A 72,089-nucleotide genomic window follows, 5' to 3' on the forward strand; every position below is an offset into this window, starting at 1 on the left:
AATGATGTTGTCTCTTCTCTAACATGAGCAATACTTAGAGCCTTCGTAGGAGAACCAGGCAATGCTTTAGAAAAAAAAATAGTGCAGTATTAGTAAATTTAACTTGTCTAAAACTATCGAACTTTACATAGTACAAAGATGTGTTTCTTACAAAAGTCTTATGGAGATCTGACGGAAGAAGTGGATTTTGGAAAGAAAAATTCATAGGTGGATTACCAAAACTATTTGCTTGAAGAGGTCGCGAAAGAATAAAAGATACTTTAGGAACAAACCGTACAAATATAACATATGGTCAGATTTTTGTGATGAAGCAGCTCAATAAAGATTGAAATTGGCTTATTAATTGCTCTTTCTTATTGTTGGCTAGCTAAACAAACCCAAAATCCAGCCTACAATATGAACTAACTCAATTGAGTTCCTTAGGATTGCATGCTGATTGACCTGAATGCCACCTGCATGGTTGATGCAGTGGCTTGTGAATTGCATGCCGTATAAATTCATAAGATATCTGGCATGGTTTATGATTTGCAGGATGGGGAAATGTCCTATTTTTGGACGGCATGCTGCTGAATTATTGATAAGAATTTTTCCAAAATAATCAAAGTGTATGTGCCCGCATCCTTAACAAATGTTGCATGCTGAACTTTATTTTAAAGGATTACTGCATAATGAATTGAGTCGTGATTATAGTTTATTATCTAAACATAAATGAATAGATATCTTATGCGATGTGCTTATATATACAATTTTGTTTTTCGCAGATTTTTACCATATCCCGAGGGTCGATCTAAATGGACAAAAGCTCAAGCAGTGTTCCGGTAACAGTGTTGCTATATTGGGGGAGGGGGGGGGGAACTTAACATGTTCGACCAACTTCTTTTAGTTGACTTAAATCCTTACTAAATTCAGATCAAGTGAAAGGGGAACTTAAGTTCCAAATTTTGGATTGGGTGTTCACTCATGAAATGGATTTAATTTCAACCCATGAGAAGTCAAGTAGTTACGATGAGATGATTTCAATGGATGCAATCTTTTCAGTGGGCTGTGAAGCAATGTCTAGGTCAAGAGTATTGTTGCTTTCTTTCGGTGTCTTCTGAGAAGTTATTGTGAAAATTTAAATTAATAAATGATTCTTCGCTCCAAAATTTTAATTTATTATTATAATAACAAATAAATAAATGGAGAACACAAAGAATTGAAGTAATTCACGTTGTAATTGTAGTTAAAAAGATTTTTGAAAATGATATACTTTGAATTATTAATAAAAAAAAAATGAATGCACAGTAAATGTCGCTGTTTGGTCCAGCAGGATTTAAACAAATCTCGGTAGACCAAACAACGAGATTTAAATGGTAGTCCAAATAATTGAGTGACGCGTGGCAAGCAAATCTCGTTACTTGGTCTAGTGAGATTTTCCTATGAGATATGCTGGGCCTGACGCGTGTCAAATCTTACTGGTTGATTCAGTGAGATTTGTTTAAATCTTATTGGACTAAGAAGAGAGATTACATTAGCGTCATTCTGTGAAATATTTTCCTACTCCGCATTAATTCTGCAAGTACCTAAGTAGTTTCGTACGTACCTTCCTTCCCATGCAACCCGACTTTGATTTCCTCATATTTGATGCATCAATTATGGCCGGAGTTCCTGGTTATAAAAAAAATATACATATTTAGATTGTAAGCCGCCGCCCGCCACCCAAGCGTAGTTTCAACCTTCAAACGATCGCCTTCAGAACTATATTTAAAATCATAAGATATTTTATCCCGTGGGTGTGTTCCCCCTTCCCTTCATAGTTGTCACTGACCCCACCCACTAAACTTTCTATTTTTGTCCATTCCACCACACTCTCCGCAGTTTCAAAATTGGCGAAACTTTCTATTTTTGTCTATTCCGCCAAGTGCTCAATATAAATAAAAATTATATTTGGGAATTCGAATCCAAGAGTCAAATTTAAATTTGAGTAAAATTATAAAAAAAAATATTTATTTTTTGTACAAATACATAAAAATCATATTCATAATTTAAATTTCAAACTCTAAATATATATTATTATTTTTAAATATTTTTTAAAAATAAATAATATTTTTGAACCTTATATATATATATATATCTTATGATTGTGGAAGGTTTCAACCTTCAAACGATCGCCTTCAGAACTATATTTAAAATCATAAGATATTTTATCCCGGGGGTGTGTTCCCCCTTCCCTTCATAGTTATCACTGGCCCCACCCTCTAAACTTTCTATTTTCGTCCATTCCGCCACGCTCTCCGCAGTTTCAAAATTGGCGAAACTTTCTATTTTTGTCTATTCCGCCAAGTGCTCTATTATATAAACCCACGTACCCAACCCACAACCCTCCACAAACAACACACTTTCTCCATAGCTCGATCTAGCCACTAGCTATATAGAAACAATGGCAGAAATCGAATTGTTGCACGTAACCTTCCTCCTTTCCTTCTTTCTTTTCGTTTACAAATTCGTAATCTTGCCCAGACAGCGTAAGCCCAAAAATCTCCCACCCGGCCCTCGCGCACTTCCGGTGATCGGCCATCTCCACCTCCTCAGGGACCCCGTCTTCCGTGCCCTGGACGAGGTCTCTCAGCAATACGGCCCCGTTTTGTTCCTCCAACTCGGGAACCGGAAGGTCCTGGTGGTTTCCTCCCTCTCCATTGCCCAAGAATGTTTCACCAAAAACGACATCGTCTTCGCCAGCCGCCCTCACCTGCTTGCCGGCGAGCACCTCCAGTACAACTCCACGACCGTGCCTCTCGCCACATACGGCGACCACTGGCGCAGCCTCCGCCGCCTCATCACGGTGGAGATACTGTCGGCGTATCGCGTTGCCATGTTCTCCTGTATCCGGGAGGAGGAGGTGATGCTGCTGACGAAGCAGCTGTGGGATAGCTCCCCCGGCGCCGGGTGGACGAAGGTGGATGTGAAGACGAAGCTGACGGAGCTGGCGTTCAACGGCATCCTGGCGACCATCACCGGGAAGCGGTACTTCGGGAGGGACGTGGCGGACATAGAGGAGGCGAGGGAGTTCCAGAGGATCTTCAAGGAGTACACGGTGCTACATGGGAATTCCATGCTGGGGGACTACTTGCCGATCATGCGGTGGTTCGATTTTAAAGGGGTGGAGAAGGGGATGAAGAGGGCGATGAAGAAGATGGATGCGTTTTTCGTGTCTCTTATTGAGGAGCAGAGGAGAGTGAGGGGCAAGTCAGGGGCATCCTCGAATGATGATGCTGCGGGAGGCCACGGGATGAAGAAGAAGAGGACTTTGATTGATGAGATGCTGCAGTTGCAAGAGGTTGAACCAGAGCTGTACACCGACCAAATCATCAAGGGTATTGTACTGGTAAGTATGTGCAGGACTGCTCGTCTTAATTAATTTTATAATTTGTATATATATATATATATATATAGATATATATAATATCTTCCCAATATGGGCCATAAGCAAATGATTTAATTAGGGTCCTTAATATTTTATTTAATTTTTATTTTTATTTAAAATTAATTTTTCTAAGTACATCAAGTAATTTTAGCTGCACTGTGCACTCTACCCACCAAACACGTGAATTCCATGAAACTAAGAGAATGGTAAACGCATGCATGAGGATATAGTAATGAATTGAGAAATGAACGGTTAAATTAAATCTCAGCGGCAGGAGAGAGAGAGAGGCCATGCGCGGGTCTATAATCTTATATATACATATAGGCACATAAACTTTATTGTGTGTAGGGATAGTAACTATAAATAATGTTAAAATTATTATATTAAAAAAAAATTTCAGGGCCTCAAAATTTTTTGGGTCCTACACAAACGCCTCAATGGTCTTAATGAGAGCCGGCCCTGTTAAAACTATTTTACATAACTTAACTTATATTAATTATGTCTTGCATGTGTGTCAAGTAATTAGTCTTCCTTATTAATATATAAATCATTATTTTTTTTGTCATTATTTTTCATTAAACCTTTTAACAGGTATGTAACAGATAAAATGAAAAGTAAATCAAGAAAAGAACTAACTTAGAAGAAAGTAAATATTATTATTTAAAATGTCAAAATAAATCTAATTAAGTTAAGTAAGATGTGTGTAATCTTAATAAAAAATAATATGGAAACTATAAAATATGAAAAATTGAAAACAGTTTTTATATATTAACCAATATTCCATTTTTTAAAAAATGAACTGTTTGATTGGCTTAAAATGATTAAATAAATATGCACATAATTCAGAGACGCAAACAAGTTTTGATGGCCGCCTAATAAAATTTACTGGAAGGGAGAAGAACCTTTGCCCTTATTTTAATTTTATTCCTTTTTTTAGGGGTCCTTGGTGATTAAACAAAGAAAAAGATTTTTGACCGCAGGGGAATTTAATCTTGACTCATACTTGACCATGGCTCTTTTTGATGGTCTAAAATATTGCGACGGTTCACGAACTAGAAATCTATTCATCAAAGTCACTTTCATTTACAAAATCCTGTTCATGCATCGCAGACAATGCTCACGGCAGCAACTGAAACTTCGTCCACAAGCATGGAATGGGCGATGGGACTCCTTCTCAACCACCCAGAAGCCATACAGAAGGCCAGAGCCGAAATAGAAACTCACGTCGGGCTAGACCGAGTGGTGGAAGAGCAAGACCTGCCCAAGCTGGCCTACCTCCAGAACATAATCAACGAGACCATCCGGCTGTACCCGGCGCTACCCCTTGCGCTGCCTCACGAAGCGTCCGCCGACTGCACCGTGGCCGGCTACGACGTGCCACGCGGGACCATGCTGCTGACCAACTTATGGGCAATTCACAGGGACCCAAAGCTGTGGGATCGCCCGAGGGAGTTCGTGCCGGAGCGGTTTGAGGGGAAGGAAGGCGAGCGGCGCGCGAACCTGATGATTCCGTTCAGCGCCGGAAGGCGGATTTGCCCAGGGGCGAGCTTGGCAAGGAAGGTGATGGGGCTGACACTGGCGGTGTTCATTCAATGCTTTGATTGGAAAAGAGTTGGCCCGGAGAAGGTGGACCTGACGGAAGGAAGTGGGATCACCATGCCCATGGCGCGGCCCTTGGAGGCCATGTACAAGCCACGCTCCGCCACCGAGAAACTCTTACATGTCTGAAAGCCGGGGATTAGCAGCTGATCGCTATACGCACGCGCGCGTATGAGAGTTGTTAATTTACCAAAAAAAGCCAAAGAGACTGATGTTAGACGTTGTCTTTAAAGTTCGAGGTCCTTTCACTCCACGATGTTCAATTTTAACTGCATTGATATATTTAATATGTATTTGTCGCCGTCAACAATTACCTGTTTACAATTTTAAGAAGAAATTCCTCGAACGTTTCGAGCATGCTTTCCAAGATATAGGTCTTTTTAAATAATAATTCATAAATTTCAAAATTGACGATAAAAAGTAATAATAGATGCATTTATCATTTAAATATGTTATTTGGCCTAGTCTCCTTTTTCGGATCAAGTTAGATTTAATAATACTAGCCAAGAGTGAATGACAAGATAAAGCATATTAGGTAAGTCATATTGCATGACCAGATAAAAGCACTTTCTTAAATAAAAATTTAGTCAGTCATATTCTAACCATAAGAGTGAATGGCAAGATAAAGCAGGTTAAGTGAGTCACATATCAGATGACTACATAAGAGCACTTTCTTAAATGAAAATCTAGTCAATCATATACTAACCACATGACTAGTAGAGTATTCTCATATTTTCGAATATTACATAAATTTTGATGCTCATTTTTTAGTTTATTGATCTTAGTAATTTTTTTTATCGACTTTTGTGCTAGAGGGGACTTGGGTTCCTTTTGAAGAACGGTTTGGATTTAATTGCACAATAAAGTGAATTTGGGGCTTCAATTTTTGGTTACTTTTTATTTTTGTTTTAGGAATTTTGTTTTATTAGAATAAGCTTTGTTGAGTTCACAAATACAAAATAAGGACAAGGAGGCAATTTTTCTTACCCCCAGGGTGTGGTTCAGGTGATAGTACGGGCTGCGAAAGTGTCTTTCACGAGGTCAGGTGTTTAAACCTTTCCGGATTCGTTTCCGTCCCTGAACTCCTAAATTTATATTCCTTTTGGAGTTGTGGAGTCAACTTCAAGGGGCGCAAAATTAGTCACGTGAACCGTAAAACAAACACGTGGATACTTGGTGTGTAATCCAAAGAAAAAAAAAGGAGGCAATTTTCTTTGCCTCCAAAGATACTTTGTAACTATCAAATATGAAAAATTGAAAATAATTTTTATATATTAACTAATATTCCATTTAAAAAAATGAGCTGTTTGATTGGCGTAAAATGATTAAATAAATTAAGGGACGCAAATAGTTTTTTGATTGGCTGCCTAACAAAAATATTTTAATTTATTCGTTCTTTTAGGGGACCTTGGTGAATAAACAAAGAAAAATATTTTTGACTGTAGGGAATTTAATCTTGACTCATACTTGGCAAGGAAGGTGATGAGGCTGACACTGGCGGCGTTCATTCAATGCTTTGATTGGAAGCGGGTTGGCCCGGAGAAGGCGGACCTCGACAGAAGGAAGTGGGATTACCATGCCCATGGCGCGGCCCTTGGTGGCCATGTACAAGCCACTCGCCGCCACCGAGAAACCCTTGCACCTCTGAAAGCGGGGGAGGTCTGCGGGTGCAGGCGATTAGCGGCTGACCGCTACATGCACGTGCGCGTATGAGAGTAGGTGTTGATGTTGTTAATTTACCAAAAAACCCTAAGAGGCTGATGTTGGACGTTGTCTTTAAAGTTGGAAGTCCTTACACGACGTTCAATTTTAGCTGCATTGATAAATTCATATGTATTTATTCGCCGTCAACAATTAATCGTTTAAATTTTTAAGAAGAAATTCCTTACAAGAGCCTGCTTTCTAAGATAGAGGTTTTTTTTTTGGTAATAATTCCAGTAATGACAACAAAAAATAGTAATATTAGCATATAACATCGAAATATAGTATTGGACAAGTTTAATTAATCAAATCAATTTAGATTTGATGTCACTGATCTAGATTGAATGGCAAGATAAAACAGATTAGGTGAGTGTTGGGGAATTAAGCCTAGAACAATAATCACACACGGAGAAAAATAAAGCACATCCACACTGGAATACCGGATATATATGATTCGGTCGAATCTGACCTACGTCCACATAGCACACACCACTGCACTATAAACGGAGAGAAAAAAATACAAGGAGGAGGAGCCACACTGCTCAACTCTACACTCTCTGTCTCACACCTCAACTCTCTGCACTGCACAACACTCTGCAACACACTTCACACTCTGCGCACAACTCCGCACACAGCTACATGCACTCTCACATTGCTGCACATATATATATACACACAGGGGGGAGTAAAATCAAAGAAGGAGGCTGCAGTTTTCAACAAAATCTGCAGAGCAGGTGGTCGCCATTCTTCAATGTCAAAGGCGATGGTTGGGTTGGTGCAGCTGTCGGCGACTCCACACCTACAAATTCAACAGTGAGTCATTATGTCACAGGACTTGCTAAGAGCACTTTCTTAAATGGAAGCAGGTCTAACAACTCACATGCAAATTAACGCTTCCCAGGTATACATGTATGCAACTAGCATGTCTCAAGAGCCAAAGCAAATCTAGTCAATCATATACTAACCAAATGACCATTAAATTAAATATGCTACTACATGAAAACCAAGTGATCTTGAGGTGCGCACACACCGGTGGAGTTTAGGCCAGCAACATGCCTAAAACATGATTTACATCATCTAAGGTGGGCTAGGGTGGAAAAGTGTCTACCTTGTTAATCACTTACACATGAATGAAGTACTAGTCTTCAATGCTCATAAGTAGTGAAGGTCTCATAGACCAACAACCAAGCTCAAATGTAAAACTGGCCAAACAACGTTTATCTCATGATACACGTGCAATGAGAAAATGTATATAAAAGGGTAGGCGGTCTCAGTCCCCTGCCTATAGGCCAATTCATTCTTTCATGCTTGATTCTTTAGAAATCTTCAGCATTGGAGATAGCCCCCAGAGGACATCAAGATCTCTCAAGTCATCTGTTTCCTTTTCTTCTGGTACATTACATAAATGTTGATGGTCATTTTTTATTTTATCTTTTTAATTTCAGTCTCGACTTGTGTGCTTGAGGGGACTTGGGCTCCTTTTGAAGAACATGTTGTGTTTAATTGCACAATAAAGTGAATTTGGGGCTTCAATTTTTGGCTACTTTTTACTTTTGTTTTTTTATTAGAATAAGCTTGTTTAGTTCACAAACACACTTAAGGGCAAAGAGGCAGTTCTCCTTGTCTCCAAGGATACTTTTGGAAACCTTTTCTTTTCTTATTGCAAAACCCTAACTCTTTGGTTTTTTTTTTTTTTTTTTTTCTTTTTAATAAAAGAGGACTTAAGGGAAGGGAAAAGAAACGCTAACACACAGATTCGACAAAGTTCTCTATTTTCTAGGGTCCCCTCACTCTCTAAATTTGGAAAAGTTCTCTAATTGCTATCAAGGTTGGCCCTTGCTCTACTTATCATAATCAAAAATCCAATTATTCTTCTCAAAATATTGAGATTTAATTTGGTTTTCTTTAGCTCTAGTTTGGAACAATTTTTTTTTGCAAGGTAGGTAGTTGATTCATGTAGCATAATAATTGATATAGCCAAGATTAATAGGCATATTGTTGTGAAAAACGAATGCATAGCAGAATAAATTGATCTTACAGCGCAGCACTCAATGGTGAAATATACAGAAAAACAATTACACAAATTATAATGAAAGCAATAACAATGATACAAAGAATTATGTGGTTCGACAATACCTACATCATTGGGAGCAATTGACAGTTTTTTTTTTACTATCTTGTGTCCAAAGACATGAACATATAGAGTTACAACATATACAATGTATATAACCCTCTCAGAGGTTTTTCCCCCTCAAAATCCAACCTATCCAATGTACCAAAATTTAAAATTCGAAAACTATTGCTGGGAACTCGAGCCCAACTGTCGACGGTTTCATACATACCATCGATGATTTAATACCGAGAGCAAAGATTCATAGTAACAAGCTCAAAACTTTCAACTGTTTCACTACACCTAGGAATCGTCGATGGTTTTACGGTTTAATCCTACAAACCAGCTTCTTGTTTTCTACCATGTTTTCTCATTGTATATGCATTCCACTCAATATATAAGCCACATATCACAACAATCTTCACCTTGGGAAACATACATGCCTTAGGAGAAAACTGAAAACGCGAACTCGTTGCTCCACTTGGGACAAAAATCCATATAGGTTGGGATCGCTTCTCATCTAGCAACTGAAGACAAAAATCAAGTCCAAGCAATGGTTGAACTTGTCTGTGGCAACTTTGGCTTCTACCATGAAACCTAACTCAATTGTAAATAGTGCGTCCTGAGACTATACCATGGACTTCAAACAAACTAACCTTCCCCCAATAGTAAACACATACCCTGTTATAGACCTTTACAACAATTTACATTGATTCTTCACAAAATTGTTAGCTTAACAAGGCTTAATTTTGTTTTGATAATGACAAACCAATGCATCTAATTGTTCTATCAAGTGTATTTACAGGTATTACAATTTAAAAGTACAATGAAAATGAATAATGGAAAACCATGAAACACACAAGTAAATGGAAGTTGACTATTGAAGAAAAGTTTGGATGAAGATTAAGCTGAAGGACATGAAGATCTAGATAGTGTATCAGAAGCTTAAGGACATGAAGATCTAAATAGTGTATCACGTGTATTTTAAAACATGTCTCATGTAAGTTCATCTCCATTTATGTTTGTTATGAAGCTTTTAGGATAATTACTTGATCCTAAATACCTTTTAAAGACTTGGAAAATATTTTTACAAAGTCCAAATGTTATTTCAAAAGGTTAAAAATAATTTTTGGAATAAAAAATATAAAAAATATTTAATTTTAGGATGTTCAAGCGTCTAAGGCTAATGCTATGTGATTACGTGCTTAAATTGCATAATTAGGTACTTTAATCCATGCGTTACGAATTATTATTTTTAAATTAAATGCCTAATTACTTTCAATATTTTAATATTATGTCATATTTATAATAGTTGAGTCTTATTGAGTAATTTTTGAATTTTTGGTATTTTTTTATTGCAGGGCGACTATTGAAAGCTAAAAACTGACAGTACTTCATGATATGTGTGTAACTCTCTCATCCGACCTTCGATTTAGATGATTCAAGATGATGTAGAAATAAAAAAAAAAAAAAAATGCTATACAATTTTAATGTTTTACATTTTGAGAAATACTGGATGCATCAAGGTCGAAATTGGATATGAAGTTACCAAACACTGTTTTGTGGACTATTTCGATAGTACTTCATAATCTGGGTGTAACTTTCTCGTACGAGTTTCGATTGAGGCGATTCAAAATTTTGGAGAAATCTAAGAAATAGCTCTACAACATTTGTGTTTTGAGCGTGGAGAGATATGGACGTTTACTAGGTCAAAATCGGGTTTAAAAGTGCAAAACAGACCTTGTGTTAACAAAAGAAAAAAAAAAATGAATAAAGGCCCATTAAATGATGTGCCCACGTGAGAGGGTTGTATAACCCATGCGCTGGTGTTTCCTTGGGGCACTGAATTGGAGCTAAAGGGCTAGGGAGTTCCTTTTTATTTGGATTGATTTTGAAAAGTCAAAGAGGAAGTTTTAAGTAGGCTATTCTAGAGTTTTCTTTAGTCCTTTTTTTTTTTTTTTTTTTTTTTTAAGCGGCTTTAGCCCAAGAGGAGGCTCTTCACGGCTGGTTTTTTCTTTCCCCCCCCCTCTCTCTCTCTCTCTCTCTCTCTCTCTCTCTCTCTCTCTCTCTCTCTCTCTCTCTCTCTCTCTCTCCCTTGTTATTTTTTAATACTTGTTCAAGTTATTTTTAATGATAATTTCAGTTTTGTTTATTTAAAGTATTTCTTTGGAATTTAAATATTTGTTTTGCTACAAAAAAACTGATTTTTAATGACGAAAGTATTAGTGACGAATTCAAATTCGTCACTAATAGTAGGGTATTAGTGACGGTTTTAGAAACCATTACTAATATGACACTATTAGTGACGAAAATGAATCCGTCACTAATAGTTTCGTCACTAAAAACCTGAAAAAATCGCGCGAAAATATTTTTCGTGCAGAATTTATCCCAGGAAAATATTAGTAACGATTTCTGTGGTACTAATGATGAATTAAATCTGTCACTAAAAGGTAAATATTAGTGACGATTAAATAACCGTCTTTACTATTATTTAAAAAAAATTAAAAAAAATTTACTTCAGAGTATTAGTGACGAATTTAAAAATTCGTCACTATTGGCCTGTTATTAGTGACGGATTTGAGAACCGTCACTAATACTTCTACTTTTTTAAAAAAATAAAAAATTTTATTTCACAGTATTAGTGGCGAATCTAAAAATTCGTCACTATTGCCTCATTATTTGTGACGGATATAAGAACCATCACTAATGCTTTGTTATTTATAAAAAAAAAATAAACGGAAAGTAGTAGTGACGGTTTTGAAATCATCACCAATGCCCAAAAACCCTATTATTGCTGTTCGCAGGATCTTTTTCCTCCTTCTCTTGGCTTCTCCCCCTTCCTCACCGCCTACTCCCGCGAATAGCTCCTGGTCGATCTCCTGGCTTGTTCCCCTTCCCCACCACCTGCTCCCGCGAACAGCTCCCAGTCGATCTCCCACTGCTCTCCGCCGCCAGCCACTGCGCCAGGTCCTCCTCTTCCCCTCCTGCTCCAGCGATCGTCTCTCCCAATCTCCCCCTGCTCTCGATCGACCGCAAGTCCGCTCCAGCTCCTCCTCTTCCCCTCATCCTGCTCCGGCGATTGATCCTCTCTCCCAATCTCCCCCTGGTCTCAGCCGGAAGCCCAGGTTCTTCTTTCCCTTTATCTTTTTACTTTCAAGCATATATTTACGTTGTAAGAATATACTAAATATTTAAAAAAAAAATTGAATGTATTTTGTTATTCTTTCAATGTTTGATTCCAACACAATGACATGCTCACATATATTACTTCAATTTCTAACATATAAGAATTGGTAAATGCTACACACATATTAATATAAACAAATTAATTACTAAAAGACAATCATGTTTGAGAGTTTTTTCCTAATTATATAGAAGTGTGTGTGTGTGTGTGTGTGTGTGTGTGTATGGATCGGAACTCCAAATAAGCCCTTCAAACCTACTTAGGCAGTAGTCAATTTGGGGATGAAAGGATTATCGTTTGCCTATTTATGCATTCTTGATAATTTATCAAATGAAGCACATGTAGAAATGGAAAAATAATATTATACAAAAGTATAATGTTTTATCTAGGACAATGGAAAAAATAGATTATAAATAGAAAAACCTAATTAATTAGTTAATGGAATTATATTTGTATGTATGTATGTATGTATGTATGTATGTATGCATGCATGCATATAAATAGGGATATGTAGGAATGAATCATGCATGCATGAGGAATTGATTTGAGGACTTTTATAGAGATAGATTATTATATAGATTTGTATGTAGATTACATATAGAAATATTATATATATTAGGAGGTGCCCCATAATGTCCCCCTAAGACAACATTCTCAATCTCCATCCTTCAATGTTTTTCTAGCCTTTATCCAGATTCTCGAAAATATCAACTTCCTTTTCTAAAGTTAATATATATGCCCACGTTTTCCCAAATCACAAATCTTATGGATGTTAATCCTTCTTTCCATCAACTTCTTTAATATATGTGGGGTATTTTGGCTAAATTGGCAGGCAGATTTTTGGAAGTCAATTTGGAGCCGTATCAATCTCTTGAGGTTCTCAAGAACTTCTTGGGCATGGGAATTTTCAAAATCAGTTTTGCAAATGATTAAACTATCATCTATTATCTATATTGCATCTCATCATGGTTTAGGGAGGCACGTACTGATGCTATGATTTGTCTTACTACAACTCGATACTCCATTGGTACTCTAATCTTTATATTTTTAAATTTAATTTCACGACATGTTACAAGGCACTGACAATGATATGGTCAGTCTTAACACAATTTCTTATTCTTTATGTGAAATGGGTTGGGGGTGAAGCACCCCGGTTTGACACTTGTAACAATAAATGGAGCAAGACTACATGAGATTCTGCTTCTTCACCCTCAAGAATATTCTTCTCAAATCATTCCTAAAGAAGAAGTTCATACCAAAGTGAATCTAATTCATGTGTTTTATGGTAAATAAATTGTTCCATACAAAGTGTCAATATTGCACAGATTGGAATAGGAGAAGCATTCCCCCAATATGCTCCTCCGTTATATATAGCTTTTCGAGCTAACGACAAATTACAAAGTACAAGATTTTTCATAACCTTATGTATCAATTTCTGGAACATGACACTGACATTTTCTTATTCATAGTATAAATTGACACATTTTTGTGTTTGATGTGATTATTATATTTTGTGTTTAATTTTTTGGCATTTTCAACTTAGTTATGATTGCATTTAACAGAACAAATTTACATTTTGTTTTGCCTCTATTATACAAGTAGTGATTTATTTATATTTTACATCGAAACTTTTATTTATTTGAATAACAAATATTCAAATATATATCCACAATGTACAACTTTACTAGTAGTAGTAGTAGTAGGGCATTTGTAATGCAGCTTAGCCATCAAACAGCAAGCAGGCAGGCACCCAGACGAGAGTTCCTTCCGAAACACACTTCCACTAGTGGCGTCAATCTAGGAGTGAGAAAATGGGTCAGTACTCATTAGTGATTTATTGGTTTAAATTGAATTCGTGACCCATTTATTGGATGAATCTAAACTGAGTTTACCTGGCTAACCAATGGAGGCTATTATAAAAAAATTTTAATTTATATTTTTTGGAATATTAAACAAAATAATAAATATTAAAAAAAAAAGTGACTAGGATTATAGTTTAAAAATATAATTAACTATAATTAATATGAGGGCTAGCTTAAAGTAGGAATCATCTCATCTAACTTAAAAGCATTTTAAAATTTGTAGATGAATGATTATATAGTTTCTAATTTTAAATTTCTTTATTAAATATTAACAAGGGTTTCGTTCTTTGGTCTTGAAATATTAGGGGCATGTCTTTGCAAAACAATTTTGTTTCCATTTTTCAAAGAACTAGGAAAAATTACCTTGTTTTTAATTTTTGGTATTTGAAAAATAATAATGATGTCATTTTCACTTATGAAAAATAGATTTACATATTCTTAAAATTTTAGTTTCAATTTTTCAAATAATAACAAAAACATCACCTTATTTTCTAGTTTTTCAAATTTAATTTGTATAGAAAATTTTTCTTGTTTTCTAGATTTTATAAATATATCTTGAAAAAATGAAAAATAATGTGGTATATTTTAATTATTTAGGGCTTGGTTATTTAGTTGCGAAAAATAATTTTTTTTCCTTTTTTAGTTTTCAAAGAATTATAAAAATGTCAACACAATTTTCAATTTTACAAGCTTTGTATGAAAATTGTAGAAAATGATGAAGAGCTTATTTAGTTGTTGGAAATATTTTTCATGCTCCACTTCTAGATTTTGAAATAACAATAAAAGACTTTTTTTTTTAATTTTTAAGAAATTATATAATTAACTAAAATTTTAGAAAATAATAAAAGGATTTCTTTTCAACTCTCCTATACAAATTCAAAAAAAATAGGAAAGCAAGATGTGTCTTTTTTGTAATTGCTTGTAAAATTAGAACTATAAAAATAAACAATAAATGAGAGACAAACTTCCAATGAAATTGTAGTATTTTGCTTCAAGGTGATGGAATAATGCTATTTTATTGTATTTACACTTTGAAAAAAAATGTCATTTTAAGTCATCCATTGCATTAGATAAAATTGATTGTCCTTACATATTTTATTAAAAAAATAATGTATAGATAAGTCTTATATTCTTCAAAATCAAAACTTAAAATTGTAGCCCCATGCATTTTTTTTTTCTTCAACTTCATGTGTTCATTGAAGCTTAGACCCGTCGAAGAATGGTTAATATACATTCATTCCTAATCGTACATGTGAGACAAATCAATTGTTATATTTCAATTGATTATTAGTCATACTATGTTAACTAATAATTACTTGAACATGTTAATTATTTGTTTCACTTATGATTAGTAATGTTTGTATTTCAACCATTCTTAGATTGTCCAATGTGGACAGTTCAGGAAGTTGTATTTACATTATTGTCATCGTTCACACTTTGTCAATTGTCATTATATATTTCGAGCGTGTCTCTACTTGTGTTCTCTGGGTGCATAATGGGGTGTCATGACAATTTGTTAGTACTTAGTTCTTTTTAAGTACTTAGCTTACAATTCAAGCATATGAGGTTCGAACCGAGTGAGGTAAATTCCGACTGATCAAACTTAGTTATTTATAATTGTATCATTTTTTTACACTATGTCCGAATGTCTGATCATTTTGCTATCAAATCATTCTTAATTATAGTATATACATATATGTTCAAACATTGTATACTAATTTCTTATATAATTATTATTTTGTAGGGTTTGCGGCTGTCATAACACTACGACGATGCTAGACACTACAGTCGGGTCAAATGCGCGCAACTTTTCACTTTTTCTGTATTTTTTTATATTTGGACAGAATTATTTTTTATTTTTAAATTTTAATTTGTATTTGTATGCATTTGAATTTTGAATAATTTGTATTTTAATTTTGAATAATTTATGAATGTTTTATTAATTCTAGTTTAATTTTATTTATGCTAAAATGTAATTACATATTTTTACAGGAATTTTTTTAAAAAAATTTAATTATTTCAAAGTATTAGTGACGGTTTGAAAAACCGTTTCTAATAATAATAGGATGAAGTATTAGTGACAGTTGTTAAACCGTCACTATAGAATCAATATTTTTTTGACTCAAATTCGTTACTAAAGGCCAAATATTTGTAACGATTTTATAACCGTTACTAATAGGATAATATTAGTGATAGCTTTAATAACCGTCACTAAAAGTATAAGATTAGTAATGGTTTATTGACCGTACTAATAGCGTAAACCGTTACTAATACTTGAGTTTTAAAGACGATTTTAAGTCGAGAAAATGTATAATTTATAGTGATGGTTGTAGGCTATTAGTGACGATTTTCTTCCGTCACTAATACTCGACTATTAGTGACGGTTTGTATAATTCGTTACTAATAAGTATTTGTCATCGTAGATATGACGACTAATTTTATATTGTCACTAATACTGATAGAATTGTCACTAATACTATTGGCGACAATTTTTGATTATTAGTGATAGTTTTAAATCATCACTAATAACTTTATTTTTTTGTGGTGGTTGTGAAGTTTGGTCCTCCAAGTCTTCTTTTGAAAGAGATGTTCTATAGGGATTGACTTCATTTCTATTGGGCAAGTTGAAACCTTTGCTTCTTTTTCGAGTAGTCTGGGCAAAGAGATTTGGGAAGATGTTCTGAAGAGGCTCTTTGTCTGCCTACCCAATCAGAAAAGTGTATGTTCTGTTACCCCTACCAATTTATATTGCAGCCTGCACCCAAAAGATAATATAGGATTTTAGCCTCTAAAATATTGTAGAACTCAAATCATTAGGATCCTCATCAATCTGTACTGTTTGCCATCCAAGTATTAACCTAGTACAATTATGTTATAAAAATGTACATTCTAGCCTAATAACTTTTTTCCTATTAACCTTCACTCCTCCTCTCTCACATAACCTCACTTTATAATTGTAGACACCCTATTTTTGTCCTAACCCAAATAGAACAAGGGGTTCCCTTTTTATTATTATTATTAGTATTTTTATTAGTTTATTTATTCTTACTGTTATTATCATTAATTTTCATTTGTCTTATTATTATTACCATTATTATTATTTTATTTATTATTATTATTATTATTATTTTTCATTAGTATTATTATTATTACTAGTCTTATTATTATTATTTTATTGATAGTATCTTTATTATTTTTACTTTTACTACAATTATTTATTATTATTATTATTATTATTATTACCTTATTGATTTTATTATTATTATTATAATAATTATTATTACTATTACTATTTTCGTTATTACCATAATAGTAAAAGCAAAAAAAAGAAAAGAAAAAGAAAAATAAAATCAAAAAGGAAGTTTTTTTTAGGGTTTACAGAATTTTTTTTTATAAAAGGGGGGCATAGCCAAGCCAAAGGGGAGGAGGCACAGACCAAAGAAAGAAAAACCTTACCTTGCAGTCTCGTGCGGCGGCAATGGAGTCGTTGGCATTTGCGCAGTCAACTAGATGAAACCAATCGAGTAACGATTTCTTATCCGATTAATGCAAAACTTTATGAGCTCTTTCCTAACCCTTTCATCTTACTTTTCACCGTTCAGATTCTTCTTTTGCGTTTTCTCCTTTTGTGTTAATGTCTTGCACAGCCGTATCACCGCCGCAGCAGTGGAGTCATTAGCGTCTGCGCATCCAACTGGACGAAGCCAATCGAGCGGCGATTTCTTATCCGATCAATGCAAAATTTTACACGGTCGTTTCTAACCCTTTCTTATTAATTTTCACCGTTCAGATTCTTTTTTTGAGTTTTCTCCCTTCGTGTTAATTTCTTGCACATCCGTATCACCGCCGCAGCAGTGGAGTCATCGGCATCTGCGCATTCAACTAGATGAAGCCAATCGAGCGGTGATTTCTTATCTGATCAATGTGAAACTTTACGAGGTCTTTTCTAACACTTTTTTCTTAATTTTTACCGTTCAGATTCGTCTTTTGAGTTTTCTCCCTTTGTGTTAATTTCTTACAAAGTCGTATCACCGCCGCAGCAGTGGAGTTATCGGCGTCTGCGCATTCAACTAGACGAAGGCAATCGAGTGGCGATTTCTTATCCGATCAATGCAAAATTTTATCAAGTTGTTTCTGACCCTTTTATATTAATTCTCACCATTCAGATTATTATTTTGAGTTTTAAAATTTCATTTTAATTTATTACACAGCTGTCTCACCGCCGCAGCAGTGGAATCGTCGTTGTATGCACATTCAACTAGATGAAGCCAATCGAGCGGCGATTTCTTATCTGATCAATCTGAAACCTTACTCGGTTGTTTCTAACTCTCCCTTGTTAATATTTACTGATTTTATTAATTTCTTTGAGTTTCATCTCTTAGACAACTTGTCCACACACACACAAACACACACATGCACGAGTGATGTTTTTGTAATTTGTTTATATATATTTTTTTCTTCTTAATGTTATATTGTATATTAGCTTGTATTATTATTGTATTTCAATTTTAGATTTTTGCTATGTTTCATAATTATCACATGTTTCCATATTATACATGTATATATTTGTATAATATATCGTAATTTGAATTGTTCCCATAATCCCACTTGATTTGTTTCCAAATTGCATAATTTACGTGTTAATTGCATGATTAATTTATTTCTTTAATTATTTCCATATTGTACGTGTATTCATTAATTATGTGTTAATATTAAGGTAGGTCTGGTGTTACTAAAATATGTTTATTATCATTATTAGTATTAGTATTGCTGTAATTGTCATCTTTATTATTATATTCATATGCATATATATGTTTTTAGATATGTAGTATTATTTTACATTATTATTTTTATACAGGTATATATATATATATGTGTGTGTGTGTGTGTGTGTGTTAAAATAAATGTTATTATCACTATAGGTGTACGTATATATATATTTGATTTACGTATTGCTATTATAATATATAAGAGCATAGGTCATTTATTTACGTACATATTCATATTCTAAGGTAGTGTTATTATCGTGTGAAATTACTATTAGTATACAATTATTATTCTTTAATTATTTTATGTAGTATCATTGTGATATCATTGTATGTTATTATTACTGTATAGCTTGCAATATTAAATATTATTATAGTATAACGTTTCATTATTGTTACTATTGTTATTACTTTTTATTATTATTATTAATATCAAATATTCTTTATATTTTTGTTTCTCGGGTATGCTCAAATTTGGTATTATGTATTATGATATTTACTCTTATTATTTTATTTTACTATTTATTTTCGTGTACGTAGATTCCTATGATTTTACTGCGGGGGGTATGAGCCTTCGGGCTTTACGTACCCTAAGCTCTGAGGGAATATATATATATATATATATATATATATTATATTATATTTATTTATTTATTTATTTTTCACATGTAATTATAAAGTCATAAAAAGGAGTAGTTTAAAGGCTTATTAGATTAACTTAGGGATAATTTCGAATTAATTAGGTACCGTTCGTAAGAACGGGCGCGTAGGGGGTGCTAGTACCTTCCCCTTGCGTAACCGAACTCCCGAGCCCATTTCTGGTAACGTAGACCGATTCTACCCCTAACGGGGTAGTAATCATGTGTTCTAACCGCACTAAAGGTTAGTGGCGACTCCGATATTCCATGTTTTTAATTGAAAATTCAAATTGATTTTTATTTCGCCGCCTGGGGCACACGCGCTCCTGGGACGTCGCGACAGCTTGGCGACTCCCCTGGGGACTTAGAGAGTCGAGCCATTAATTAATTGAAAATTATCCCAAGTTTAAATTTATTAAATCTTTTGATTACTCCTTATTTTGTAAATATTGTAATTTGTAAATAACTTTACTTAATTGTAAATATTTTGCTTCCATAATTTACAAATAACCTTACTTAATTAAAAATATTTTGTTTCCTAATTGTGTGAATATTAATTGTAGATATTTTGTTTCTAAATATTCTGAATAGAGCATATTAATTGTAGATGTTGTGAATAAGCACATTAATTATAGATATTTTGTATATTAAATCGTAAATATTTTGTTTCCTTATTCTTTTGTTTCCAAATTTTTTTGTGAATAAACATATTAATTGCATATATTGTGTTTCCTTATCTTTTGAATATATGTATTAATGGTAGATATCTTATTTCCATATTGTTTATAGCATGTGAATATATGTGGGGATAGCGGGATTAGGTTAAATTTAAATTCACACACTTTCACGCTCTATACCCGAGCTTTCCTTACTAGGACTAGATAGGGGTGTAATAGCGTTTGTCCCTTCGTAGCTTAAGCTTGATGGGACCCGCGAACCACCCCGCTCAATGCGAGTTTTGTCCGGACCCCTATGGGGGAGGATGAAATTTTAAATTGGGGACCTTTTTGTCAATAGGGATTAGAACCTACCGACACGTACTTGTCCATAGCTTTTCCCTAATTAGGATAGAGCCATGAAGAACCCTACACATACGTACCTACCCTAGGTTGGGACAGGAGTCACATCCTTCTCCATGAATAGTGTGTTGTATATATGTTGTGGAATACTTTGTATTATACATTTGACATACATTTAGACATACATACTACTTAGCCAGTATTCAGAAAAAGCCCAGTAATGAGACAATGGCCCATCCCTTAAAAAATGAAGCACTTGGTCCAAGCATTTTAAAATATGGGTCGGCCCAACCCTTTTCAAATAACTCGGACTCAATTCTTTAAAAGCAAACCTGGGCCCAACCTTTTTCTAAACAAAAACTTGGCCCATGCCTTATTTTCAAAAAAAGGGGCAAACCCAGATTTCAAAAAAGGGCTTCAACCCCATTGCCTAAAAATTTGGGCCAACATTTTTTCAAGTAATCCAGGCCCAATTCCTTTTCAACTAGGGCCTCAGCCCATCATAAAATATGGGTCGGCCCAACCCTTTTCAAATAACTCAGGCCCAATTCTTTAAAAACCAACTTGGGCCCGACCTTTTCCTAAGTAAAAACTCGGCCCAGGCCTGATTTTCAAAAAGGGGTCAAACCCAAATTTCAAAAATGGGCTTCGGCCTTATTACCTAAAAATTCGGGCCGACATTTTTTAATTAATCCAAGCCCAAGTCCTTTTTAAAACTAAGGCCTGATCTCATCATGAAATACATTGAAGCCCATATTTTAAAATACTTGAAGCCCAAGTGCACATTAAAGTCCACAAATCCAACGGGTTGACTAGCCTGGGTCAACCCCAACCTCAGAACATAATTTGACCCTTTATAGAATTTGAGGTACATAGACCCTCATCAAGGAAATGAATGGGTAAGGGAGAAATTGAATTGAAATCATAGCCCATCAATGATTATGTTAATTTTGATCCGTTTCATTAGTGGGATTTTTTTTTAGAATTCTAGCTAAGTAGTAATTTAGGACATCATATTCATGCATCTCATACATAGTCATGCACAATAGGCTGCATGCATGTTTATATCTTTGTTTGTATATATAAGAGCACTATTTGCATCCATGCATAAACACCTATTGCATACCCCAATCATGCATCAAAACACTTTCACTCATGTAGTACATAATTGTGCATTCATGATTCTAAAGAGGAAACTTTTGGTTTTCAGTTCAAAGAGGTCGTTTGAGTGATATAAAGCAATAATTGAGACCACCACGCATCGGTACAATACCAGGCGAAGAGCGAGAAAAATGAGTGAACAATTGGAAAATAGAGTCCTGGGTCTAGAACAAGGGCAAGAAGAGATAAATGACAAGATAAGTAAGGTTCTGGAGTTACTTATGAACAAGGGAAAGGCAGTGCATGTTGATCCCGAAGTAGATGTGGACCCCGCTCATCCCCCAGGGTTCACCCCAGATCATGGACAAACATCAATTCCACCGCCTGGTGTCATGGGGGGTCCACCGCCAAATATGCCTCCTTTCATCCCTGCTATGCCAGCACAGGGGTTCCCAGTAGTAGGAACTCCTCCATTAGTACCTTCTGATATGGGGATCAGTAAATCTGAAGCTGAGCGTCGCTGCGACGTATTAGAAGAGCGTTTAAAAGCAATGGAAGGTTCTAATACTTTCGATTCAGTTAATCCAAATGACCTTTGCTTGGTGCCGAAAGTCATCCTGCCGCCGAAGTTTAAAATGCCAGACTTTGAAAAGTTTGACGGGACCCGGTGCCCTCGAACACATTTAGTGATGTACTGCCAAGCAATGGCCGCTTACTCGGATGATGAAAAACTAATGATGCATTGCTTTCAAAGCAGTTTGACCGGGTCCGCCATCCGTTGGTACATTCAACAAGATAAGGCTCGGGTCCGCACTTGGAAGGACTTGGCTAGTGCCTTTATCACTCACTATCGCCACGTGACGGAAATGGCACCTGATCGAATGACTCTGCAAGAAATGGAGAAGAAATCCACCGAAACATTCAGAGAATATGCTTATAGGTGGAGGGATATGTCGATCCAAGTGGACCCCCCGGTGAGTGACCGAGAGGCCATCTCCTTGTTCGTGAGCACATTAAAAGACCCCTACCGTACGCACCTTCGGGGAGCAACTCCCCATGATTTTATGGATATTGTGGCTGCGGGAGGAAGGATTGAAGGCGATATCAAGGCAGGCCTAGTTAAGGATAATGGCTCGGAAACTGGGTTAGGCAAAAGGTGGACTAATAGGAAGAAGGAGGAAGAGGTTCAAATGATACAGGGGCAGTTTAATTGGAAGAATCAGTATGCCAGAGGTGGGAACCAATGGCCCAATAGAAACTCTGGTTTTGAGCCCATGGTAAATCAAACGATGCATACAGGCACAAGATCCCAGATTGTTCACTCTGGTCCGCCGAATCAGCAAACACAAGACAGGTTTGTAACCAGAAACTTCCGAAGGGTGGACCCCATTCCCATGACATATGCCGAATTATTTCCTCAGCTGCGGGAAAAGGGGATGGTATCTGCAATCCCTGGGACGCCCGTTGCGAACCCTCCTCCACAGTGGTATGATCCTGGGGTTCGTTGTGAGTACCATGCTAACTCTCCCGGCCATACTATTGACAGATGTTGGGCCTTCAAGCATAAGGTGCAATCATTAAGAGATGCAGGATGGTTAGCTTTTGATGACAAGCAACCAGGAGTCCAAGGGAATCCTTTGCCCAAACACGAGGAAGGAAGTGGTTAACATATTCAGGAGGTTCCCAAATCAACGGTTTCAGTCATTATCCACCGAGTTTAAAATGATGGAGTACCGAACTTTTGACTATCTAATTCTTTTCAGTTAATGTTCCTTCATTTTCCATTGTTATTTGCTTTTTGTAATCCGTGGACACCTGTGTCTCGGAATAGTTTCTATATTCAATAAAATGAGTCATGCATTTCGTTATCTCACTTGCATCATGAGTCCAATTGCCAAATTCTGTTTGCTTATGTTTCATACCGAAATAGGAAAAGTAATATTGCCAGTGTTCATGAGTTAGGAAGAGATGTTAAAGGATGAAACAATCATTGAATTCAAATGTTATGAAGAAGCATCTTAATTTCCAAGGAATTCAACGAAGCGGCTGCACTGCTCTAATAATTTCCTATCCATTAATCACTCATGTTTTGATCAAATGATGGATGGCCCTCTTTGGCCGACCAGTTATCCCTAAAAAGAACCCAAACAAAGATTTACCATTTGCTAACCAAATTGAGCCTGAATGTTAAACCAGCTTTTTCTTAAAAGTCAGATCACCAAAAAGTTAACCTGGGTTTGGGTCCCTTAAGCGTTTGGCAAATCATTTGAGACAATAGTCATTACCAAAAGGATGGCAGGCCATTATTTTGCTACCCAAAAGAAAGTCAAAGAAGAAATCCCTTGACAACCCTTTTGAGCCCGAAAAATTCATTCCTTGATTAACCTGTTGAAGGATCACACCCCACACTGGGGCAGTTTTTAAAAGACTGGTCCCAATTGAAGTTCAAATGAAAATGAGGTCAAGTTTCCTTTATAAAAGGAAAAGTGAAAGTTGCAGTAAAAGAAGAAGATTAAAAGAGAAAGGAAAAAAGAAAAGCAGGAGGAAAAAGAAAGAAAATAAGGGACTTGCTACATATGTGATCTTTGACCAAATTACCCTTGATGGAATTGATGATTTTGAGCCTTATGTAACTCCTTTCTTCTTTAACCCACATCCTTAGCCTACATTGCGGTCCAAATGAAAGTCCTGACCAGATTGGTATACATTGTTGTCTTAAATGATTTGTCAGACTCAATGTTGAGTCTGAACTACGTAATGACCTGATCCTGAAAAGGTACGTAGGCAGCTTGTTAAATAACAAGTTCGGTTAACATCTTGCAAAATGCCTCAACTCGAACTAGGGGCATAAAACATCATTTGGGGTGGTATATTTGAGCCTTAGTTTCCCTTTTGTTCTTCTATCCTACATCCTTAAGCCTACGTTTCGTCCCAAGTCTTAAAGACCATCTTGAGATCAAAGCATGAGTTGATGAAACAGGGGCAGTTGAAGAGAAGGAACAGTCATCTAGGCTGGGAAATCAACGTTACATAACTTTTGAATACTGGTATGAATTTTTCCCTATGATAGCATTGAAACATGGTAAAACATTTATTTTATGCGGATGGCCTTTTGATTTAGCAAGTTTGTGTCATAGTTGCATAATCATCCCTCGTTCCTTAAAATCACAAAAAAAAAAAAAAAAAAAAGAGAAAAAAAAAAAGGGAACCCTTCTTATTCTTTAGAGCATTAAAAGAGGATAGATAGTCAAAGAGTTTCAGAATCACCAGCAATTTCTATAAGGAAGATCCTTGTGGAGAAAGAGCAGTCAAACTGGGTCAACTGTATGTCAAGGAATCCAACACTAGAGTCAAGATCGGTGGCAGATGAATTTAACTGGGGCAAATTCCGAGTTAAGTCTCAGTAGGTCCCATTCAAGCACTTTCTTATCGGATTGGAAAAGGAAATCAGAGTCAAGATCAGCTGTAGGTCCATTCAACTGGGGCAGATTTTGTGATTTTTGAGCTGAGTCAATCACTTTCATGACCGGATGAATAAAGAAGATTAAGCCAAGATCAGTTACAGATCCATTCAAATATGGCGAGTTTCATGTGGAGACCAAAGATGAGGTCATTGATCACAGGTGCATTAGAAGAAAAGATTCATGCATTGTCAAGCATTACCCTGAATTTCACGCATTGTCATACATCTCATGCATCGCCATTGAGCGTTTCATACATTACACAAAAAAATAAAAATAAAAATAAAAAAATAAAAAAATAAAAAAAATAAAAATAAATAAAAGGCATACATATAATCACAAGTTAGCAACATGCATACATATAGCAGCATATTATTGCATTCTAGCATCACAAGCAGTGATAGAGCACCCTTCACACTTGTCTTGAGCTTTAGAATGATTATTTATCGATGAAGAGATTCCTATTGTGTTTAATTCTGAGCTGGGGTAGCTGACCCCAAGCACATATTGATTTACTTGGAAAACTAGGGCAAGTTGACCCCAGACACACGTTGATTTATTTTGAACTGGGGCAACAAATCCCAAAGATAGGGGATTCATTCATTGACATTTAGACTTTACCCCAAGTGCATTTTCCAAATAGAGTAACAACTTTCCAAACTTTACTTGCACACCTTGCTATTGGTTGAGATGGCTGGATCATCGTGTCCCTACGGCTCGGATTCTTACATTCGAAGCAAGCCATCATTGTGTCCCATGGCTGGATCATCGTGTCCCTACGGCTTGGATTCTTACATTCGAAGCAAGCCATCATTGTGTCCCATGGCTGGATCCTCGCGTCCCTACGGCTCGGATTCTTACATTCGAAGCAGGCCATCATTTGTCCCATGGCTGGATCATCGTGTCCCCACGGCTCGGATTCTTACATTCGAAGCAAGCCATCATTGTACTTTGGCGCTCGGGTTCTCAAACCCAGTGCAAGTCATCCTCATGTGCTTTGGTGCTCGGGTTATCAAACCCAGTGCAAGTCATTCTCATGTGCTTTGGCGCTCGGGTTCTCAAACCCAGTGTAAGTCATTTTCATGTGCTTTGGCGCTCGGGTTCTCAAACCCAGTGCAAGTCATTCTCGTGTGCTTTGGCGCTCGGGTTCTCAAACCCAGTGCAAGTCATCCTCCTGTGCTTTGGTGCTCGGGTTATCAAACCCAGTGCAAGTCATTCTCATGTGCTTTGGCGCTCGGGTTCTCAAACCCAGTGCAAGTCATTCTCGTGTGCTTTGGCGCTCGGGTTCTCAAACCCAGTGCAAGTCATCCTCATGTGCTTTGGTGCTCGGGTTATCAAACCCAGTGCAAGTCATTCTCATGTGCTTTGGCGCTCGGGTTCTCAAACCCAGTGCAAGTCATTTTCATGTGCTTTGGCGCTCGGGTTCTCAAACCCAGTGCAAGTCATTCTCGTGTGCTTTGGCGCTCGGGTTCTCAAACCCAGTGCAAGTCATTCTCATTGTACTTTGGCGCTCGGGTTCTCAAACCCAGTGCAAGTCATTCTCATGTGCTTTGGCGCTCGGGTTCTCGAACCCAGTGCAAGTCATTTTCATGTGCTTCGGCGCTCGGGTTCTCAAACCCAGTGCAAGTCATTTTCATGTGCTTTGGCGCTCGGGTTCTCCAACCCAGTGCAAGTCATTCTCATTGTACTTTGGCGCTCGGGTTCTCAAACCCAGTGCAAGTCATTTTCATGTGCTTTGGCGCTCGGGTTCTCCAACCCAGTGCAAGTCATTTTCATGTGCTTTGGCGCTCGGGTTCTCCAACCCAGTGCAAGTCATTTTCATGTGCTTTGGCGCTCGGGTTCTGCAACCCAGTGCAAGTCATTCTCATGTGCTTTGGCGCTCGGGTTCTTAAACCCAGTGCAAGTCATTTTCACATATTTTGGCGTTTGGATTCTTACATTCGGTGCAAATTATCCCTGATTGGCAAAAGCAAACAATACTTGATTGAAAAACCCAGACAGTTGGATGGCTTGGCTAAAATAGATGTCTTTTATCTTTGCAGACTTGTTGCTACAAAAACGTAGGAGAGTTCTTATCGTTACATTGAAGCAACTAAGCCTACAAAGAGGGGCAGCTGTAGACACCCTATTTTTGCCCTAGCCCAAATAGAACAAGGGGTTCCCTTTTTATTATTATTATTAGTATTTTTATTAGTTTATTTATTCTTACTGTTATTATCATTAATTTTCATTTGTCTTATTATTATTACCATTATTATTATTTTATTTATTATTATTATTATTATTATTTTTCATTAGTATTATTATTATTACTAGTCTTACTATTATTATTTTATTGATAGTATCTTTATTATTTTTACTTTTACTACAATTATTTATTATTATTATTATTATTATTACCTTATTGATTTTATTATTATTATTATAATAATTATTATTACTATTACTATTTTCGTTATTACCATAATAGTAAAAGCAAAAAAAAGAAAAGAAAAAGAAAAATAAAATCAAAAAGGAAGTTTTTTTTAGGGTTTACAGAATTTTTTTTATAAAAGGGGGGCATAGCCAAGCCAAAGGGGAGGAGGCACAGACCAAAGAAAGAAAAACCTTACCTTGCAGTCTCGTGCGGCCGCAATGGAGTCGTTGGCATTTGCGCAGTCAACTAGATGAAACCAATCGAGCAACGATTTCTTATCCGATTAATGCAAAACTTTATGAGCTCTTTCCTAACCCTTTCATCTTACTTTTCACCGTTCAGATTCTTCTTTTGCGTTTTCTCCCTTTGTGTTAATGTCTTGCACAGCCGTATCACCGCCGCAGCAGTGGAGTCATTAGCGTCTGCGCATCCAACTGGACGAAGCCAATCGAGCGGCGATTTCTTATCCGATCAATGCAAAATTTTACACGGTCGTTTCTAACCCTTTCTTATTAATTTTCACCGTTCAGATTCTTTTTTTGAGTTTTCTCCCTTCGTGTTAATTTCTTGCACATCCGTATCACCGCCGCAGCAGTGGAGTCATCGGCATCTGCGCATTCAACTAGATGAAGCCAATCGAGCGGTGATTTCTTATCTGATCAATGTGAAACTTTACGAGGTCTTTTCTAACACTTTTTTCTTAATTTTTACCGTTCAGATTCGTCTTTTGAGTTTTCTCCCTTTGTGTTAATTTCTTACAAAGTCGTATCACCGCCGCAGCAGTGGAGTTATCGGCGTCTGCGCATTCAACTAGACGAAGGCAATCGAGTGGCGATTTCTTATCCGATCAATGCAAAATTTTATCAAGTTGTTTCTGACCCTTTTATATTAATTCTCACCATTCAGATTATTATTTTGAGTTTTAAAATTTCATTTTAATTTATTACACAGCTGTCTCACCGCCGCAGCAGTGGAATCGTCGTTGTATGCACATTCAACTAGATGAAGCCAATCGAGCGGCGATTTCTTATCTGATCAATCTGAAACCTTACTCGGTTGTTTCTAACTCTCCCTTGTTAATATTTACTGATTTTATTAATTTCTTTGAGTTTCATCTCTTAGACAACTTGTCCACACACACACAAACACACACATGCACGAGTGATGTTTTTGTAATTTGTTTATATATATTTTTTTCTTCTTAATGTTATATTGTATATTAGCTTGTATTATTATTGTATTTCAATTTTAGATTTTTGCTATGTTTCATAATTATCACATGTTTCCATATTATACATGTATATATTTGTATAATATATCGTAATTTGAATTGTTCCCATAATCCCACTTGATTTGTTTCCAAATTGCATAATTTACGTGTTAATTGCATGATTAATTTATTTCTTTAATTATTTCCATATTGTACGTGTATTCATTAATTATGTGTTAATATTAAGGTAGGTCTGGTGTTACTAAAATATGTTTATTATCATTATTAGTATTAGTATTGCTGTAATTGTCATCTTTATTATTATATTCATATGCATATATATGTTTTTAGATATGTAGTATTATTTTACATTATTATTTTTATACAGGTATATATATATATGTGTGTGTGTGTGTGTGTGTGTTAAAATAAATGTTATTATCACTATAGGTGTACGTATATATATATTTGATTTACGTGTTGCTATTATAATATATAAGAGCATAGGTCATTTATTTACGTACATATTCATATTCTAAGGTAGTGTTATTATCGTGTGAAATTACTATTAGTATACAATTATTATTCTTTAATTATTTTATGTAGTATCATTGTGATATCATTGTATGTTATTATTACTGTATAGCTTGCAATATTAAATATTATTATAGTATAACGTTTCATTATTGTTACTATTGTTATTACTTTTTATTATTATTATTAATATCAAATATTCTTTATATTTTTGTTTCTCGGGTATGCTCAAATTTGGTATTATGTATTATGATATTTACTCTTATTATTTTATTTTACTATTTATTTTCGTGTACGTAGATCCCTATGATTTTACTGCGGGGGGTATGAGCCTTCGGGCTTTACGTACCCTAAGCTCTGAGGGAATATATATATATATATATATATATATATATATGTATATATTATATTATATTTATTTATTTATTTATTTTTCACATGTAATTATAAAGTCATAAAAAGGAGTAGTTTAAAGGCTTATTAGATTAACTTAGGGATAATTTCGAATTAATTAGGTACCGTTCGTAAGAACGGGCGCGTAGGGGGTGCTAGTACCTTCCCCTTGCGTAACCGAACTCCCGAGCCCATTTCTGGTAACGTAGACCGATTCTACCCCTAACGGGGTAGTAATCATGTGTTCTAATCGCACTAAAGGTTAGTGGCGACTCCGATATTCCATGTTTTTAATTGAAAATTCAAATTGATTTTTATTTCGCGGCCCGGGGCACACGCGCTCCTGGGACGTCGCGACAATAATTATTCCCTAGTCAAATTTTCACTTTCTTCTATATTAGAACACATAAAATATTAGAAAAAAGAAGGAAAAAATATCAAGGACTTTATATTTCCATGATGGGTTATCATGAAAAGAAAATAAAATATATATATATATATATATATTAAATTTATAAAAAAAAATTTAATTTTACACATAGTGAGATATAGTTTTACCTAATTTTTAGTCATATTAAAATAAATTTTTATTTTTTATAATATTTTATATATAAAAAAAATATAAGCAAATTTTCTTCTTATTTTCTTTTTCTTTCCTCACCCGAAAAGAAAAAAATGGATTAAGAATAATGTAAGGAGGGAGACGCTGTATGCCTGCTTGCAAACTCCGTCTAATCTGGCGGCGACGCCGCCCTGTTCTTCTCTTTTACTAGCCACCAAACGCCGCCTGGCATAGAGATCGTCGCCTTATAATATAATAATTAAAAAATGCTGGTATATAGAAACATGATTTAGTTTATTCTCACAAACTGTTGAAAGTGTAATCAAACAAATAGATCAAGTGCATGTTATTTGAAAAAGGAATCTAGCATGGACTCTTGATTAAAGTATTGCATGTATTGTGGACGGCAGCCATTCCAATAATTAAATTTGGACACATATACTGGTAAAAAAGTTTCAATTGACATTAGAAAAATATTGAAATATATGTACAAAGTCTACTCCTAATATTAAAATAAATACCTATAAACTATTTGGATTGTGATAAAGATTAGCTGAACATTCACAAGTTAAAAATAGATTCGAGAAAGAAATTAAAAACATATTTAGCATCAAACAATTTTGTACATGATAACAACAAAGAAAGCTTTAAGTTCCGCCAAGTCGAATAACTACATGAATATTTTCATGACAATTTAGAAAGCTTTAGAAATGAATTAAAGAAAAAACATAAAATTGAATAAAACAAATAAGTCAGTTTCACACAATATTTTGATAATTTACATCAAGTTGAGCACTGTGAAAAACTGAATCTCGTATAAGTAAATCCAAAATTAGAACACATTACGAGAAAAAAATGAATTAATCACAAGACATAAGTAATATCTTACAATAAATAAGAAGAAAAGATTTTGATTATTGAAGGCGAAGATTTTTTTTTTATTTGAAAGATCTAAAGAATACCAAGACTCGAGATTCTGCACACGAGCACCACCGAATTGAACAAAATACATATTTGAATGACAAATGTTTCAATAAAGCTTGTGAACAACTAAAGTTATAAAGAATTACCAAAATCCATAGTATGACATTTAACAAATACATAGCATATCAAATATTACCATGTTAGAAAAAGATATATATTAAAAAACATATCAATCAAATTCATTAGTCGTAATAAATTTGAAGAATGGAGGTTGAATCTATTCCTCCGATGCAACAATGGAGAAATTTATGGTGGTGAAGATTAGGCATTATGGTTGGAAAATTTTTCAATTTTGATTCAATTTATGGTGGTGAAGATTAGGCATTATAGTTGTAAAAGTTACTCTTCTATGCAACCTATAGGTTACCTCTAGTCCTTTCCAAAACATAGTTAGAGCAAATCTCTATTGTCTTTCGTACATACTCATTCTCTTGACCATGTAGTAGTAGCTTATATTCCCCAATTCATGTTTTGTTATTTTTCTATCATCTTATCTTTGTTTGTTTTTGCTTCCTCTACTTTGGATAGTCGAATTCTATAACTCCTAAAGTTTTGGAGTTTTTGAATGCACACAAACGCAGGTTTCACTAAGTAAACTTCGAGGCTGTGCACGTTGTGACTATTTGCACTGCAAGATTTTCTGTGAAGGCAAACAGTCAGTTTTAAGGATTGTGGTCCCACCACACCTCAACTTTTATATAGTAATTGTTTTTAGTTGCTTAATTTAATTACTATATAATTAAATCTTAATTTCCTACAATCTCAAAATCGAAGTAGTCGCCTACAATCCCACACCGGAGAAAATACTAGCTAATCTCACTTGTGTGAAATCTTTTTTTTTTTTTTTATAAAACCAACTACAACCATTGGAAAGCAAAAATTATTTTCCCTTGACAACATTGTCAATGGTCTATGTTCTAAAGACTCCCCACCAACAATCATAAGGAAATAATAACTACATCATACTAAAGTAAAAGAAAGATAATGAGAGGTGCAAGAACTCTATTCTTAATACTTTAGTGAATGAGTTCTATAATGTTTATTGTAAGTATGATACAGCCAAGGAAATATGAGAAATTTTCAACAAGAACTAGATCATAGAAGATGTTGGAACCAAGAAATTTACTTGTAGCAAATTCTTGCTCTACAGGATGACAAATGAAAAAAATAGTAGAACTCCAAATTGGGAATTTCAAGAATTGCCATGCGATATGTTGGCAAAAGGAATAAAAGTGAATCATGTATTCTAGACAGCTTCCCTGATTGATAAATTTTCCCCATCTTGGAATGAGACCAGAGGAAGTTAGATGCATAAAAAAAGGATGTGAATTTAGACCAACTTATTGTGTAACACCCCGATCCCGAGAGGCCTGCGATATTAACTTTTTACCATTAATTTACAGCGGAAGCAAATAAACTCAATTGTTATTAAACCAGAGCGCTAATTATCTATATTACACTCATTTATTTCAAAAAAAAAAAAAATTCACTACATAAATATCTAGCATCATACTAATATTTCTAATCAATCTTTATTTTTCTATCCCCACCCGCGTGCTTGCTAAACCTGATTTCCGACATACTCTTCAGAGTCATCTGAAATAAAAATATGATTAAAGTGAGACGACGCTCAGTAAGTAAATAAGATTATTATTAGTGTGTAGCCAAAATGAGTTTAAAAAAAAATTTCGTAAAATAATATTTAATACTATAACTTCAAAATTATTTTTAGAATAAATATAATTTTAAAATTTACTACATAAAACTTTTACCATCAATTATAACATAAAATTTTATAATCATATACTATAACTGTTAAATTAAACTTTTAACTTTAAAATTGTAAAAATATTTAATGATAAACATACATATACTTTTCCTTATATGTTTTCCTTATATCGTCATTTAAGTACCAGAATGATCATTTTCATGTAAACTTACACTTTTCTTTCAAATCATCAGTAACTTTGTACACGTAATTAAATATGTATAAACATATATTATAAAAAAAAACCACCCTTAGGCCTGTTTGGCGTAAGTCATGTTGACCCCCATGACTGGGTTGTGCGGTCCGAAAACTGGACTTAGCTAGCTGGCCGATCAAACTAAATCAACGTATGTAAACTTTAAATGAGATTTTCTTTATTAAGTCCTAGTCCGGAACCAGGTGTGCACTCAGGAGAAATCCACTAACATAAATAACCACTCTGTAAACAGTGTGGGTGCACTCTGATCCGTATAAACTTTAAGCTGCGGTACCGAACATCTGTAACTTTGAACTTTCATTGTCATAAGGAGTTTTAAAATCATCTTATTATAATTTATGCAATTTAAAATAATATCGTAAAAATCTCATCTTTACTCATATTTTCATAAAAAAAATGCAACATAGAAATAAACTCATGCCACACAATTTTTGTATTAAAAATATATATAATTTTATTTTTGAATAGAAAGAAATGCTGAAAATTTATCCAAGGGGATTAAAACATTTCTTAACCCAAAAATAGATGTAAGTATATTAAAGATATAACTGATATAATTAAATACGAGTAAAAATAAACTCATGGAAATTTTGTGGAACTAATTAACATAATTGAAATTTACTTATAAAATAAACTCGGGTATGAATTTTAAATAAAAAAAAAACTAACATAATCAAAATTTACTTACCTTCTTCCTTACGAATACTGTAACTATTTTTAAGAAATGAGATCGGAAAGAGTGGGTGATTGAGAACTTACTCAAAAATTCTCTCCACCACAATTTCTTTCACTCACTAATTCTTCTCTTCCATGGAAAAATTGTTGTGAAAAATGAAGGTTGAGAGCTCCCTATTTATAGGAAAATTTTGGGGAAGAAATGAAATTTATAAAAGTGTGGGGAGATGGGTGAAATTATAATTTTTAAAATTTAAAGAATGGGCAAGGGATGGGCAAGGTATGAGTTGAGTATGGGATGGGAATGGAGGCCATGTGGGAGTGCTTGCCACCATTCCCATTAAATAAATTTTTAATTAATTACTTACCTAATTAATTAATCAATTAGTTAATTAATTATTTTATTATTTTATTATTTTTCTTAATCATTATTATCATTATTATTATCATTGTTATTAATTTTGAACCATTTTTAGTATTTATTTATTTTATTATTTATTTTTGAATAAGAATTAAATTTGAATTTTGAAAACTCATGTGGGCCCCACATGGTCTTGTGGGCCCCACACAACTTCGAGACCTGAATGGATCCTACGTAACTCCAAAAATTCTCATACGATTTTATGAGCCCTACACAGCTTCGAAACTCGTGTAAACCTCCACACGGCTTCGGCACTCATGTGGGCCCTACACAGTCTTGTGGGCCCCGCATAGGATACCTATATTATTATTATTATCATATATTTCTGCAAATTATGTCAGTCAAAACATTATTTTATGTACTTATTTACGTGTACAAACAGTGTCTATCCTGTTTATCCTATGAAATTCCATTTTAACCAGGCCGACCTCCAGGGAGCGACTGAGCCGCAATGGTCTCTGAGCACTCACTTAGACAAGGTCTTTCTTAGGCATCAAACATGGAATCAATGATCCTACATAAAAACACTTCTGTATTGATATTAACTTAATGACTATTTTTATTATTTTATTATTATTGTGCTTTGATTATATATATATATATATATATATTTGGGTCATCACATATTGTCTACCTAAGGATAGAAAAAGCTAATAGAAAAATGGTGATTCAAAGTAATGAAGTGATGGGAAAGGCAAACTTGGTGGAAGTTGATTAGGCGAAATCCAAGTAGAACTTTAGAAGTGGGAAACAAGTTAGAAGGAGTTACAACAACAAAAAGGTTCAATTCAGAGGAAACAACCAAACTAATAATCGGCTGCACAACAAAATCAACAATCAAGGAGATGATAGGAATAACAATCATTCTGACAATCAACTAATGTAGAACTCCTCCAACATAAAGAAGACACGAGGTGATTATTACATTTGTTGTAAACCAGAACATCATGCACCTCAGTGTAGGTTTCACTATAGGGGTGGTGGTGCAGTGGCAATGGTGGTGGTGGTAGTAGTAGTAGTTGTAGCAGTTGTCGCAACGTTCTGTGTTAACTTTTTTGAGTCTAATCCCTGTTTTAATTATGACAAATAACAGCATCTCATATGTGTGTTAAGTGTATAAACATGTTTGAAAGTCAAGGTGTTATCCTAAGAGTAGGGGTGAATTAGGTTTATAAAAATTCTTTTAAATGTTATTACAAATTTATAACTTTTTTACTGAGTAACCACACAAGAAAGTTGTTGATTTTAAAGACTTAAACAAACTAACCACAATCACAAACCAAATAATAAACAATCAGCCAATTACACAATACTTAACCAAATTGTGAAAGCTTGCAGAACTTTCTTATTTCATCGCCAAATTTCAGTTTGTAGCCCTGTATAAATGATTTTTTAAGCTCTTCTTTTAATTAAGATTTTCTCAAGCAGTTAATCAACGTACTCCTTTAAAGGTTTTCGCAAAATAATAACTAACGCACTTTCTTAGATTAAAAGGTCTTCACAATCTCAGTATTCAGCAATCGTGCACTTTGAAAAACACAATTTGTATATGCTGAAATTTAAATAGAAAAAGGGTAGAGAGTGAGGCTGAAATTTTTCACGAGGTTTGGCTTATCCCCAACCTACGTCCTCGCTTTAGGCAAGACAACCTAAGGATTCTACTAACACATTCCTTTGCAGGTGGAACAAACCATTTACAACCCTCCTTTAGGGTGGAGCCCCCCCTCCAAGCAATACCCTACGCTCGGTTACAATGATCCAATCACCGAAACCGTCAAAGAAACAAGAAACAAGAAACAATTTCATTTGTACAAAGAATGCTCTCAGATAGAGCTTGTTAGTACAATTGAAAGTACTATATCCTTTAATAACAAATATCATAAGAAATCGAATTGAAGATCAAGAGCAAATTCACTAGATTTCTTCTCTAGTAAGGAATAAAGAATTCAAATGTTTAGAGCTCAGAGAAGAATGACCAGCACTTTAGAATAACTCAACAACTCAGATTGAAAGAGTGAGGAAAAGAGAGCTTTGAGAGAACAAGAGAGCTTTCAACTTGAGAGCAGATTTTCAATTGCTTGGAATTCTTATTATGAAATCAAGCTGACCTTGTTGATTGGATTGACATATTTAAAAGCTAAATTGAGTAATGATCTAAATTGTTGAAAGGAATATTGATAAAGTTGCAAAGCTTTGTAAAATAAATCTCTAAAATTTTATTCTAGTTGATATTTTCATTCATAAAGATTTAATCTTAAATTTGTTCTTAGTCGTACTTGTGATTGCAAATTAGTTATATATGTGTGAGTTGTATGTTTATAGAGTTACACTAAAAGAGTTTGATTCAATATTATAAAATTGAATATGTTCTTGTAACTCATAGCACATATTCTCTAAGTGCAATTCAAACCAAAAGGTATTCTCACCCTTTGCATGAATTTTCATGGTTACCCAACCTTTACTTTTTTATTTTATTTTATTTTATTTTTATTTAGTTTGATAATTTGAAACATGTGGGGGATTGTTAGAGATGTTTCAAATTCTAGGAATTTTATTTTTTACTTTTTATTTTTTGGCTAATGGCAACAGCTTTTCTAGGTGTCATTTGGGCATTTTGTTTTATTTTTTAATTCCTATAACAATTAGATGTTAATGGTGGTATTTGAACAATCAAATAACATTATTCTACTTAAATAAATAGGGTTGGTAGTTACTCTTCTATGAAACCTATAAATAGGCTACCTCTAGGCCTTTCCAAACAAAACCATCGAACATTGCTATTGTCTTTCTTAAATACTCATTCTCTCCATCTTCTAGTAGTAAGCAATGCTCTCTATTAGATATATTTTTTTTTAATTTTTCTATCAACTTATCTTTGTTTCTTTTTCCTTTCTCTACACTTGGTAACTGAATAATGTATATTTTAAAACTCTAGAGTTTGTGAGTGCACAGAAACCTTGGCCTCCTAAGTAATCCTAGAGAGCTTGTGCTTTGTGACTATTTGCCTCAAGAGATTTTTTCTATAGGTGTGAAATTAATTTTAAGGATAGTGGTCTTAGCACGCCTTAAGTTATCTATAGTAATTGTTCTTACTAGTTTAATTTAGCTATTATTTGATTACATCTTAATTTCATACAGATACTACAACTATATAGCATTTGTAAAGTTTGAAAAGAGAACAACCAAGGGTTCATGACTTGGTATTGAGAACATCATTTTTTTTAGAGAATATTTCAATTGTTACAGTTTCAAACTTATACATTTCAAGTTTTAGGTTCATCTTAGGAGAGGTAAAAATGGCTACCTCTTATATGCATCATAGTCTAGTGGGCAACCAATATAACTATAGTCATTCAAAAAAATGTATTAATGCATGTAATGGAGCTATATGTTGGGTGGTGTCGGGTCTTCTCAACCCCAAAAATAAGCTCATGAGTTGAGGTTTTCCCTCACACTCAATAACTGACCACCAAGCCCCTTCCACAACCAATGTGGGACAAACACCAACAATCTCCCCCTCACACATCACGCTCCAAACTCCTCATGAATTGGGCTCACCAAATTGTCAGCACCACATGGATCTAGCATCCCAAGAAGAAATCATGGGCTCTGATACTAGTGTTGGGTGGTCTCGGACCTTCTCAACCCTAAAATCTACCTCATAAGGTGAGGCTTTCCCTCACATTTAATAACTAACCACCAACCCTTTCCACAACCGATGTGGGATAACCCCAACAATCTCTCCCTCACACATCGTGCTCCAAATCGGTCACATAATCAGCATCCCGGGGAGAATGTTGAACCATGGGCTCTAATATCAGTGTTGGGTGGTCTCGAGCCTTCTCAACCCCAAAAGCTAGCTCATGGGATGAGGCTTTCCCTCATACTTAATAACTGACCACCAAGAGTTATATAAGATTGTCAATTTGTCTTAAGATTGCTTGTAAATAAAATAAGACCATATATCCATATTGGAAAAACCAATGAAAGCTAATAAAAAATAATGTAAAGAAAAAAAATATTAACTTGTTGAAACAATTTATGATACTCATTTTTCAAATTTATACTATATATAAAAGTACAATTACCATAAATTATTTCACAAACAATTTGATGAAGCAATTTATTAGATTCATTTTTCAAATCTATTTATTTACTGCATACAACAATACAAATAGCATAAATAATGCATTTAATGGACAATAACATCCTTATATTTTGAAAGTATCCCCCAAAGTTCATATCTTAAATTAATTTCTATACTTTATATAAAAGTATGAATAATGTAATTTGTAGACAAAGGTATTTTTATCTTTCAAATTATGAAACACTAAACATTCCTACGAGAAAATATGATGGAGAATAAATCAATGCCCATATAGAGGGCTTTGCTAAGAAAGTGAAAGGCCATCTTATCGTAAAATTGTGATTGAAAACTCAATTAAGGTAAGTATTGAATTAGTGTAACTCCCAAGTAAGGGAGGCAAAATAAAGGGGCATAACTCTTCATATAACTCCCTCCAACTTAATTAAAGACACCCTACATTGAATATATGACAATATCTTATCGTTTTAAAGTGGAACTCATGGGAGGTGTAAGGCATCTTAAAAATATATCTCTTTAATACTATTATTATTTCATCAACCCTAACTTAAGCATTAGAAAAGGCCCCCAAAGGCCACCAAAGGTCTCCCAAACTTTCTTTTTCTTCTTGATTGTAGCTAAATTATCGTCACATATTATTGAAGCGAAGATTGAATTCAATTTTTGACATCAACATTGGTCCGTTTGTGGAAAGTTTGCTTCTAATGAGGGGTGCCTAGATCAACCCCCCAAAAATGAGGAGCAACTCAGCCCAGGGTTTAATGAGGGAAAAAAAATAAAAAAGGTGGGGAGCACCTCAGCTCCAATGTGTATGGAGGTCAAGAGTCCAAGGAAAGGCCAAAAAAAAAAAAAAAACACATTGATCTTAGAAATACAACTTCCATGATTATTGGGTTGTAAAAGAAAGGTATATTTCTACTCCTCAAAGTTTATTGTGTTACCTTCAACACAAGAGATGGTCCTTAAAAACCTTATCGTGTCCAAGAATAAAGAGTGTACTCAAATTAATAGTGTACTTGGTTCGGCTTGATTTAGTTTTAGCCTATAAAAAGAATCAAATTGAAGAAATTACTTTTTAAACATATGTAAAACCATTACCGAACAATTTTATTATAACATAATTTGGTGGGAGGCCAACATTCTCCAACATTTCCGATGTGGGGTTGAATCAAGAACTCTCCTACGTGTTTGTGAATGAGTAAATAGTTGGATGATTCTCCCATTAATACATCCCACATTAAAAAGGTCAAAAAACATTTAGAACTACGTCTTTCGGAATCATCACATAAATTATCTTACTCATATTTCCATTAAAATCATTTAATAGAAATAGTTGTAAAATTTAATAACAATTAATTAACAAAATAATTGCAAAAAATATTTTTCAGGCACTAATGAGAAAAGGTTAGAGAATCATGATAAATTGAATTTAGCCTTAACCGAAAAAAAAAAAAAAAAAGTTTGGTTTTTTTTTCAACTTTATCAAGAAATTGAAATTGAAAATTTATATTTTCATAGAGATTATACGTGGGAAAAAAGTAAATATTGCAAATAAAAAATTTATTGGTAAATACATATTGTTGAAATAACATTACATCTTTTAATACTATCAATATTTTAATATTGAGATAATGCAATTTTCCTTTTAGAGATTCATATGTAAGAAAATACCCAAGTTAAGAAAGGGACTTAGCCCTAAAAGGGCCACTAAATAAGGTTTCAAAAATTAAGCCCTAGAGGACCACAGTACAATGTCAATTAAGAAGTACAAAAGGTCATATACAACCACTAATAAATTCGTCAAGAACCGAAAGTCAAATAATATTACTCGTCAAAATGTCTAAGTACAAATTAATCCGGCTCATATTAAAAAAATGATCAATTTTTCTTATAAATGACAAATGGACTCTACTCATATTCAACAAATAAGTTATACTCATTAATAACTGATGATTAACTCGACTCATAATTAACATATACTTTGTTCAAATTAAAAATTGGCAAAGGAATTTTGCTAATAAATGACAAATGAACTCTATTCATAAATGACAAATTAGCTCAACTTATATCAATTTAGACTCATAAAATGGCCAATGAGCTTTGCTCATAATTGACAATTAAGTTTAGTTTGAGTTTGAAACATGAGCTATGCTCATAATTGATATATGAGTCTTGCTGATAATCAAAGGTCAAAAAAAAAAAAAAAATGTGAAAAATAAATATGCCTAAGAGTGAAAGTGACATTCTAAGCTCAGAAACATTCTAAGCTTATAAATGGGAAGCAATTAATTATAGAGAATTCAACCATGCTCATACAAAAGGAGTTGGCCAAAAAAGTAAAAGGTCACCTTAGAATGTAGGTATGACTTAAAACTCAATTAAACTGAGGAGTAAAAGGGTATAACACCTCAGTAATGGAGGGACAATAAAGGGGCAAAATCCTTCACATAACTCCCTTCAACTTAAAGGCATTCTACACTAAACACATGTGGGTATTTGATCTACAAAAAGGGAACTCTTAAGAGGTTTTAAGCATCTAAAAATTCATCTCTTTAATACCATTACTATTCCATCATCTTTGACTTGAGCATCAAAGAAGGCCCACTGAGACCACTCGTCATCTCCCAAGCTTTCTTTTTTTCTTCTTGATACCAAATAATTTTCATATATTATGGAGGCATATATTGAATTTGATTTTTTGGCATCCACTGTAGACTCGAGTTTTGAGGACCCGTTTGAAAGTAATGGTGTAGTCCCAAGAAGGGTGTGAATCGGGTATTTTAAAATCTTAACGTGCAAAAGCTTAATTATGTTAAAAATTATTTATCACGTCCCCTAACTATTTCAATCACCAATGAGAAAATTAAGCAGTGAACGGCTATACACATCAGAAATCCTAATATAAGCAAAACTCCATATTATCAATATTTTTGACTAGTTAATTTCAATACCAATATGATCAATCACAAGTATTTGTTCTTGTATTTTAAATAGTTAATCAACCAATAACAATCAATCCCGGCAAGTAAAATCTGATCTGAATGTGTAACTATAGGAGATTAATATTTGCAATAAGATTATTTAACCATACAAATATTATCCTAGAATTTGAACAATTTACCAATCAATATCAATCGATATTAAATTATCTCAGCCAATCAACTCAATTCTGAATTTAGAATTAAGCAACATTTGATTTACAATGGAAATTTAAATCATTCAAGATATCCTCAAATTAACCTTAGCATTCATATAATTCTCAAATCAATTTTAACTCATTCATAGTAGATAATAATCAATTTATAAGTGCAAAAAAGCAAAGAGATTAAAGGAAAGAAGAATAGCTATATTTTTTACAAGGTTCGGCGACTTGCCTACGTCCTTGCATCAAGCAACCCGCTATGAGGATTTCCTTTACTCTCTCTTTTCAATAGGTGGAGTTCCCTCTCTCTTTTCAATAAGTAGAGACACCACTCTCTGTTCAATAGGTGGAGATCCCTCACTAGTAAGAACACCCCTTTTACTAGGAAATGATTCTATTCTGGAATCACCAAGTTACAATACAAGTAACAACAGATTTTTGTACAATAGAAAAAATCTCTTAGAAGAGCAAATTTGTACGATATAAAATACAAATATACTCTCAATAAGAAGATGTAATGAATCTTAAGAGAAATCTAGGTTTTCTGGACTAAGAAATATGAAAAACGAAGATCAAAATCCAGAGTTTGATTTTCATCAGTGAAGAACGGCGCACAACTACTTAATCACTATGACTTTGAGCGATTGGGTTGATTGGAGTTACCCCACCACAATTAGGGTTGCCCTTAAATAGTAGATTTTGAAATCTGATTGTTTGCCCAAAATCTGGAAATAAAATTTTCTGAAAACAGTAAGAAATTGCACTGCTTAAAACTTAAACCGCGATACTTCAGTGGCTCGAACTTATACCTCAGTCGACCGAACTTATTAAAAATAGGAATTTTGGACAAGCAGTAGAACTTATGCCTAGGCTGTGTGGGACCTACAAGCCATTGTGGGGCCCACGTGGGTCTTGAGGTGGATCTTGCATGAGTTTTTTGCCAATTTAGCTTTTTTTAGAAAATATATATTAAATAATATCTTATTTAGGAAAATATTTCCCAGAATAACTCTAACGTAATCTCACTTCTTGGGAAAATGATGCGGCGTTGGACGCATGGAAAATCTCGCTAGTTCATCCAGCGAGATTTGCTTCGGAATTGTGATTTGCTCATCCATCTATTGTTGGATGCGTGGCAAATCTCGCTACTTGGTCCAGCGAGATTTGTTTCGTCCCTTCAACAACCTTTTCTCCTTCACTTTTGTACGTGAGCAGAGCGCAGAGGGCTACCTACGGCTATGCAGATGTTGCAGAGAGATGGAGATGAGCAAGTTACCGTTGTTGAGGGTAGAGGGCAGCAGAGGTCAGACGTGTTGCAGGTGACCGTTGCTCGTCGAAGGGTGATCATGAACATTTAGGAGTACCTATATAAACAGAGAAGATGGGTTAAGTGGAAATGTTTACCGTTTGCTCTCTATTGATAAAATTGAAATTCATATTTTTGATTGAAGAGTTTGTTAGTTGGTTTGATCAAAGTGTTAGTGTGCTGCTCTCTCAATTTTCTGTTTGAAGGCTTCATTTAGAAACGTCCAAATTTAAGGTTAGAGTTTTTCTTGGTGATTTGTTATGTGTTATGTGAAATTTAATTTTTTAGTATGCTGTATGTTGTAATTTACCTTTATTTTATTCATTCTTCTATTTTTCTTAGTATAAAGAATATGAACCTAAAAATTTTTATGATACAGCAGTCAGCATATTTGTGTACTGACGGGCTAGAAAATGAGTATCAACTTGCTGGTGTACTAATTAAACATCTTTTTGGGGATTTGGCTTAGTTTATTTTGAATGTGTTCATAGAATTGTAATGCTAAGAGTATTATACTTGAAAAATAGAATTACTATCTCATGAAAATATTTTTTTTGTTTGGCATGATTCTCAAGATTGATGGAAATAAAAATTCATCATATTCAATATAATATAAATATTCTATTGTAATGTTAATAAGGTTCATGAATGCTAAAGTTAGCAAATGCTTTTAAATTGAAATAATAATGAGATTACTTTTATCCTTGTAATTTGAAGTGCATTTATAAAAATTCTTTATTATAATATATTTAGCAATAACACTTAATAATAATCATAATAAATAAAATAAGTCAGTTAATATATTATGATTTTAATTATCACAACAACAATTGCGATCTAATTATAATGATTAATAATAGAAATTTCATGATAATATAAAATTAAAAAATTTAATAGAAATAACTAATATTAAATAGTAAAATTAAAATATGATAATCAATGATAATATTGTTAATAGTAATTTAATTAATTAATAGTACTATTGTTATTGTTAAATAATAATAATAATAATAATAATAATAATAGTTAGAATATTAAAAATTAATAATAGTTTATATGACCTAAAAGAAACCACAACATTAAACTTGACATTAAAAGACATCAAGAAAGTGATGTTGTCTCTTCTCTAAAAAGGATGAAATCTTTTTCGCTGTTAAACTTAAGGTTGAAGATGGTCGTGAAACTCATGAAAGTGATGATGTCTCTTCTCTAATATGAGCAATACTTAGAGCCTTTATAGGAGAACCAGACAATATTGCTTTAGAAAAAAAAATAGTGTAGTATTAGTAAATTTAACTTGTCCAAAAGTATCAAACTTTTCATAGTACAACGATGTGTTTCTTGCAGAAGTCTTATGGAGATCTGACAGAGAGAAGTGGATTTTGAGAAGAAAAAAATCGTAGGAGGATTACCAAAACTATTTTCTTAAAGAGGTCGTGAAGGAATAAAAGATACTTTAGGAACAAACCATACAAATATAACATATGGTCAAATTTTTGTAATGAACTCAAAACCCAATCTCAAATGAAAAGTGAATTCAAGAAAAACAAAAGAAAATTAGAAGATTTTTGTACTCAATTTGGTTATGAGAAAATTCAAGTACCCTGAAGCTGCTCTTTCTACTGTAACTCTCCGCTATTGTCTTAACCCAACTCGTCTAGACAAATTAAGCAGCTCAATAAAGATTGAAATTGGTTTATTAATCGCTCTTTCTCATTGTTGGCTAGCTTAGCAAACCCAAAATCTAGCTTGCAATATGAACTAACTCAATTGAGTTCCTTAGGATTGTATGCTGATTGACCTGAATGCCAGATGCATGGTTGATGCAGTGGCATGTGAATTGCATGTCATATAAATTCATAAGATATCTGGCATGGTTTGTGATATGCAGGACAGGGAAATGTCCTATTTGTAGACGGCATGCTGCTAAATTATTGATAAAAGTTTGTTCAAAATAATCAAAGTGTATTTGCCTACATCCTTAACAAATGTTGCATGCTGAACTTTATTTTAAAGGATTACTACATAATGAATTGAGTCATGATTATAGTTGATTAGCTTAGCATAAATGAACAGATGTCTTATGTGATGTGCTTCTATATACAATTTTGTTTTTAGTAAGTCTTTACTATATCTTGAGGGTTGATCTAAATGGACGGAAGCTCAAGCAGTGTTTTGGTGATAGTGTATCTATATAGGGGGGGGGGGGGAATTATCACTGGGGAACTTAAGATGTTCGAGCAACGTCTTTTAGTTAACTTAAATCCTTACTAAATTCAAATTAGGTGAAAGGGGAACTTATGTGACGACCTGCTTAATTTCCACATTTCTTTTTCATATTACAAAATCACAACCCTAAACTCAGCAGAACATAATCTACCAGGACCCGTGGGCACCAGGGATACATCAAAACACATAACGGAAGCCTAAGCAGCAGGAAACATATAATCACAATACTATAAATACGAAAACATCCATCACATTACCATAAATACCAGAGTCATTATATCCACTATATTTCAGTATATACATCCCAAAAACAAAATCTACAGACATTTCCTACAAAATCCAACAGTCCATCCTAAAACTTACACTTCAAAGAGGGCAGACAAATAACACTAGATCAGCGGGGCTTTTCCCGCTCTCCTATCTGGGCCTCCTGAAAAGTTTATAAAATTTTGGGGTAAGACACCTCTCAGTAAGGCAAATAAACTAATACCAGTGTGTGACAACATGAATAGTCCGTGTTATACATATACAATATAGAACATATTCAGTAACTGTTTTCTCAAATCTAGGAAAACATATATATCATCAAAACATGGCAGAACATACTGCATTTTTATAAATATATTTCATCTCATATAATAATAATACAAAAACATTCCTGGTAGGTTAGCTGCCTGTTGTCATGTATTACCCCCACATGACTAGGTTGTGTGGCTCAAAGGTGGGACCTGACAATGGTTGGTCAACCACTGCCAAGTTAAAAGTACAGTCTGTAAGTCTGATGGGTCTGCCAGACTTAGTCCGTACACCAGGGGCGTTCACACACTTCTTAAAAACCACATCGACCATCCAATCTCACACCACTCTGTACAGCGGCGTTAACACAAATATCATGATCATGATGACCATGGACACATAGCAATGGTACCGTGCAAGTGCTAGCTTAGACCAAGCCAACTAGGTTATGATATCATATAACATATATTAAAACTGTGATACATGGATATTTCATATCATTAATTTTCAAATCAATCATATCATTTTGCATATATACATATATCATGAAAATCATCGGCTCGTACGCCCATATTTTACATTTTACCATAGCTCGGCCCATATGCCGGTAAATCATATCATAGCACAGCCCGTACGCTGGAAAATCACATCCATAGCTCATCCCGTACGCCAAAAAATGATATACATAGCTCAGCCCGTACGCTGGAAAATCACATCCATAGCACGGCCTGTACGCTGGCAAAATATATCCATAGCTCAGCCCGTACGCTAGTATACACATAGCACGACCCGTATGCCAAAAAAACATATAAAAATCTCGACCCGTACACCAGTTTTCCATTATAAAAATCCATATCATTAACGCATTCCCAAAAAACAATATTTCATAACAATTTCTACTCATACCACACTAACAGGTTTTTTGTATATTTAACATATCACTTTCAACAACATTTTTCTTAATATAAATCATATATAAATATATTTATTTTTTTGAAATCAAATGTTATAACAATATGCATATTTTTCATAAAATACTAGCTTAGTTTATCCCTTTACCTGATTCCTAAAAAGCCTCTAAGAAAATCTGTCCCGTACCCGCAGGGTTCCCAACTCAACACCCTGGAAATAGTATTCCCTAGAATTAAAGTTCAGTATTTCTATGCATATAACACTTCCTACAACTGTCAAATAACCAAAAATTGAGTAGAAAGCCTTACCCTGGATTTGGGATGCTTTCCAACTCAGACCCATCGGCGATCCACTCCGACAGACTTGTAGATAACTTTTCCAGGAGCGTCGTGGTGGCTTTAGATAGTTGAACCGATGAAAATCCGGCCCAAAATCTTAGTGAGAAGGAGGAGAAACCGTATGAGGAGAGAGAGAGAGAGAGAGATTCAGCGTAGGAAAATGACTGAAAATTCTCGTTTAACCCTATTTATACTGCGGGATTTGTCGACAAGCCACGTCACCTCATCGATGAGTCCTATAGAAAGTTCACCAACGAACTTCAACCCTCGTCGAAGAATTTTAGGTTTCCAAAAATCCTTTCTCGGCATCTTCTCATCGACGAATCTTGTCCTCGTCGACGAGCTCCTCTTATACCCTTATCGACGAATCCCCTGTGTTCGTCGGCAAGGAGTTGAAAAATTCCTTGGGTCGTTACATTCTCCTCTCCTTATAAAATTTCATCCTCAAAAATTACTATTCACGTAACTCGTCATCCTTTAATAAGAAAATGATCTACTTATTTTAGTACTTACCCTCACTTATAGTGGAGGAATACAGTGGTTACATTCCGAGTCATGGGAGATTACATATACAAAAGAAAAATTCTCCCAAAACCAAAATGCTACACTAATTAAACCATTACATGTACCTGCAAAAGAAATACTACCTAACTACTGCATTTTACCCAATCAAACTTCTTGGAATAAATGCGGATACCTCTACCTCATCCGCTCCTCGAATACCCAAGAAGCCTCTTCAATTGCATGATTCCTCCACAAAACTTTTACCTAAGGAATCTTCTTGTTACGTAACTCCTGTACTTTCCTATCCAGAATCTGTACTGGTACCTCCTCATACACCAGTGAATCACTAAGTTCTAATTCACCATAACTGATGTTATGAAAAGAATCTGGGACGTATTTCCTCAACATAGCAAAATGGAATACGTCGTGGATCCTGGACAACGCAGGTGGTAAAGCTAGCCTATAGGCTACTGGTCCCACTTTATCTAGAATCTCAAATGGACGGATAAACCTAGGACTAAGTTTACCCTTCTTCCCAAATCGCATAACCCCTTTCATCGGAGCTATCTTCAAAAACACATGATTACGCACATCAAATTCCAGATTCTTGCAGCGATTATTAGCATAACTTTTCTGTCGGCTCTAAGCTGCACTGATCCTGTCTTTGATAAGCCGAATATTATCATGGTTTGCTGCACAAGCTTTGGCCCCACTACTTGCCGCTCACTCACTTCATCCCAAAATAAAGGAGAACGACATCTCCTACCGTATAAAGCCTCAAACGGTGTCATGCCAATGCTGGTTTGATAACTGTTATTATAGGCAAACTCTACTAGCGGCATGAACTGAGTCCAACTACCCCCAAAATCCAATACGCGCACACGGAGCATATCCTCTAATGTTTGTATCGTCCTCTCAGTCTGCTCATCTAACTAAGGATGGAATGTCGTGCTAAATGACAATTGAGACCCTAGTGCTTCCAGAAAACTCTTCCAAAAATGTGACATAAAACACAAGTCTCAATCTGACACAATTGATACTGGCACCCCATGAGAATAAACTATCTCCTGAATGTAGATCTCCTCTAAACGGTTGAGGGAGTAGCTGATCTTAATAGGTATAAAGTGGGTGGTCTTAGTCAAACAGTCGACAATCACCCAGATGGCATTCTGGCCAGGTAATGATGTCGGCAGTTCTGACACGAAGTCCATGGATAAATGATCCCACTTCCACTTTGGGATAAATAATGACAACAACTACCCTGCCGACCTCTCGTGCTCAGCCTTTACCTGCTGGCACATCAAAAACTGTGCTACATACTTGGCAATATTTCTCTTTATATCACTCCACTAGTACGACTCTCACAGATCACTATACATCTTCGTACTACCGGGATGAACTATATACAAAGATCTGCGAGCCTCCTCTAAAATAGTCTTTCTAATCTTTGTATCGGCAAGAACGCATAATCTGGAACGGAACCGAAAAACTCCATCATCTGCAATACTGAATTCCGCCCCCTGGCCCTTCTACACTTTATCCATCACCTCTACTAATTCTAGGTCTTTCTTTTGAGCGGCTTTAATTCGTTCTTGCAGAGTAGGTTGCACTACTAAACTGGCAATGTGAGCCTGAGAACCACTTTCAACTAATTCAATGCTGAAACTCTCCAGATCCCTCATGATCGGATACTGGATCTCCATTGTCATCAATGTTGATTCCTTGGACTTCTTGCTTAATTCATCAACTACCACGTTTACTTTTCCTGGGTGATAACTGATGGTACAATCAAAATCTTTAATTAACTCTAACCACATTCTCTACCTCATATTTAGTTCCTTATGTGCGAACAAATACTTTAAGCTCTTGTGGTCAAATAAAATCTCACACTACTCGCCGTACATGTAATGCCTCCAAATTTTCAATGCGTGTACCACTGCAGCCAATTCAAGATCATGTGTAGGGTAGTTCTTTTTGTATTCTTTTAACTGTCTGGAAGCATACGCCACTACCCTACCATGCTGCATCAATACATAGCCAAGTCCTTTCAAGGATGCATCACTGTAAATGACATACCCCTCACCCCTGATGGGATAACCAATACTAGTGTTGTGACTGATCTTTGCTTCAGTTCTTGAAAACTCTGCTCACAACTGTCGTCCCACTCAAATCTGACATTCTTCCTCGTTAGTCGTGTCAAAGGTCCCGACAAAGCTAAGAATCCCTCAATGAAACGGCGGTAATATCCAGCTAGCCCCAAAAAACTCCTGATCTCCTGGACATTTCTCGGTCTAGCCTAATTCACTATCGCTTCAATCTTGCTAGGATCCACAGAAATACCGTCTCCAGATACAACATGCCCCAAGAACACAACCTTCTCAAGCCATAATTCACATTTACTGAACTTGACGTACAACTTCTTTTCCCGAAGTGTCTGCAAAACCTGCCTCAAGTGCGTCTCATGCTCCTCATAGCTCCTCGAATAGACCAGTACATCATCAATAAAAACAATAACAAAATGGTCTAGGTATTGGTGGAATACTCTGTTCATCAAGTCTATAAATACCGCAGAAGCATTCGTCAAACCAAACAGCATAACAAGAAACTCATAATGCCCGTACCTGGTCCTAAAGGTCGTCTTCGAGACTTCTTCTGCTTTCACTTTTACCTGATGGTAGTCGGATCTGCGGTCAATCTTCGAATACACCTGTGTAAACAAATTGTCGATACGGGATAGATGATAATTGTTTTTGATTGTCACTTTATTAATCTCCCTATAATCTATACACATCCTCATAGTCCCATCTTTCTTCTTCACAAATAAAACTAGAGCTCCTTACAGAGATACATTGGGTCGTATGAAGCCCTTATCAAGCAAATCTTGCAACTGATTCTTCAATTCTGCCAATTCTGTTGGCGCAATCCAATAAGGTACTTTAGAAATCGGCGTTGTACCAAAAGGTAGATTAATAGTGAATTCTATCTCACGATCGGGTGGCAAGGCTGGTAACTCGTCTGGGAAAACATCTGTAAATTCCTTTACTATAGGCTTGCTAGCAAGTTTCAACTCATTTTTTGACATCTCTTTCACAATTGCCACAAACCCTGACAACCACTCAACAGTAGTCTCCTAGCCTGGATAGCTAAAACTAGCTGAGGTGGGGATTACACTTGCGACCCTACGAACCTGAATTCCTCTTTCCTCGAAGGTCTGAATATCACTTCTTGTGCTCGACAATCTATGTTGGCAAAATTAGCTGGTAGCCAATCCATGCCAAAAATAATATCAAACCCATGCATGTCTAGCACTATCAAATCAGAAAACAAAGTGGTTCCTTGAATATCAACTCAATCTTGGAGCACCCTACTACACCTTATTGCTGACCCAGTCGATGCAGATACCAACAATTCAACATCTAATGATTGTGTTTCAGCCCCACATAATTTGACACACCCCGAAGACACGAACGAGTGCGTGGTTCCTGAATCAAATAATGCAATAACTTTAAAAGAAAGCATAATAACCATACCTGTCACCACGTTACCTGCCGTCTCAGCCTCACCTGGCGTCAGAGTAAACACCCTGGCTGGAGCCGCATTCCTCTGCTGGCCCCCACATGGTGCCTGATAACCTCCCCGATATGGTCTGGGAGTTGGAACTGCATCTGGTGGGGTAGAGCAGTCTCGCACCATATGCCCCAATCTACCACAGTGATAGCACACCACCCCTTCTGCTCGACACTCTCCCAAGTGTCTTCTACCATAAGTCTGACAGACTGGAGGACCCTACCCTGTTTGCACCTTGTGTCCTCTAGTCTCCTGCCTCCGCCCTCTCCCATGATTACCTCTCCTCCACTTACCCGGTCTATGACCCTGCTAGTAGCCGATAGATGCAGATCTCTTCCTCTATCCTTGCTCCTTTGCATCGGGACGCTTACCAATCTCTGCCAAGGCTGCCTTGTCAACTAACTCAGCAAAGTCTTGGATCCGTAGTACCACCACATGCTTAAATATACTCCACCTCAAGCCTCTCTCAAACTGCCTTTCCTTCTTCATTTCATTAGGAACAATATACGGGGCGAAAGGAGAGAACTCGATGAAACACGCCGCATATTGCTAGACGGATAGTTGTCCCTGCTTTTGACTCGGGAACTCTTCTACTTTAGCCTCCCTGACAGTAGCTGGAAAATATCTATCGAAGAATAGCTCTTTAAACCGGTCCCATGTCATGGCTATCGGAGTCGTCCTCTGTTGCTCCAATAGTCTTACCGCAGTCCACCACCTCTCGGCCTCTCATGTCAGTCTATAAGTGGCAAAAAAGAACCCTCTGTTCCTCAGTACACTGCAACACAGCGAAGACTTTCTTGGTCTCCTGCATTCAGTTCTCGGCTACTGTAGGATCAACTCCACCTGAGAACGTCGGAGGGTTCATCTTTGTAAATTTCTCTATGGTGCTCCCATGGCTTGCAGATGGACCACCCTCCTGCCTCGAGCTCCTAGCGATCTCAGTCATAACCTGTTGAGCCACGCTACGTAATACCACGTCAGAGTCGGTCCCAACTGCACCCGTAGGCCCTACTTTATCACTGCGACTCGTATGGGCACTACTGCCTCCTGGATCCATCCTGAAAACAACAACGCAACTTACAAATCCTATCCTTATCTAACCTAACCTTTCCTCACCACTTATATCAACATTTCCAACTTATTTCTAATCCTTAGTCCTACATTCTAGGAACATAACACGATAATAACTTACTGTGGTTTTCCTGAAATCGTCACCCTAAGAAAAATAAAGAAACTACCACGGAATTCCTTCCTCTTGATTGTAGAACAAAGCCTCAAATCATTTCTTAAACTCTAGTATTGTTTCCGCTACATTCTAAAGTCTACAGAACCTAGCAACCTAGGCTTTGATACCAAACTGTGACGACCTACTTAATTTCCAAATTTTTTTTCATGTTACAAAATCACAACCCTCAACTCAGCAGATCATAATCCACCTGGACCCGTGGGTACCAGGGATACATCAGAACATATAACGGAAGCCTAAGCAGCAGGAAACATGCAATCATAATACTATAAATACGAAAACATCCATCACATTACCATAAATACCAAAGTCACTATATCGACTGTATTTTAGTATATACATCCCAAAAACAAAATCTAGGGACATTTCCTACAAAATCCAACAGTCCCTACTAAAACTTATCCTTCAAAGAGGGCAAACAAATAACACTAGATCAGCGGGGCTTTTCCCGCTCTTCTATCTGGGGCTCCTGAAAAGTTTATAAAATTTAGGGGCGAGACACCTCTTAGTAAGGGAAATAAACTAATAACAGTGTGTGACAACATGAGTATTCCGTGTTATACATATACTATACAAAACATATTCAGTAACTGTTTTGTCAAATCTGGGAAAACATATATATCATCAAAACATGACAGGACATACTGCATTTTCATAAACATATTTCATCTCATATAATAATAATACAAAAACATTCTTAGTAAGTTAGCTGGCTGTTGTCATATATTACCCCCACATTACTGGGTTGTGTGGTCTGAAGGCGGGACCTGACAATCGTCGGTCAACCACTGCCAAGTTAAAAGTACAGTTTGTAAGTCTGATGGGTCTACCAGACCTGGTCCATACACTAAGGGCGCTCACACACTTCTTAAAAACCACATCGGTCATCCAATCTCACACCACTCCGTACAGCAGCATTAACACAAATATCATGATCAAGACAACCATGGACATATAGCAACGGTATCGTGCAAGTGCTAGCATAAACCAAGCCAACCAGGTTCTGATACCATATAACATATATTGAAACCGTGATACATGGATATTTCATATCATTAATTTTCAAATCAATCATATCATTTTGCATATATACGTATATCATGAAAATCATCGGCTCATATGCCCGTATTTCACATTTTACCATAGGTCAGCCCGTACGCCGACAAATCATATCATAGCACAGCCCGTACATTGGCAAATCACATCCATAACTCAGCCCGTACACCGAAAAATCATATACATAGCTCAGCCTGTACGCTAGCAAATCACATCCATAGCACGACCCGTATGTTGGCAAAATATATCCATAGCTCAGCCCGTACACTGGCAAATCATACACATAGCACGACCCATATGCCAGCAAAACATATAAAAATCTCAGCTCATACGCCGGTTTTCCATTATAAATCTTAGTGAGAAGGAGGAGAAATCGTATGAGGAGAGAGAGAGAGAGAGAGAGAGAGAGAGAGAGAGAGAGAGAGAGAGAGAGAGAGAGATTCAGCGCAGGAAAATGACTGAAAATTCTCGTTTAACCCTATTCATACTGCGGGATTCATCGACGAGCCACGTCACCTCGTCGACGAGTCCTGTAGAAAGTTCGTCGACGAACTTCAACCCTCATTGACGAATTTCAGCTTTCCACAAATCCTCTCTCGGCATCTTCTCGTCGACAAATCCTGTTCACATCAACGAGCTCCTCTTATACCCTCATCGACCAATCCCCTGTGTTCGTCGAAGAGGAGTTGAAAAATTCCTTGGGTCGTTACAACTTAAGTTCCAAATTTTGGATTGGGTGTTCACTAATGAAATGAATTTAATTTCAGCCCATGAGAAGTCAAGTAGTTATGATGAGATGATTTCAATGGATGCAATCTTTCAGTGGGCTATGAAGCAATGGCTAGGTCAAGAGTATTGTTGCTTTCTTTCAGTGTCTTCTGAGAAGTTCTCGTGAACTTCAAGAAGATGTGAGAGTACTCTAGATAGCTAGAAAGCTTGAATGGCTTTTGAATATTTTGAATGATGAAGAGGTGTATTGTTTCGTGCTTGTCTTGCAAATTCCTATAATTCATGACACTGGAAAATCCCAAGAGTTAACTTGGCAGCCAATGTTTTATTGGCTTTTGCATACTTTGAAAAGTTTCATGATTGTAGTTTCTTTAAGTTTAGCCTGGGGAGAAGTACTGTATTTTCTGCTCGAGAATGTCTTCCATCCTCACTTCCTTTGTAGGGAGATTGTCATGGAACTTTGGTACATTATGATACATTACGCAGATGCACACGTGGTGAATGATGTTGTTGATGAACTTAGCTCATTGTTGAAGTTAGTGGCCTCTTCTCAATTTGATCTTATTCCTGTGCTTCTTACTTGTAGCACTCAATCTACCATAGATTGATTTTATAGTTCTATTATTGGTGACAAAAGATCTCAAGTATCATGTCTTTTGAGTGTGGCCTTTCTTATGAAGGGATTCCCCCTCACATTGCTTACAAACAATAGAAGAAATAAGGTCATGGAAAAAATTATTATAGATTATTATTGCTTCATAGAGAGTTCTGATGATGAGTCATGCAGTTTTGGTTTGTTTGGCGTGCCAATTTTTGCACTGTCTGCTGCCTTCAAGTCTTTGTAAGTAAAAAGTTTCCTATATATATTATTTGTGAGCATTATATTGAGTTATGTGAGTATCAAACTGTTTTGAAAATAGTTTTAATTTTTACATTTTAGTTTTCCAAAAAAAAATTACAAAAAAAAATTTAGTTAATTTTTTTACAACATTTGTATGAAATAAATGAACAATAAATAGTTTTAACACTATTTACTAGTGACTGTTATTAGTATACATTCACATATTTTATTAGTTTCACATACATTTATATTAGTATACATTTATAACGTGTAACTATTATATTAATTTATGATAAAAAATAATATTTTTAATTAAAATAAAAATTTTAATTTATTCTATGTGAAAATTTAAATTAATAAATGATTCTTCGCTCCAAAATTTTAATTTATTATTATTATAACAAATAAATAAATGGAGAACACAAAGAATTGAAACAATCCATGTTGTAATTGTAGTTAAAAAGATTTTTGAAAATGATATACTTTGAATTATTAATAAATAAAATGAATGCACAGTAAATCTCGTTGTTTGGTCTAGCGGGATTTAAACAAATCTCGCTAGACCAAGTTGCGAGATTTAAATGGTATCCCAAATAATTGAGTGACGCGTGGCAAACAAATATCGCTACTTGGTCTAGTGAGATTTTCTTAGGAGATATGCTGGGCTGACGCGTGTCAAATCTTACTGCTTGATCTAGTGAGATTTGTTTAAATCTTATTGAACTAAGAAGAGAGATTATATAAGCGTCATTCTGTGAAATATTTTTCAAATAAGATATTATTTAATATATATTTTTTAAAAAAAATAAAATAAACCTGGGAAAAAGTCGGAAATGCATGTTCGTGGCAGGAGACCATGCACTCTGCATTAATTCTGCGACTATGATTATAATAATTTATGCATAGGTTTGGAATGATTTTGTATAAAGAATTAATTACTTAACTCAAACTTTTCTAAAATCATTAAGAGTGGTTCTAATAATTTATGCTGTGTTCATGAAGTTGGAGGATATTTATTCTTTGTTTGTTTTGAAGTATAGCATTGCGTGGGCATGAAGCCGATAAATTAAATTTATTGGCATTGCACGATGTCCACTCACCCATTGCTTCAGTCCCGATTCTTCTTGCGGGGGTCAAGAATGGGGGGATGAGCATGAGTGGAGGCAAAGACAGCAACGCGCACCTGCACCTGCACCTGCGCCTGCTTCCGTGAAGTTTCTTGAAGCTGCATTTTGTTTCCTCATATTTGATGCAGCAATTATGGCCGGAGTTCGATCTAGCCACTAGCTATATAAAAATATACATATTTAGATTGTAAGCCGCCGCCCGCCACCCAAGCGTAGTTTCAACCTTCAAACGATCGCCTTCTGAACTATATTTAAAATCATAAGATATTTTATCCCGGGGTGGGTTCCCCCTTCCCTTCATAGTTATTACTGACGCCACCCTCTAAACTTTCTATTTTTGTCTATTCCGCCAAGTGCTCTATATAAATAAACCCACGTACCCAACCCATAACCCTCCACAAACAACACACTTTCTCCATAGCTCGATCTAGCCACTAGCTATATAGAAACAATGGCAGAAATAGAATTGTTGCACGTAGCCTTCCTCCTTTCCTTCTTTCTTTTCATTTACAAATTCGTAAACTTGCCCAGACAGCGTAAGCCCAAAAATCTCCCACCCGGCCCTCGCGCACTTCCGGTGATCGGCCATCTCCACCTCCTCAGGGACCCCGTCTTCCGTGCCCTCGACGAGGTCTCTCAGCAATATGGCCCCGTTTTGTTCCTCCAACTCGGGAACCGGAAGGTCCTCGTGGTTTCCTCCCTCTCCATTGCCCAAGAATGTTTCACCAAAAACGACATCGTCTTCGCCAGCCGCCCTCACCTGCTTGCCGGCGAGCACCTCCAGTACAACTCCACGACCGTGCCTCTCGCCACATACGGCGACCACTGGCGCAGCCTCCGCCGCCTCATAACGGTGGAGATACTGTCGGCGTATCGCGTTGCCATGTTCTCCGGTATCCGGGAGGAGGAGGTGATGCTGCTGACGAAGCAGCTGTGGGAGAGCTCCCCCGGCGCCGGGTGGACGAAGGTGGATGTGAAGACGAAGCTGACGGAGCTGGCGTTCAACGGCATCCTGGCGACCATCACCGGGAAGCGGTACTTCGGGAGGGACGTGGCGGACATAGAGGAGGCGAGGGAGTTCCAGAGGATCTTCAAGGAGTACACGGTGCTACATGGGAATTCCATGCTGGGGGACTACTTGCCGATCATGCGGTGGTTCGATTTTAAAGGGGTGGAGAAGGGGATGAAGAGGGCGATGAAGAAGATGGATGCGTTTTTCATGTCTCTTATTGAGGAGCAGAGGAGAGTGAGGAGCAAGTCAGGGGCATCCTCGAATGGTGATGCTGCGGGAGGCCACGGGATGAAGAAGAAGAGGACTTTGATTGATGAGATGCTGCAGTTGCAAGAGGTTGAACCAGAGCTGTACACCGACCAAATCATTAAGGGTATTGTACTGGTAAGTATGTGCAGGACTGCTTGTCTTAATTAATTTCATAATTTGCATATAGATATATAAAATAAGAGTAAAAGCGAAAAATTTCATTAGTAAAATAAAATTTTAGGTAAAATAATATCATTTAAAACTCAGGAGCGGTTCTTCACATTATGAGGCCCTAGGTGAATGATTTAATTAAGACTCTTAATATTAATTTTTATTTAAAATTAAATTTTTTAGGTACATCAAATAATTTTAGTTGCACTGTGCACTTCACTCATCAAACACGTGAATTCCATGAAATTAAGAGAATGGTAAATGCATGCAGGGGGATGAGGTAACGAATTGAGAAATGAATAGTTAAATTAAATTCCAGTGCTGGAGAGAGAGAAAGGACATGCGCGGGTCTATAATCTTATATATACATATAGACGCATAGACTTTATTGTGTACAGGGATAGTGCTATAAATAATGTTAACATTATTATATTAAAAAAAAATTTTGGTGGCCCAAAAATTTTTTGGGCGCAAGCACCTCTATATCCTTAATGAGAGCCGGCCCTATTAAAACTATTTTATATAACTTAAGTTATATTAATTATATCTTCTTATTGTGTGTCAAATAATTACTCTTCCTCATTACTATATAAATCATTATTATTTTTGTCATTATTTTTCATTAAATCTTTTAACAGGTATCTAATAGATAAAATGAAAACTAAATCAAGAAAAGAACAAACTTAGAAGAAAACAAGTATTATTATTTAAAATGTCAAAATAAATCTAATTAAGTTAAGTAAAATGTGTGTAATCTTAATTAAAAAAAAAAATATTGTAACTATAAAATATGACAAATTGAAAACAGTTTTTATATATTAACCAATATTCCTTTTTTTTTTTTTTTAGAAATGAGCTGTTTGATTGGCTTAAAATGATTAAATAAATATGCATATAATTCAGAGACGAGAACAATTTTTGATGGCTGCCTAATAAAAATTACTAGAAGGGGGAAGAACCTTTTTCCTTATTTTAATTTTATTCGTTTTTTTGGGGGTCCTTGGTGATTAAACAAAGAAATAGATTTTTGACCGCAGGGGAATTTAATCTTGACTCATACTTGACCATGGTTATTTTTTATAATCTAAAATATTGCGACAGCTCACGGTGCAGCGCGCGAACTTGCAACAAGTGGCAGGCCGCATGCAACTTGACTCTTTTAAGTTTTCTCAAAACAACAAAAAAGAAAAAATTCATCAAGTCATGAAATCTATTCCAAAGTCACTTTCACTTACAAAATCCTGTTCATGCATCGCAGACAATGCTCACGGCAGCAACTGAAACTTCGTCCACAAGCATGGAATGGGCGATGGGACTCCTTCTCAACCATCCAGAAGCCATACAGAAGGCCAGAGCCGAAATAGAAACTCACGTCGGACTAGACCGCGTGGTGGAGGAGCAAGACCTGCCCAAGCTGGCCTACCTCCAGAACATAATCAACGAGACCATCCGGCTGTACCCGGCGCTACCCCTTGCGCTGCCGCACGAAGCGTCCGCCGACTGCACCGTGGCCGGCTACGACGTGCCACGCGGGACCATGCTGCTGACCAACTTATGGGCAATTCACAGGGACCCAAAGCTGTGGTATCGCCCGAGGGAGTTCGTGCCGGAGAGGTTTGAGGGGAAGGAAGGCGAGCGGCGCGCGAACCTGATGATTCCGTTCAGCGCCGGAAGGCGGATTTGCCCAGGGGCGAGCTTGGCAAGGAAGGTGATGGGGCTGACACTGGCGGTGTTCATTCAATGCTTTGATTGGAAAAGAGTTGGCCCGGAGAAGGTGGACCTGACGGAAGGAAGTGGGATCACCATGCCCATGGCGCGGCCCTTGGAGGCCATGTACAAGCCACGCTCCGCCACCGAGAAACTCTTACATGTCTGAAAGTGGGGAATTCGCAGCTGATCGCTATACGCACGCGCGCGTATGAGAGTAGGATTTGATGTTGTTAATTTACCAAAAAAAAAGCCAAAGAGACTGACGTTGTCTTTAAAGTTCCAGGTCCTTCCACTCCACGATGTTGAATTTTAACATTGATATATTTATATGTATTTGTCGCCGTCAACAATTACTTGTTTACAATTTTAAGAAGAAATTCTTTGCACGTTTTGAGCCTCTTTCCAAGATATAGGTCTTTTTAAATAATAATTTATAAATTTTAATAATGACGGTAAAAAGTAATAATATAAGCATTTATCATTGAAATATGTTGTTGGCCTGGTCTTCTTCTTCAGGCATACTCGTCAAAAGTGGATTGCAATATAAACATATTAGATGAGTCATATCACATGAACACTTTCTTAAATGAAAATCTAGTCGGTCATATACTAATTACAAGAGTGAATGGCAAGATAAAACATATTAGGTGAGTCGTATTGCATGACTAGATAAGAGCACTTTCTAAAATGAAAATCTAATCAATCATATACTAATTACAAGAGGGAATGACAAGATAAAGTAGATTAGGTGAATCATATCTTTCTTAAATGAAAATCTAATCTGTCAATACTAATTACAAGAGGGAATGAGAAGATAAAGCAAATTAGGTGAGTCATATCACATGACTAGATAAGAACACTTTCTTAAATGAAAATCTAGTCAATCATATATGCCCATGCACTCGTGTTTCCTTGGGGCGCCCAATTGGAGCTAAAGGGTTAGGGAGTTCCTTTATATTTGGGTTGATTTTGAAAAGTCAAGGAGGAAGTTTTAGGTAGGCTATTCTAGGGTTTTCTTTAGTTTTTTTTTTTTTTTTTAAGTTCTTTTGGCAGCAGCTTCAGCCTAGGAGGAGGCTCTTCACGGCTGGTTTTTTCTTTCCCCTCTCTCCCTCTCCCCTTTTATTTTTTAGTAGTTGTTCAAGTTATTTTTAATGATAATTTCAGTTTTGTTTATTTAAAGTATTTTTTTGGAATTTAAATATTTGTTTGAATTGTATTTATTTTTAATTCTAGTTTATTCAAAATCTTAGTTATTATTTGTTTTAGTTTGTTATTTTCCATTGAAGTTGTTAAGGTACTAAGTTTATTTGTTTTGATTGAGTTATATTTATTTGTTTTTTTATTCAATGTCATTGTTGGAATTTTATTTTGGTTGAGTTATTTTGAATTATTGAGTTTAGATTGATTTTTTTAAAGTCTCATTTTGAATCTTAAATATTCGTTTGGGTTATTATTTATTATAAAACAATTAGTTTGTTTCTCTTATTTGGAGTATTTATTAGAATTTAAATCGTTCTTAGGTGTTTTTATTATTAAAGTTAGTGGTTATATCTTGTTAGTATTTAATATTGTTTGGGCTTATGTTTAAAGTTAGAATTTTTATTTAGTTGAATAGTTGTAAGGTTATTTTTTTTTTGTTATTCTAGTATTGAATCAAACATTTATTTAGTTATTTTATGCATGTTTAATTTTTAGTTAAAGTTTAAGGTTCATTGCAAAATCTCAAAAATCTTAGGAAACTGAATTTGAACTATGTTAAGTAAAATTTTCTTTTATTAATTTCTTTTGGAACTACACGAGTTTGGAATTAAACTGCATTCTATGAGGAAACCATATAACTTTTGGACTAATTATTACATGACTGAATTCCTATACTTGGGATAGCTTTCGAGGTGTTCATTTTTCGAGTGAGTTAAGTTTTTAGTGTCGTTGCCGGGGAATGTCAGTTTTAATTTCAAACTAGTATTTTTCCTATTATTTTAATTTTTCTCATGAAAAAAGAAAAAAAAATTGAGTTTTGAAGAAAATATGACTGCACCTGCACCGTGCTCGCTTATAGATTTTTCGTAGCCCACACAAACCACACAACCATCTTAATTATATCAAATTGCCAAAGAATGTACAGAACTTTAACATTAAACTTTGAATGATATCTGTGATACCTCAATTTTATGGGATGGAGTGTGAAAATTCATATCAGCACTTAACTGATTTTTAGCTTGCATGTGTTACATTCATAGATGGAATTGCTACTAATTAGGCAATTAGATTGCGCCAATTTTATTTTTCATTGAAAGACAAGGCTAAGACGTGGTTTAATTCTATTAGACCTAATTCTATCTCTAGTTGGGTTGATATGTAAAATGAATTTCTGTATAAATTTTTTTCCGTACAGAGAACTCAATTTTTGCATAAACAGATCAATTGATTCATGCAAGGAGTTAATGAGACATTTTATGAAAGCTGCGAGAGATATAGAGATCTGGTTAACATGTCTCCTCACCATGGATTTGAATCATGGCGCCTGGTCAACTATTTCTACACTGCGTTGACTCCTGAATCGAAACAGTTCGTTTATACTATGTGTTCAGGATATTTCTTTGACAAGGAGCCTGATGAGACATTGGATTTCCTGGATCATTTAACTAATTATGCTCAGTAGTGGAACACTAGGATTGATAGAAGATCGATTGCAGCTCAACCATTGGGAGTAAAACATGGTGGAGTGTGGAATGAACTAAAAGATAATTTTTGTGTTGAAGCACGTCTGGCTGAACTCACTAGGTGAGTAGAGGCTATAGAGATGGAAAATGAAAATAGTATGGAGCAACTTTGGAATCAACCTTCTTAGTCCTATACACCCCCTTAACAACTATCATATCGTCAGCCTACCCTTCAGCATCAATATCAACCACAACAAATCTCTTAGAGCTATGCACCTTCAGGATTTCAATCTAATGCAGCACCTGCCCCACCGGAGAAGTCTATTAAGGATGCCTTTCAGTAGTTTATGCAAATTCAAATCACAACTAAAAATCAGTACACTTAGGCTATAAATGAATTGCGGGACACCATTAATGAGATGAACACGTAGTTGAATATCTTAGAAAAAATGGGAATTTATAGTAGAACCTTAGCTTAATCCTCAAGAATACCAGCACCGACAGCAAAAAATACATAATATTTCTCTTGAGACAACGGAGGCCATTATTACTTCGAGAAGTGGAAAAGAAGTTTCCCAACATGAGATACCCATCGACAGACCAACAGTTGTCCCAACACCTGAAGTTACAATTGAGATAGATGAGGTCAAAGAAAAATTAGAAAAAGCAAGCTCAGAATTGAAGAAGTCAGTTAGCGTAGAGACTGAGACCAGTGAGGAGTACCAACCTATGGTACCTTACCCTCAGAGATTGATAGTCGTGGAACCATCACTCCCTACTAGAGTAAATGTCAAGGAGTGCAATGTTGAAGCAAATCCCTGTAGTGGTAAGGTGATAGGTACACCCGATAAAGAGAGTAAGCAGACTGGTAAGAGTTTAATTTTCAAAGAACTTGGTAAAATTTTTAATATTGATGCTTCTGAAGAACCAAAGGTAACTAATTTGATAACTTTGCCTCAAAGACCAGTTTTTAAAGAAGTGACTTTCCTAGATAATATACTAAATAAAGATCATTTCTTGTTAAAACAAGAAAGACAGTCTGCACATGCTTTGTCTGGTACCTTAGAATGTATTGATTTATTTGAACCTAACTTTTGTGCAGGTAACAACACTGATTCATTATGGCAACTCAAATTTGGAGACTCACTGGTTCATTTTATAGACCTGTACCCACCAGATGAAATTCCTCTAGAGCCTCCGCTAGACAGACTGTGATGTTTTCTTTCCTTTATTTTAATTTTGTTTTACCTTATTTTATTTTTAGTTAATTTTCAAGTACATTTTTCCTTAGTTTTAGTTTTTCTTTTTCCTTACTTCTCCACCTAGGTACACTCCACTTCCCCCGTGCACATATTTTCTATTTTCCTTATGCTTTTATATTGAGGACAATGTTCCATTTTAGTTGCGAGCGATGATAAATTACATTAAAATTTTTTTTTTTTGAATATGGACGATTAGACCATGATTAACTCCGACAAATACCCTTTACATACTTGCATATAACCTCGGAGTTACACACTTAAGTTCTATAGTAGGTTATTTATGTGTAGTTTCTCTTTATATGACTAATCTAGGAATTGTAAGTCTATGTAGGTTGACTAGTAGTTCATTCGTGTTAAAGGGCTGGGGAGTTCCTTTTTATTTGGGTTGATTTTGAAAAGTCAAGGAGGAAGCTTTAGGTAGGCTATTCTAGGGTTTTCTTTTGTCTTTTTTTTTTTTACTTCTTTTGGCAGCAGCTTTAGCCCAGGAGGAGGCTCTTCATGACTAGTTCTTTCTTTCTCCTCTCTCTCTCTCTCTCTCTCTCTCTCTCTCTCTCTCTTCCTTTCTCGATCTCTCTCTCTCTCTCCCTTGTTATTTTTTAATACTTGTTTAAGTTATTTTTAATAATAATTTTAGTTTTGTTTATTTAAAGTATTTCTTTGGAATTTAAATAATTGTTTGGATTATATTTATTTTTAATTCCAATTTATTCAAAATCTTAGTTATTATTTGTTTTAGTTTGTTATTTTCCATTGAAGTTGTTAAGGTACTAAGTTTATTTGTTTTGATTGAGTTATATTTATTTGTTTTTTTTTATATTTAAAGTTATCGTTGGAATTTCAATTTGGTTGAGTTATTTTGAATTATTGAGTTTAAATTATTTTTTTTTAAAGTCTCCTTTTGAATCTTAAATATTCATTTGGGTTATTATTTATTCTAAAAAAAATCAGTTTGTTTCTCTTATTTGGAGTTTTTATTAGAATTTAAATCGTTCTTTGGTGCTTTTATTATTAAAGTTAGTGGTTCTATCATGTTAGAATTTAATCTTGTTTAGGCTTGTGTTTAAAGTTAGAATTTTTATTTAGTTGAATAATTGCAAGGTTATTTTTTTTCTATTATTCTAGTATTGAATCTAACGTTTATTTAGTTTTTTTATGCGTGTTTAATTTTTAGTTAAAGTTTAAGTTTCATTACAAAATCTCAAAAATCCTAGGAAACTGAATTTGAACTATGTTCAGTAAATTTTTCTTTTCTTAATTTCTTTTGGAATTACACGAGTTTGGAATTAAATTGCATTCCTTGAGGAGACTATCTGGCCCTTGGGCTAATTATTACACAACTGAACTCCTATACTTAAGATAACTTCTGAGCTGCTCATTTTTCGATTGAGTCACTCAGCCGACCGAATGCATGAGTCTAAAAAAATAGGTCTGGCATTAGAGAGTTCGGAGGATCGAACCAAAGGTTCAGTCGGCCGAATGGCTACTGTCATTGTAAAGTTCCATACATAGTTAAGTTTGGGTGACCAAACTTAAAGTTTAGTCGACCAAATGGCTACTGCCAGTTTGAAATTCATAACTTAATTGGTTCGGACGACTGAACTGACAGTTCGGTTGACTGAAGCGCTATGATAAATAGTCAACCCTAATTGTGTTAGAGCAACTATAACACATCGATTTGCATTGAAAAATCATCTTTTGCATCATTCTTGCTGAAAATATTTTTCTGAGTTGTTCTTTTAAAGTTGAAGGCTTTCGAAACCTAGAAAACTTAGCCTACCTATTTGAGCTTCTTAGAAAATATCTTATGGGAGTATTATAGTGCTTATTGTGTACGAATCCACTTTGGGTGGAGAGTTATCTTTATACAAATCCATTCTTATTTGTTTGTGAAAAATTGACGACTCTATGATTGAGTTGTTGATAAGCGAAAGGATTATTTTTTCTTGAGAGGTTTCTCATCCTACTAGAGGAGAGAGGTGTCTCTACCTATTGAAGGAGGGATTAGTGAATCCTCATAGCGGGTTGCTTGAGGTAAGGACGTAGGCATGGTTGTCGAACCTTGTGAAAATTGGGTGTCACTCTCTCTCCCTTATATCCTTTATTTTCAAGCATATTTACTTTGATGTTTGAATTTTGTGAATGTTGTGAATCCACTTATTGATTGTTAAACTCTACTATAGTTACAAATATAATTTTGATTTAATCTGTTGGAATTTTATTGTATTGGTTCATTACTCATTCAAGTTATAGCATAAACTTTTGTGTGGCTGAGCAAATTTTTATCAATATTAATATGCTATAAGTATTGTCAATATCTTGTAGTTTGGTGTCATATTTAAATCTTAGAGTATACTCTTTAAAACTTAAGGATATATAAATTGATTGGATTATCATTTGAGAATACTATTGTTGTTAAGAAGTTAGAACACGAGTAAAATCATTTTTAAAATTGATTAAGCTTTTGCATATAAAATTTTAAAATACCCAATTCACCCCTTTTTGGGATTACTCCTTAAATTTCAATTGGTATTAGAGTATAAGTTGTAATAAATCCTAATAAGTATTTGCATAAAGATCTAAATGACAAACTTAGGTGTGTCCCCATTTGTTGAAGGTCAATCCTCCACTAGGCCTCCAATATTTTGCAGTGTTAACTACACCTTTTGGAAACAAAGGACGAGGATTTTTCTACAAACCATGGATTTGAGGGCTTGGAGCATTGTTGTCCAAGGAAATTACGTGCCTACAAAATTCACTGAAAATAAAGAAGTTTCTAATTAAGGCTGAAATTGAAATGAACAAAACGAACATATATTGTGCATTAGATGAAAATAAATTTAATAGGATAATGGGATGTAAGAGTGAAAAAAAAAAAAAAATTGGGAGAAGTTATAAATAATTTATGAAGGAACTATAGACGTTAGGGATAGTAGGATAGACATGCTCACTAGTGAATATGAAACCTTTAGGATGAACCTTGATGAATCCATATCTAGTATGTATGCTAGATTCACTTACATCATATATTCCCTCAATGGAATTAGAAATAACTACTCTACATATAAGATGATTAGGAAAATTCTTAAAGGACTACCAACTATTTGAGAACCTAAGGCTACAACAATCACTTAAGGTAGAAATTTAGAGATAATGACTCTAGACGAGCTCATCAAGTCACTTCTCACATACGAGAAGAGCAACAGAAAATAGAAAAGCAAAGAAATCCATCCTATTGAATTTTTGAGTTCGATCTCTGTTTTGATGCTGGTGAAGCACTTGTATCTCATGTGTGTATTTAGTGCATGAGCAGGTTTAAAAATCAACATGCACATAAATGAGAGGTACAATGGAAGTCATGAGAATCCAAAAGCTTACTTCACCTAGCATATTCCATGAAGAATCAGAAGAGCAAAGAAGAAGAAGAAAACATTTGTTATTTTATTTGTAATGCATTTAGCTTGTATTTGGTTTGTAATAATACATATCATGCATGATGGGAATGAAAGCTCAAACATAGACCATAGATTGACCTTAGGGAACCCAATTTTTTATGAAAAATCCCCCACTTAAAATGTCATACTCATACACATAGGGTTGGAATTTTTCAAGGTCAAAATTAACGCAATGGGCTTTCATTGACCTCGGTTGACCGACCCCTTCGCGTTCAAATGAGCTCAATCGGTCGACCATGCCTTGAGGGCAAAAGTGTAACTTTGTTCAAGGTCAACAAAATGGTCTAAAAATGAAAATAAATGGACATTCGATTGACTATAAATTTCTCGACAAATATAATGCTCAATTGACTAGGCTAAATGAACTAAATTTAGCTTTAGCCAACCGACCTTCATGCCCAGCCGACTGTTCATAAGGCTCAGTCGTCCAAACTATAGTAACTTTGGAAATTGCCTAAGTTAGTTGACTGACCTCTAGTTCAGTTGATTGAAGCCCTAAGAAAATTCAAATTTTGCCCTAGGACTGTCGACCTACGCATGCCTCAATTGACCGACCCTCTAGGGTTGCCCAATACTTTTGGCTCTAAACGTCATTATTTTTCCAATTAATCTTTTCTAAAATGAGGAGCTCTGTCCCCAACGATTATAAATTTTGGGAACTCTATATATAGGCCATTCCAAAGCATGATTAGGAACTTGATTAGTTAGAAATTCTCTCTAACATTTTTGTGCTATATTTTCATATACTCTCACATATTCAAGCATATATTCGATCTCTGTCTCATATCTACTTGTTTTTATCATTATAGAAAGAGAGCATTTAGTTCATCTTCTTCACTTGCAAAGTCATTACAACTTGAAGTTAGATAGAATACTCTTCATTATGAACATCATATATTTCATTTCTTAACGCTTATACTTCCTCATTCATTTGTATTTGTAAACCATTTTTTGGAGAGTGAGCTTGCGTTTTTCCCATTCTATTTCATTGATAAATATTGTTGGGAAAACTCTTTATAGCTTAGGAATCTTTGCACACTCATTGCAAGATTCAATGCTAGTCTTTGTGCTTATTTGAAAATCTTTTGAAAAGCTAATCATCATTATCTCCTACACTTTATTGTTGAAAAATATTTTTGGAGATATTATTTGAGTCTTAGATCTTTGAAATACACTTAGTGAATATTACATATTTGAATAAAAGTTCATTTTATTATCATCTCTCACATTATTTCATAAAATCCGTTTTGAGAGATATTTCATAAACTTTATGTAGACACCCTATTTTTCCCCTAGCCAAATAGACCAAGGGGTTCCCTTTTTGTTATTATTTTATTATTATTATTATTATTACTTTCTTATAATTATTTTTATTATTTATTATTATTATTATTAATTTACTATAATTATTTTGGATTATTACTATTGCCACTATTATTTTTACTATTACCTTATTATTATTATTATTATTATTATTATTATTTTCTTCAAAATTAATACTTTATTATTATTATTATTATATTTTATTATTTTCCTATATTACTAGCATATCTATTATCATTATTATTATTTTTCATTTTTATTTATTATTACTAGTACGTTTATTTTATTTTCACTTTACTATAATTACTTGTATTCTTCATTTATTTTATTGTATTATTTATTATTTATTATTATTATTATTATTATTATTATTTTCTTCAAAATTGATACTTTATTATTATTATTATTATTATTTTCCTATATTATTAGTATATTTATTATCATTATTATTATTATTTTTATTATCATTACTAGTACTTTTATTTTAATTTTACTATAATTATTTTTATTTTTCATTTATTTTATTGTTTTTGATATATTATTATTTTTATTACTCTTATTATTATTATTATTATTATTATTATTATTATTATTATTAGTGTCATTACTACTAGATCTATTATTACCATAAGTATAAAAAGAATTAAAAAAAAATAAAAAAAGAAAAAGGAATAAAATCAAAGAAGGGTTTAGGGTTTCCAAATTTTTTATATAAGCAGGGGGAGTGCACAGCCAAGAGGAGGCAGGAGCAGAGCCGTAAACAAAAAAAAAAAAACTTGACCTTTGATCACTCTTCTTGGCCGCCCAGCCACAAACCACACCAGCCTTCTCAATTTCTTCCTTTATTCTTCTTCTATCTCCATCCCCCATCGGGTTCACTCTTACGCCAGCACCCCAGCAGACCCGAAGACCTCCTCCTCCAGATCACCCACACGGCAGCAGCCCCCTCGTTGCCAACTCCCGATCTCCTCGGCCATCACAGCCCCGGACGCCCCTCTTCAACAGATCGCCGCCGCTCCCTGCTGCAAATCCGCCCAACCACAGCCTCAGCAACTCCACAGATCCACCAGCCGCACAGCTCCGGCGTCATCACCATCTCCGGTCATCTTCATCCTGCCCCAGGATCTCCGGCCACGAACAGCAACTCCCCAGCACCCGAACAGTCCTGCAACGGTCAGCCCTCACGGCTTCCGCGTCGCCGCTGCACCAGCAGCTCTGACCTTCCCTCACGACCACTACTCTTCCAGTCCAGGCCACGCACAGCCCATCACTCCGATAGCAACCCAGTGGCATCCAGGCATCCTTCCCTGCTCCAATTTCCGTTAACCTACGGTGAGTCCTTCGGTGAGTCCCTACAATAAAAACTCACCCCAAACACCCACGCACACACACACTCACGCACAACACTGTTGCTTCTATTCCTTATAAATACAGCACACACACATGTTTTTTTTTTGCACATCCTTGTTTATTGTATTCTGAAATACTGAGATGTTTGTTCATTTTTGCAGGCATAGATATGTGTGTGTATATATATATATATATATATATGTATATATATAAATAGATATGGACATGTATTTTCTGATTTTGTCTAGATGTTTATATCTAAGGGTATGTTTTTATTTATTTTATTTTATTTTTTATTTTTTTATTTTTATGGTTTATGCTCGGGTGGTGTGTGACTTTGTGTATGATTATTCTTAATGCTATTTTATGTATATTATGCTCATGTTATATTCATTATATAATTTTCAGTTTTATTACATATTTATTTTGTAATATTATCAAAATGTGTATAAGTGTTTTATAATATTTAAAGCTTGAGTTTTTATTGTATGCATGAGTGAACTTTGATATTGTATATTATTGCATATTTAAATTTATTACATTATTGTTATTTATTTTTAACATTGTATATCATATTTTGATTTGTTGTATTATCATTATTGTTTGTCTTAGGTTATTATGCATATTAATGCTAGAGTTGATTTGTTGCCATAACTTCATTAATTATTTTCCATATTTATTGTTGTGTATTTACATGTTAGTTTTCAGGTTGATTTGTCTCCATAATTTCAATTCTTTCCATGTTTATTATTTTGCATTTGGCATATTAATATTTAGGGTTGTAATGATGTTATGTTATTATTTAAACATACTTTAAGATTTTTATTAGTTTCCATATTAAGGCTCATTGTTTCATATTGTTTTATTATCATATATACATATTCATATCTATTATGGTTTGTCATTGTACATATCTATATAATATTGTAATTTATTATTTTGTGTAGTATATACTATGGGTCATTATCATGTAAGTAGTATTGTCAGGGTCTTGATTATTTAATGTTTATGTTTAATAGGATTTCAAGTGTTTCACATTATCACGGTTTAGGTTTTTTTTTTTTTTTTTTGGAGTTTGGATTATGTCATGTTCATATTTATTAGGGTTTTGATCACTTCATAGTATCTTGATGTACTTTTAGGGTTGAAATTGCTTCCATATAAATTATGTACTTAGGATTTTTGGTCATTATTGTACTCACTTTGTATTTAATATTTGTATAGTTAACGTTGCGCGTTAATTTTAGTTGCCATATTAAATAGGTAATTATTAATTTTAGAATTAACTTGTTTCCATAAATTCAATTATTTTCTTGCCCGTTTTAGTAGTTTACATATTTTAAATTCGATTTGTTTTCCTTAATTAACTGTTAGCATATGTATGTCTTGTGCATATCTTTGACAGCGTGTTAATATTAAGATAAATATCATATTATTTAAATATGTATATTGTTAGTTAATGATATGTAGTATTGTTACTGTTAATATTATTATTGTCACCATTATTGTCATTTATTATTATTATTATTATTATTATTATTATTATTATTATTATTATTATTTTTAGTATTATTATTATTATTATCATATCTATTACTACTATTAATATTAGTATTGTTATTAGTATCAGTATTATTTATTAACGTTATCATTCTTATCATTATTAATAATATTATCACTATTTTTAGTATTTTCTTTATTCGATCTTATACATACTATGGTATATATTTTGATAAAATATTTTCTTGATTTTTAAATCCCTATGATTTTATTGCGGGGGTATGAGCCTTCGGGCTTCGCGTACCTTAAGCTTTGAGGGAATATATGTATATATTTATTTATTTATTCATTTTTCATGTGTGTTTATTAATTCATAAAAGGAGTAGTTTAAAGAATCATTAGATTAACTTAGGGATAATTTCAAATTAATTAGGTACCGTTCGTAAGAACGGGCGCGTAGGGGGTGCTCGTACCTTCCCCTCGCGTAACCAAACTCCCGACCCCAACTCTGGTAATGTAGACCGATTCTACCCCTAACGGGGTAGTAATCATGTGTTCTAACCACACTAAAGGTTAGTGGCGACTCCGACATTCCATGTTTTTCCATGAAAATATTAAAATGATTTTTAATTTCGCCGCCCGGGGCACACGCGCTCCCGGGACGTCGCGACACTTTACCAAGCTTAAACTCCCATTATACATAGTACATTGATTTTATTGATTATACACATCTGCTAATTTGAGAAGCATACCTTTGTACGCAAATTTTATCATATCTTTGTATTCCAAGTGTGGCCTGAAGAGGAATACACCGTCCTGTAAGGTGTACCGATTTGACTCTAGCCTAGTTAGGTGAGCTGAGGAAACTCTGCCTCGTAAGGAGATTTGGTGTGGTATTGCCCGTTAAGTGAACTAAGGAGATTTTGCCTTGTAAGGAGAAATCAATTTGGCTCAGCCTGGTGAATTAAGCTGAGGTGACTCCACCTCGTAAGGAGAACTAGTTGTGGCTTTACCCCAGAATTGAGCTGAGGAGACTCCACCTCGTAAGGAGTACTGTAGATGGCGTCGCACCACCCGATTAAGTGCGCAAATAATGGAATCCTCATACTAGTTAGCTTGAGGTGGGGACGTAGACTGGATTGGCTGAACCTCGATAAAAACAATTGTGTTATTCTCTTCCTTATACTCTTTACTTTCCAGCATTTGCATGTCTATATTTAAACTGCTTTGTATTATTTAAATATTCGCATATCTCAATATTTTTGGAATTGGTAATTGCTTAGATAGACCCTAGGTTGCGATATACTGATTGTGGGTTTTGAAATTAAGGAAAAAATGACCTAAAATTTTTAAATACCCATTTCACCCCCTCTTGGGAATACACCATTCCTTTTAATTGGTATTAAAGTCTCATTGCAACAAGCTTAAACGCTTATGCTAAAGATCGCAATGGCTCAATTTGGTGTATGTTGGTTTTTTTGAGTCTGATCTTTGTTTTGATGCTGAAAAACCACCAACGTCTCATGTGTGCATTTAGTGTGTTAAGAAGTTATCATTTCAGCACGAACATAAGATACTGGAAGATGGAAGCTAGTCGGGACACAAAGCTCACTTGGTGAATTCCATGAAAAATGAAGAGCAAAAGAAGAAGACATTTTGATTTTAATTTGTATTGCATTTAATTTTTTATTTGGCCTGTAATAATGCATGCATATGCATGATATGATTTGAATGCTCAGATGACCATAGATTGAC

At 35.0% G+C, this 72,089-nt stretch overlaps 3 protein-coding genes across 3 annotated transcripts; all 3 read left to right on the top strand.

Annotated features, from left to right (window-relative positions):
• The first annotated feature begins 2,361 nt into the window (after positions 1–2,361).
• On the top strand, positions 2,362–5,369 carry LOC131161768 (cytochrome P450 81Q32-like). Its single transcript, XM_058117726.1, has 2 exons — positions 2,362–3,364; positions 4,514–5,369. The coding sequence occupies exons 1-2, from the start codon at positions 2,420–2,422 to the stop codon at positions 5,129–5,131; spliced, it is 1,563 nt and encodes a 520-aa protein (XP_057973709.1). The 5' UTR covers positions 2,362–2,419; the 3' UTR covers positions 5,132–5,369.
• A 6,216-nt stretch (positions 5,370–11,585) lies between these two features.
• LOC131162767 (lysine-rich arabinogalactan protein 19-like) lies at positions 11,586–55,802 on the top strand. The gene is made up of 2 exons (XM_058119367.1): positions 11,586–11,938; positions 55,628–55,802. Exons 1-2 carry the CDS (start codon positions 11,586–11,588, stop codon positions 55,800–55,802), a joined length of 528 nt encoding a protein of 175 aa, XP_057975350.1.
• Positions 55,803–56,058: 256 nt separating this feature from the next.
• On the top strand, positions 56,059–59,170 carry LOC131161842 (cytochrome P450 81Q32-like). The gene is made up of 2 exons (XM_058117823.1): positions 56,059–57,038; positions 58,333–59,170. Exons 1-2 carry the CDS (start codon positions 56,094–56,096, stop codon positions 58,948–58,950), a joined length of 1,563 nt encoding a protein of 520 aa, XP_057973806.1. The 5' UTR covers positions 56,059–56,093; the 3' UTR covers positions 58,951–59,170.
• Positions 59,171–72,089: the final 12,919 nt, after the last annotated feature.

This window comes from Malania oleifera, chromosome 8, assembly GCF_029873635.1.
Source record: "Malania oleifera isolate guangnan ecotype guangnan chromosome 8, ASM2987363v1, whole genome shotgun sequence".
NCBI lineage: Eukaryota > Viridiplantae > Streptophyta > Magnoliopsida > Santalales > Ximeniaceae > Malania > Malania oleifera.

Excerpts from the sequence above, each read along its gene's own strand:
- LOC131161768 (XM_058117726.1), top strand. The coding sequence starts at position 2,420 with ATGGCAGAAATCGAATTGTTGCACGTAACCTTCCTCCTTTCCTTCTTT. Across the intron at positions 3,365-4,513 it reads TCATCAAGGGTATTGTACTG|ACAATGCTCACGGCAGCAAC; the intron begins GTAAGTATGTGC and ends CATGCATCGCAG.
- LOC131162767 (XM_058119367.1), top strand. The coding sequence starts at position 11,586 with ATGCCCAAAAACCCTATTATTGCTGTTCGCAGGATCTTTTTCCTCCTT. Across the intron at positions 11,939-55,627 it reads GGTCTCAGCCGGAAGCCCAG|TCCCGATTCTTCTTGCGGGG; the intron begins GTTCTTCTTTCC and ends CCATTGCTTCAG.
- LOC131161842 (XM_058117823.1), top strand. The coding sequence starts at position 56,094 with ATGGCAGAAATAGAATTGTTGCACGTAGCCTTCCTCCTTTCCTTCTTT. Across the intron at positions 57,039-58,332 it reads TCATTAAGGGTATTGTACTG|ACAATGCTCACGGCAGCAAC; the intron begins GTAAGTATGTGC and ends CATGCATCGCAG.